We start from the raw sequence: 72089 nt of genomic DNA on the forward strand, positions 1-72089 counted from the left end.
TAGGCTTCAGGACGAATTGGAGGAGGGATTCCCGTCAGTGGGTTGGTTGGCATAACTCAGCTCTGCTAGTTTAACACGCGTGACTCAATTACACAAGAGTTAGCTAATGAGCAATGGAGAAGAAGTTACAGGTGAAAACAAATGTGCCTAAATGAATCAAGTGTGGCTTTTCAGATGCCCACCACTCAACAAAGACCTGGCAAGACATTTTCTTCACTGGGTATGAATCATCCAGATAAAAAGGAGAAACCAGGGCCACCTACGTTCAGAGCTTGTACAGTATGACCTCGAGGCCCAACATCTACCAGGAACTTCCTAGCAAAAGGCCAAGCTCCAAAGAATAAAAGGGCTTACACATCAGCATTAAATAATTCTCTTAGAGATGCAAATTTCTAATTAGTTACTGTGGCAACTGTAGAAGCCTAGAAGTAAGCCCCTTACACAATGAACCTGAGAGTTTACTTTTTTGATTTACTATAGCCCCATAAGACGCGGGGAGGAGGAAAATAAATATTGCTTTAACTGTGACAAGAGAATAAAGTGCAACAAGCAAAGGGATTTCATCCTTTTGTTCGTATTTTTGCAGGTCGAAGAAGAATGTTAAATGTGGCACACAGTCCTGCTGCAAAAAGAACCAAATTCTCAAAGGAAAATCTTCAGAAAATCATAACCGTTGACTGTTATAAACATGACCCAGGCATAAACACACTATTTCTTAACCTACATTGACATTTTTACTTCTTTAAAGTGAACATGGTCTAAGACTGTTTCGGAACAGCGTGTTTTGATGGTGTGTTTTGTTGTTTGTTTTATTTCGAATGTTGGGTTTTTATTCTTTTAAAATGATATGTAGTTCTCCAAACATTTTATTTAGTATGGGGAAAGCAAGACCTTCATGTTTTGTGGAGATTTTGCTCTCCAAAATCTATTTATTGGGGAGTGACGTCTTCCCAACTTTGAATAATACAAGGAAAAAAAAAGGATAAAAGGACTACAAGAAAGTTTCTGGCATCAAGGTTTGAATGTTGATTTTAAGGAGATATGAAATGAAAAGAAAATTTGTCCCGAATGAGTTTTAAAAAAATTTTCGGGGGAGTTAATTATTTAAAGTTCAGGGGACAAATGCATACATGTGTTCCCTTGTCTCTCAGAGGCAGAGAAAAGAATGATTCTTGTCAACAAACTGGGTAGCATTTTCTCTGTGGAATATATTACATGCATCTATCTTCTTTCCTAAATGTGACAGGTCAAGTTTAGAGTCCTAATATGTGCTTAGCGTAATTCAGATCGAACCCTGGAATCTTACCACCATGCTTTGTTTAGATTGTGAACTCCTATATTGTGCAAATAAGTAACTGACTGAGAGCTAAATGTATAGGAGCAAAGCTAGATATGGCCTCTATTGGAAATGGAGGAAAAGTGATTTTGCACATTTTTTCTAAAATCTCTTTTCCTTCACACTGACTATCCTCTCCTTTCTTTCCTCCACAAAAATTTCTCCCTGAAGGAGACCCCAGGTTAGATACTTAGTTTTTATTTTTTTTCTAAGATTTTATTTATTTATTTATTTATTTGAGAGAAAGGAGAGCACTCCAGAGAGGGAGCACGAGCAGGGGGAGGGGCAGAGGGAAAAGCAGGTTCCCTGCTGAGCAGGGAGGCAGATGTAGGACTTGATCCCAGGACCCTGGGATCATGACCTGAGCTGGAAGCAGACGTTTAACAGACTGAACCACCCAGGTGCCCTACACTTAGTTTTTAATGGAAGTTTCTGTAGACACAATAGCGTAATCCAGAGAAGTGACTTTGTTTTATGTAGAACTGAAGTGATCACAATATTTGGTTCATAGCATACTCTCATCATTGACCCAGACAAGGTTCTCTTTTATATGTTTATAATAATATAGTAGATAGTGTGGACTTACCACCCAACGTAGAAGCTAGAATTTTGTTCAAAACTGCCATTGCCAACATAGTTCTTTATCCTATTCTTCTACGTCTCTCAAGCCGTGTCAACCTTGAGTGATTTTAATAATCATTCCACATTTTGGGGCACGTGGGTGGCTCAGTCAGTTAAGTGTCTAACTCTTGGTTTTGGCTCAGGTCATGATCTCAGGGTCTTGAGGTTGAGCCTTGTGTGGGGTTCTGCGCTCAGTGCAGAGTTTGCTTGGGATTCTCTCCCTTCCTCCCCCTGTCCCTCTTCAATATTCTTACACACACTCTCTCTCCCAAATACAAAAATAAATCTTTAAAAAAATAATCTTATCACATTTCTTCCATCATCGTCATCACCGCAATGACCATTATCTTCCCCATCGTCATCATCCCCATTTTCATGATCGTATCATGTCTCAATGTACTCCTCGAATGTAGACTTTTTAACTTTATCACATTATGTGTCATCTCTTGAAACCTACTTTTCCATCCAATGTTATGTTGCTTAAATTAATCCATAGTACTGCAATTTCATAAACCATTCATTTGAATTGTGTACATAAGTACTATTATTGTATATAATATATGTATAATCTCTTCACTTTGCCTTTATGAATAGTGTTAAAAACATTTTCCACATGTTTCCAGGTTGTGTGTGACAACTTACTAGAAGAGAAAATGCCAAGTCAAAGGATAGGTGAATTTCAGCTTCATAAAATAATGGTAAATAGTTTTTCAAATTGCCTTATTGATCTATGCTCTCATCAGGGAAATGTGAGGAATTAATATCTTAAACTGGCCACCAGTAAATATTGTTAGGTTTTTTTTTTTTTTTTTTTTTTTGCAAGAGCAACCATAATATGAGGAAATTTAAAATGAGCTAACTATATTCCCAAAATGGGATATACCCCTCTGACTGGTGGGCCAGCGTAGCATTTCAGGTTTTCTGAAATTAGTGTCATTTCTGACCTCTCATCAGAAATCTTTGAAATCTTTGAGTGTTCTCTTTTTCTTCAATATCTAGTTATTCTGATGAAAGATGAGGATGATGTTTACCATATATGCTTGTAATAGCACTTAGACAGACTTAGACTCCTTTCAATTTATGATGTCCAGATCTGAGAACTAGCTCCTATCTGGAAGATTGGTGAGGGATTTTAGTTTTCTGGTCCTTGTCTGACATCTCTTTGTTCCTTCTGTCTCTGCCTATACGTCTAGGTCTATCTCTACCTCTATCTCTCTCATTTTTCCAAGTCAAGCCACACCCTATTCAGCATCCTATCTATCTCATTCTCAGGAACACTGTGATCTAGTCCTCATGGCCACTGTTTCTTTCTGGGAAAAAGACTTTGTTTTCCCTCCAGTCTTGATGCCTGCTTTGCTGGTTATGTTTCCCTCTGATTGGTCTCTGGCTTTCTAGTATCTCTCATCCTTATCGTTAACAGACATTCCAGTTCCACTCCCGCTATCTCCTAGGGAAGAGTTAAGAAATGAATTCTCTGACATACATAATAAATCCAGTTTGACATACCTATCTCCTTCACTCTTTTAATCCATCCTCATTACTATAAGACTATAAGAAATTTTAAGCATCTCCCCTTCATTTACAGCACATTGTTATTTTCTCTGAACTTACAAGATTTAATCCAATAAGTCATTAGGATCAGCTTCATGCTTTTTAAAACACTGAATCTTGAGTCATGGGTTAATGCCTTCACGTTAGTAAATTTTCACCCTCTATCCTTATACAGTTTCCTCCCCCATTTTCTTGGCCCAGGACCTTCAGGATCCTTTCTCACCTGTTGTCTTCCAGTGCTTACAGGTGTTATTAGCTAAATCTTGCAACTATTTTGATATGTAAGCAATTTTCTTCTTGAATAAATACTGATCTACTCTGCTCTGCTCAGGCCATGTGGAGACCTGGCTCTGGTTATAGGCCTGGGCTAGGTGAGTGGTGCGGCAGGTGAAGATCTTTAGATGGTCAAGCACTATTTTATGAGATACCTGTAAGGTATAGGTCCATCTTTGCTCCAAGCAAGAGGCAGTTTTGAAGTTATGGAGGAAACTGGGCCCTTATTATTTTCAGGCTTGTCCAATTAAATGTCCCTATTCAAGATTTCAAGATCCCATTCTTTTCTTTTCTTTTTTTTAATTTATTCACTTGACAGACAGAGATCACAAGTAGGCAGAGAGGCAGGCAGAGAGAGAGGAGGAAGCAGGCTCTCTACTGAGCAGAGAGCCCGATGCGGGGCTCGATCCTAGGACCTTGAGATCATGACCTGAGCTGAAGGCAGAGGCTTTAACCCACTGAGCCATCCAGGTGCCTCCGCCCAATTCTTTTCTTATAAAGGTTCCAACTTTGACATAGGAAATCTGTCCTGGCTGCAACTCTGTCTTCTCTGCAACTCGCCACATTTACAATAATAACCTAGGCCTCATTTTCACCACAGCCATTTCTGTCACTACAGAAAATGAGTGTCTCCTTAAATGTTTCTATAGAAATCCTCTGGATCTCATGTCAAGCTTTGAGTTGGCAGTAGCTGCTCTGAGCCCATCATTTTCTTCCTCCAAGGTTTCCAGTGATGTTAACAAAAGCCAGCTCATCCCACAATTCATACAATTAGCATTCTCCCATGTAAACAAATTCTAAAGCCAATGCACATCTCAACCCAACAGCTTCCATCCTAATTAACTCCAGAGGAAAGCTTTAATTATTGCCAGGTGTTGTCACTACTTCAAGTAACCCCAACAAAGGACCCTATTGCTGTCAGCCTGGTGAGCAATCCAGTTCACTATCTCACTCTGAGCATCTGTTTTCTAGAGTCATTCCTGTTACCAAGTCTTTTACCTTGGGTTCCCCCAGAGAGAAGAGGTTAAAGAAAGGCATCTGTGCCATAACTTTATCAGAGAATTCAATCACGGGAAGCAGAGTACAAGGCTGCACTATTGAGTTGTTCAACATAAAGTGGAACTAACTGCCCACTCTCATGGGACCATCCTTTGGGAAGCAATATAACCTACGTTTAGACTGTCTGCCCTTGGGGAAAAAGGAGGGGGATAACCTGATGGCTTTCATCTCCGGGTGTTTCAAGAATGTGCTCATGGGTGTGTGCCTGAGCACCAAGCAAGGTATTTGGATGAATTATACTTTGGACCTAGAGGGGAACGTTGGGCTGGGAAGCAAAAGGTGCATGAGGTCAGATGTGAGGTGATGCCCTGTTGGGTTGCATAAGTGTGAAGCCAGAGCCACGTGTATGTGGGGCTGCTGCAGCAACTGGAACACGAGGCAATTTGGGACTGGAGAATCTGAAGTGGTGCTTAAAGTGACCGGCAAACCGGTTAGTACTAAGCACTATATAAATGAATGTTGGTTATTATGAATATTTGATGCTGAGGATACAGCCGTGAAGCAGACAGCCAAAAATTTCTGCCCTCATGCTGTCATTTTAGTAGAGAACATGGTTATGAACCAGATAAATAAGGGAATTTGTACTCTCAGGATTGTCCTAAGCATAAAAGGAGAAAAAAAAAATCAGAGAAGGAGAGAATACAAAACATCAGGAGCAAGTGTCTTAGTCCATTTGGACTGCTAGAACAGAATACCACAGACGAGGGGGCCGATAAACAACAGAAATTTATTTCTTACAGGTCTGAAGGCTGGAATGCCCAAGATGAAGGTGCTAGCAGATTCAGTATCTTGTGAGAACCCCTACCTAGTCCATAGACAGCTGGCCTCTCCCTGAGTCCTCCCATTATAGAAGGGATGAGGGCGTTCTCTGGAATATCTTTTATAAGGGCAACAATCCAGGTGACTAGGGCTCCAGCCTGATGACCTAATCACTTCCCAGAGGGCTCTCCTCCAAACACATGGTGAATTAGGTTTCAACATACAAATTGGTGGAGACACAAACATTCGGTCAATAGCAGTGTTGCAATAATAGATTGGATGACCAAAGTGTTCTCATTGAGAAGAAGAGTTTTGAATAAAGATCTGAAGAAAGCTTGAAAACCAACAGTGCAGATTTCAAGGAGAAAACACAACCAAGCAGAGAGAACTGCAAGATTAAAGGCCCTGAGGTTTAAGTGTGTGGGGTACAATCTAGGAAACCATTGTGTCCAGGGATGAATGAAAGAGGGCAAGTGTAGTAGGACATGCTTCAGAGATGTCACGTGAGAGAGTAGAGCTATATCTGGTCACAGAGAAATTGTTTTTAACCCAAATCTATTAATTGATCAATTAATCAGTTGAATTAGTAGAAGTCACTAAGGGATATTGTAAATCTCTTTAATAAAAGATAGTCTACATAAAGAGAAACACACATGTAATAGTGTAAATTTTGGATGGGGAAAGCTCCTTACTTCATTTTAACAGAATCACTGTGACTGGTGTATTGAGATTACACAGTTCAGGGGAGAAATGGTAGCTTGCAGCAGGGTGGCAAGAAGGGAATGACAAAAGTGGTCACATTATGACTGATATTGAAGAGGCGTTTATGTGATTTGCTAATGAATTGAATGTAAAGCCTACAAGGAAGACAGAAATCAATAATGACTCCAAGTTTTGAGGGTAAGTAAGTAGAGGAATAAAGTTTCTATCATTTGAGAAATAGCCATTTTCCCTAATTGAGAAGTGAATGACTGAGAAAGGAGTGAGAGGGTTTGAGATTGAATTAAAAAGTTGTGCTTGGTGTGGGGTGGGCTGGGTAGTTCAGTCGGTTGAGTGTCTGTCTGGCTCTTGCTTATAGCTCAGGCTCAGGTCATGATCTTATATCCCTGGGACTGAGCCCCTATCAGGCTCCTAACTCAGCAGGGAGTCTGCTTAAGATTATCTCTCCCTCTGTCCCTCCCCCTACTTATTCTCTCTCTCTCTCTCGAATAAATAAATAAATATATCTTTCAAAAAAATTGTGCTTGGTGCATATTAAATTAGCTACTAATGTCTACTACTCCTCCAAAGGACATGTCAAATAGACAGCTAGACATGCAACTCTGTAGTTAAAAGGCCATAAGACAGGCTGAGCTCACCAGGAGGATGAGCTTTCACAGACATAGGAGTAGTCCCAGGAATGAGGCCACGCTGCTTCAAATTTCTGGGGGAGTGATGGCGAACAAGAACCAGGAGCATGATCTGAGAAGGAACGACCGGTAAGGTGGGAGGAAAACGAGGAGAGTGCGGTGTCCTGGAAGCCACGTGCAGAAGGTCCAATGAAGGCAGGGTGAGGAGCTTGGTCAAAGGCTGCTGATGAGGTCAGATAAGGTAAAACAGAGAATGAGCCATTGGATTTAACCATGTAAATGTAGTTTTGGTGAAGTTCTAAAACCTTGACTGGAGTGTGCTCAAGATATCAACCTAAGAGGATACAAAGTGAAAGTGAATACAGTAATTACAGGTCACTCTTTCACATATTTTTGCTATCAAAGAAATGAAAAAAAAATCTGGCAATAACCCAGGGAAGGAGTGCGGATCAAAAGAGAATTCTTTTTTAAAAAGGAGAAATAAGGGCGCCTGGGTGGCTCAGTGGGCTAAGCCTCTGCCTTCGGCTCAGCTCATGATCTCAGGGTCCTGGGAGAGAGCCCCACATCGGGCTCCCTGCTCAGCAGAGAACCTGCTTCCCCCTTCCCCTCTGCCTGCCTCTCTGCCTACTTGTGATCTCTATCAAATAAATAAATAAAATCTTAAAAAAAATAAAAAGGAGAAATAACATGTTTGCATGCTCATAGAGTGATTCAGTAGGGAGGAAAACAAGGGTAAAGGGAGAGGGCAGAGAACCGAAGAGCAATTTTCTGTGCAGGGAAGGTAAGTTGGGAGCCATGCCCCTGTAGAGGGGTTGGTCTGAGGTAGGAGCAGAGAGGGTTTACCCTTAGTAACCAGAGGGACAAGTGTAGAGCTGTGGGCCCAGAGCCCAGAGCCCGGAGGCAAGTGAATGCATAAATTTTATGGTGGGAGCTTTTGGACTTTCCTTTCTGAATGCAGCACTTTATGTCAGTGACATAAGCCAAGAGTGAGGGTGAGAAGAGAGGGTTGGGAATCTGAGGATAGAAGAGAAAAAATATAACAGTGGCTGGGAAAATCTGACAGTGAATTGCCTAAAGAAGCAAAGAATTGCTAGGCCACCCGAAAGCTTCATGGGAGGTGAGTGGTTAGCAGCTGAAAGAAAGACCCAGCAGTATGGTGGGGTGTTCTTCTCCAAGCGGGTGGAGCTGCCCTGGTCCCTGGTGACGTCACAGAGTAGGCAACACAGTTTAGTCGTGACAGAAGTTTTCTGATATTTATTCCCAACTTCCTTCTACTGAAGTCGAGGTGAAAGCCTCAAACCCAAATGACTTACCCTATTTGGTGAACTTTCATTGGTTGGAAATTCTCTCCTATTCTCATTTCTCACTTTCTCCTGACTGTCCACTTACATGAGGTACCTAGAGTGATTAAATTGGTAGAACGGTGGTTCCTGGGGGATTCAGGGAGAGGAGGAAGGGAAGTTGGGGTTTAATGGGTGTACAGTTTCAAATGGGGAAGATGAAAAAGAAAAAAATGCTAAATTAGAAGATGTAGTGTTTGTCTCCATAGAAAACTACAGCAAAAAAGAAGAGTGGAACTTCAAAGTCATGGGGAATGTTCAAGGAAAAAAAAAAAAAAGGTCGTGAGCCAACAATGATGAGGTCAGCCAAAATGCAGGCTCCTTTCCGGGAATGGAGTTGGAGGCAGTGTCTTCATAAATCTCACACGTTGCTCAGAAGATAGTTTAACTAACTTCGGGAGAGGGGACAGTGCAATTTGTCCGCCTGGTCATGCTGATGGTTCTACCACAGGTGTAGAAAAGTGTTTAAGGATAAAATGCCATTTCCAGGGCATCTGGGTGGCTCAGTCAGTTAAGCATCCAACTCTTGATTTCAACTCAGGTCATGATCTTAAGATTGTGATATCAAGTTCCTTGCTGGGCATGGGTCCTGGTTAAAATTATCTCTCTCCCTCTTCCTCAGCCCCTCCCCTATATAAAATAACAGTAATAATAAATGCTATTTCCAAGCAACTTTCCTACGTAAACTTAAAGAACAGTAAAAACTGAACTGATCTAGTAAGGTGTTGCCCAGGTGAACAAACTAACCTGGGCTGCCTTTTCTCTCTTTTCAACATTCTGCTGCTATTACTTGTGAATGCCACAGGGCTGCCTGCCTGTCCCCTTCTTTTAGTTCCCTCCCCCATAGCAAAGTCCTCCCTTTTCTCCCAGTCCGATGGCCTCATTGGTGTGGCCATGACAATGGACGTTCATTTTACCACTGTGAAAGAGTTTAATGATTAAAAGGCCACAGCATAGCACTCAACCACAAAACTCTTTCGCTCCCATAAAGCCCCTTTGATTCAAAATGTTCTTTTGACAGGATCAAGGGTGGTTCTCATTCCACTGGGCTGCAGAAACATGAGCATTTTTAAATTAACTACCTTCTACTCAGTGAACAGAGTTAATGTGTAATTACTGAAATACCTTTTCTTGGAGTGGCACACAGTCACACCATGTCTCCCACGAACCTTGCTCTGGCTCAAATAAAGCAAGGCTACCTTTAGATCCTGTACCCCCATTCAGGGCAGGTAGAAAACCAGTCACAGGCTTATCTACCCAGCTTACATCTTACTCTTTCTCTCTCTCCTCCCTCTTCCACCTCCATGGCTAAAAGGAATGACAAAAAAGGAGAGGAGTGGGAGGGAAAAATAATCCACACAACCACCACCGGCCACCTCCTTCACATAATTGGAGCTCATTGGGAGGAGGCATACAAAACACACAAAAGTATTAAAGCTAAATGGAGACAGAACTGAAAGACCCCAAATCTAGGTAATCTAGAAAATAGCCATAAAGAAAAAAAAAAAAAAAGACCCCAGAATCCATGTGACTTAAAAAGGTGAGCAGGATGGAATTTAAGGCTGATGTGGGCAGGTTCCTAGTACAGACCAGTGGCTGAGGTTATGTTCCTATTCCAATGCAGTATTCCAATGCAGTATTCTTATTGTCAATGTTGACACTGTCCCCAACAACCCTTGTAGCATCTTGGTCCTGCATAATTATTTTTTCTGAATTTACTCTGACTAGAGCAGGATTTCCAGCAGTTACTGTAAAACTCCGGAGGTCAGATGACAAAACCATTGTAGAGCCTCTTGCAATACCCTGTGGACCCTCAACAGCAGGCAGAATCGGGAAAGAGGGTGTCTCAGTAAATACCCTCTCTGGAGTGCATTTAGTTAGTGCTTTTGTCGACTAAATGAGAAGGTTTGCTGTCTCAGCTCGTGGAAGCTCTAAATCAGAATATTCACAATTATTTCAAAAAATTCACAGTGATCTCCTAAAAGTTCTTCAATAACAGTTTTTGAAAGTTAGACATTTTTCCAAGGATAAAACCTGGAATGGTTTGTGACAGGTGGGCCAAATGAACAGCCTTTCATTTGGAAAATATTGATGAACTATTTGCAATCGGAAGAGTTCACCTGCTATTTCTAGAACACTAGCAGTCTAAAAAATCTAGCAGCTATGATCATTAAGAGTTATCTTTTTGACTCTTTTGACCTGGACAGACAGAATCTCAATAAGCATTAGGTGCTAAGAATATAAAATGGTGTGGGAAGAGCTGTGACATCTTGTATGATAGTCCATTCAATATTCTACATATTTTCTTCAGTATAAATATTTTTATTTTGAAGTGAACGCATAATCAGGAAGTAATATAAGTGAGCCAATCTGTCTATTTGATTCTTAAGTAGTGCTTAAGGACTACCCATACTTTCTTTTCTAAAACTGAACAGAGACCACTCACTGGGGTGCCATTTGATATACCAAAGCCTGAGAAGCTTCCAGAATCCATGTTCAAAGTGGTACCTGGGAATCCCTTCAATTCTACCATCTTTTCCTTAACTGTCTTAAGTGGCTTTATCCCACTAGCAAATGCCTCCACTTGAAACTGCCAATCTAATGAAAATCAGCAATCTCCCTAAACCATAACTAGATATGGTGGTGATGTTGTTTGTCCTCTCTACCAGCTGTGAAAGCCTCAGTGAACAATTTTCTCTGAATCTCTGCTCTTTCACCTATGAAGTGAGATTAATAGGACTCATAAAGGATGTAGGGAGCATTATACTTACGCAAAATATTGATTTGTCTTTTCCTTAAGTAAAGAAATGCTTTGAAGCATTCTCTAGAAGAATGGAGTGATGTTTGCTATTTGGTGAGAAAAAATATTGCTCAAAATATTTTTTTTCTCCAAGGTTTAGCAGGGGTTTATATGGGACAAGTTTTAAGGATCAGTTCTCTCCTTGACTTATTGATAGTTTAGACAAATTTCATTTGTGACAGGGTGGGTGCTTTTTATTCTCTGCACCAAGTACCCTGCCTTAACTTTGTGGGCTACAGTTTTCCTCATCTGAAACAGAGTTGATAAAAAGCTGTTGACATTCCGCACAACAGATTCACTCTTTTTTTAAAAGATTTACTTATTTATTTGACAGAGAGAGTGTGCACACGAGCATATGGGAGGGGAGGGAGGGAAACTCAAGCAGACTCCCTCTGAGCACAAGTTTAACACAGGGGCTCAATCTCAGCATCCTAAGATCATGACCTGAGCCGAAACCAAGAGTTGGACGCTTAACCAACAGCACCACCCAAGCGCCCACAGATTCACTGTGTTTTAATAGTGTGTTCAGATGACTACATTGTACATGAAGACATTAAAATCTAAATAAATTTACACTACAGTTTAAACAATATTAATATTTCCTAATTCAAGATGTATATTTCACGTACCCAGTGCCACAAAAGTTGCTGTCAACCACCTGTTTATGGTTTGCAAACTAGAAATGAATTGCTACAGAGTTTACATTACACAAATGCCTGAGCAACATCACAAATTGTGCTAGTATGGTAAGAAGCAAATGGCTTTAGAGATAAAGAACCTTTCTTTTTTACTTGAAAGCATTGTGACCAAGTTTTGGAAAATGAGTAGCTGGCAGAATTTACTGGTCTGCTTTGGAAGAATTGATGATAGTCATTCCACTAGTAATGAAATTTATTAAACCCCAAATTCTGAGAGGGTTTTGCTCTACTGTCCCAATCAAAACACTATCTGTGATAAAATAAAAAAGCATTCAACAATTTAATATGTTAATATACTTAGAAAGGAGATACTATCTCTACAAGTTATCTATCAAACTATTATTTATTTATTTACTATTTTAATTAATACAATATAATATTATTTAGGCTAGAGATCAGTCTTATGGTTTTTTAAAATATTTTATTTATTTCTTTGACAGAAAGTGAGATCACAAGTAGGCGGAGAGGCAGGCAGAGAGGAGGGGTGGGGGAAGCAGGCTCCCTGCTGAGCAGAGAGCCTGACACGGGGCTTGATCCCAGGACCCCAGGATCATGACCTGAACTAAAGGGAGAGGCTTAACCCACTGAGCCACCAAGGCGCCCCAGTCTTCTGGTTTTTTAAAGATTTTATCTATCTATCTATCTATCTATCTATCATCTATCTATCATCTATCTATCTATCTATCTATCTATCTATCTATTTAGCATGTGCATGTGCCTGCAAGTGAAGGGAGGGGCAGAGGGACAGAGAGAATCTCAAGCTGACTCCTAGTGCAGTGCAGAGCTCAAGGTGGGGTTAATCTCACAACCTGAGACCATGACCTGAGCTGAAAGAGTTGGATGCTCAATTGACTGAGCCACCCAGGCACATTGTGTCAGTCTTATTTAAACTTAAATCATTAAAAGAGAGAGAGAAGGGGAAGATTATTCAATCCCAGACTTCAGGCTCTTGTAAACCCCACATAACTGACTCTCCCTTATGTCCTAGAGGAGAACTGGTATTGAAACCTGCTAGAATTGCTGAGTATCTTTTCTGCTGGCCAGACTGGAACCACTCATTGCAAAGCAGAGGGTAGCTTACTTTCTGAGGTACACAAAGAAGGAAAGGAAGGAAAGCTTCAACTGAAACGTCTTACCCTTGATTCCAATGCATACACGAGTCAGGAGAAGATATAATGTTTGTAGAGGGGATTAACCCCTTGGTCGTCCCTCTATATCTGGGAACACTGAGCTTTCCACCCTCACCTCCACCATGGAGAGGGATGGTGGCTAAGATCTGTTGACCCTTCCAGAACTATCATTTCCCCAGAATAATTTCTGGCAACAAATGTCCAAAGCACTAAAGTACTGTTAAGATATAATATCTCTAAGCTCCATGTTCCTGAAAGGTTTCTTCTCAGACAGAAAAAGAAGAAAAGCATGGAGCAGAGTGGAGGGGCACAGAGTGCCTGCTCTGAGAAAGTAAAAAGATCAGGACAATGCAGCCCTTCATGCAAAATGAATACAACAACTTCACCTTTATATGAACTTTTATAGTCATTGATTTATGGGTTTTTCTAGCTAAAACTGGTCTCTGGTACTATGTGGCCTGGAATTCAGCAAATATAGTTGATAAAGTCCCAATTTTTCATCTAGAAAACTGAGGGAAGGGAGAATTATGCTTTCTTTTGGTCTTTTTCCTTAAAAAATTAGAAACAGAGACTGTCTTCAGATGCTTGATTAATGTGAAGAGTGTTTCTCCCACACCTCTATCTGCTGAGCCCTGGAACAAGAATGAACACAGCATATTTGCTTTTAATCACTAATATGTTTATCTCTACTGCCCCTAACCTTTTAGGTTATAAAACCTCAGAAGGTCAAGAACTCTGTTTACCTTGCCTGGTAATGTATGTAACAGAGTGCTCCATACAGTGGATGTATGGTAAATACTTGCACGCCACCACAATGGTGGTTCTAATGAACATGGCCAGAATTTATTTTGCTCCATTTAGTCTTGTGTTGAGTAGGTAGCGTCTAAGCTGCCACCAGTTTAAACCTCAAGCTTGCAAGTTTCACCTATGATGAGTTTATTACTTGCTTTCAGCCCTGCCCCCCAAAAATGTGGTGGATTGGACTCCAGCACATAAAAGCCAAAAAGAGTCAATCATTAGCAAGGGTGAGTAATAGACAAATAACACTGCCAGACTGTGTTTGTCTTAGGTGCCAAAATGAATTGTTCATTAACATTCTCAGAAATACCCAAATTATACAAAAGCAAGGGGTGTTAAACCATTTCAGATTGTTGGTGAATTTTGCTTAGGGGGGTAAAATATAGCAAAGTGTCTTGAATGAGGATCAGTGCTTTCCCATTCTTATAAGAGCAACTAAAGGAAAATTCAAGAAAAAGAAGCAATGGGATGAACTTCTGCATGAGCTAAATTCCAGTCTACAGGTAAGGAGCATGGATAAAGGAAAACATAGGCCCATTGGTTTTTAATTCCATTTCATTCATTAAATGTCATATTTTTCTTCCCTTAAGCCCACTTTTCTCCCACTTTAAATAGGTAATGATGGACTGAGTTTTCTGCTTCAAGTGCTTTGTTATGTTAACAAACAATTCAAATGAGTAAATGTTAAAGATCTTATTGGCTTTATTCAGTGATTCATGAATTGAGCTGCATTCCATAGAGTAGATAAAAAGGTGCACAGACAACTGTACAAAATAAGAGACTTTTATAGGTAGAAAAGAGTGAGTGGGACAAGGGAGTCATACTAATAAGAAGTGGATTGGTTGGAGCAAGGACACTTTTCTTTAGGAAATAACAAGAGTCTATCAGGTAGATTACATCACTGGTACTAACCAGGTGATTCCTGATTGAGTGGTTTAAGATTTTATTTCTGGCACAAGCCAAAACTGTAATTACGACTAGGTTTGGTGATGTGGGGCTGAGTGACTATTTGGGGCCTTTTGTCTTGTTTTTAACCATTCTTTCCCTTGGATCAGACTCTGAATCAGAGAGACGTGATCAAAATATAAGGCATTAATGCTACTCTCAACTACCCTCTGAAGTCTCACAGTTTCTGCTAGTCATGTATGACATCTTTTTGCTGAATTTTTCTCAGTTTTCACAGGTCACAACTTCAAGTTCACATTCTTTAAGTTCTCCATTGTCTTCATTTTCTTTCGTATGTTCTAGTCTTAGGGCGATCATTTGCTTGATGGTTGTCAGATGCAAACATAATATTTAAAGGTTTTGAGAGAATTCAGCAGACCAAAAAGACTACCCTGATTATTATAAGTGGAAGAATTCCCAATGTCTGAAGTGTACTTCAGAGCTTCCAAGACCCAAACCAATCAGAATTAAATAAGTCAAAGAAAGGCCTCGTTGAAGGAGTCACTTTCTTAAGACAACTGATTTGTTCAGTGATCTTTTGAAATTCCACTTCCCCAGAAGTGTTGACCCAAGTGCAGCAAGTGGTATTGGCCAGAGAACAAACACATCCTTGCTCTCTTGAAAAGATAATGAAGAGTTATCTTATTCCCAAGAACAACCTGGGCCATGGCACCTAGGAATTTTTGCTGGAAGCTATGGCTTTAGCAACAGATTCTACAATACCTTCAAGAGTTAAGGTGAAATTCCCTATCATAGCCTCATTTGCACTTACTCCTAGCCAAGGGAGCTGTGATCTACCAAAGGAAGCTAATTTTGAATCAGGAATGCCTCCAATCAGTAATTCCTGTTGGAATCTCTGGTTTGGGAAATGTGAAACCTGAGAGGCCAGGAAAATTTCACATAGCAATTTTATTCTGATTACTCTTGTCTTGTGTCCCTATCTTTCTGCAGAGCTTGGAAGCAAGGTTCCTTGGGTTAGGGATTTTTAGGGATAGGTAAATAGATGCCCAGGTTTAGGGAGTCTGACACAATAAAGTGGGGGGCTAAGTTGGACAAGATGTTAGGTGGCGCTTTCTTCACTTGTAAGCTATGTGTCCAAGGTTCAATACCTTGTAACTTCGCAGCAGCATCAATGATTGAGAGCTCTTGGTAGGTCTTTTTCATGAGTCTCATTTTTGCCGAATCATCAGAGTAGAACAAAAACTGCTCATAAATGACAAAAAACTTAAAAATGCCCATTGTTGAAGATCTGATGAGAGTCCAGTGTAATGGGTGATAAGGAAATTTGGTTATTTCAGTAACATACAACATTTTAAGATAATTAGAATTATGACTGATCACATTATACCAGAACCTATCAGACTTTAGGAATTTCACATAATTTCTGGAACACTTATAACATACCTATATAAATACAACATAAAGAAGACTTACTGTTACTTCTTATTTGACAATATTTCCCATGAAATTAACATATCCAATAAGCCTAATGCATTTAATATCTCCCTTTTTATAAGGAGAAAGAACAAATCATTTGAGATTTTTTTTTTTTCAAAGACCCTCTAAAAAATCCCAAAGTTAACTTGAGGTCTAAAAGAGTTTATTTAGACTTTGATTTGGGGGAAGTTTGTCAGCGCTATCCAGTTAACCAAAATGGCAATAGAAGGTGCCAAAGGCAAATACAGACATTTACACAATTGTGAGAAAAAGTTATCTCCTTCAATAGGGAGGAGATTTTTTTGCTTGTTTTGTTTTTTGTTTGTTTGTTTGAAGTAATCAAAGATCTGATAAGAACGACATGAAGCACAATAAATTATCTTGGTAAGACACAAAATTTTTGGTATCTAGGCAAATTACTTAAAAGATAAAAAACCTTTCACAATCTGTTATCAAAAGCATACAAAGTCCAAGGAAATTGTCCTTCTAATAGAGAGAAAACCACATTCTAATTTTGTACTTGTATACTTTGATATGAAACAACTTTTTAAATTGTTTTTATTTTTTTTATAAAGTATTCTTTTTTAAGATTTTATTTATTTATTTGACGGAGAGAGATCACAAGCAGGCAGAGAGGCCGGCAGAGAGAGAGGAGGAAACAGGCTTCCTGTGGAGCAGAAAGCCCGATGTGGGGCTAGGTCCCAGAACCTGGGATCATGACCCGAGCCGAAGGCAGAAGCTTAACCCACTGAGCCACCCAGGTGCCCCATTTTTTTTTTTTTTACATTTTATTTAATTATTTGGCAGAGAGAGAGAGGGAGCGAGAACACAAGCACAAGCAAGGGGAGCAGCAGGCAGAGGGAGAGGAAGAAGCGGGGCACCCTGCTTGATCCCAGGGATCCTTGGGATCATGACCTGAGCTGAAGGTAGATGCTTAACTGACCGAACCACCCAGGTGCCACATGAAACTTTTTTTTTTTTTTAAGTTTGAAGAAATTAATTTAAATTTTTGTCCACTTATTCAAAACTCCTTTCCCAAGATTCCTTTTTCAAAAACCTCTACAGTTTTGTCCTATGTTTTTTTCATCTTCTTTTTCTCTATTTGGAACAATCAATCATTCTACTTTCCTTATCTACTTTTCTTATACAGTTGTTTCTTTTCACCCTTATTATTTCTAAGTAGTTTTAATTGCATATATTGATTAGAATCCTTAATTTCTAGTGAAAACCAAGAGGTAAGCAATTGTGGACTCTCTTTCTCACTACCACTCTGGAGACTGGCAAACTTAAACACATTTTATCATTTCTAGAAGTACATCTTCCCTCATAGTAAAATTTTCAATATGACACAAAATGTTTACTAAAAGACCCACATATCTTAAGTTTACTGGTAATAAGTAGCCAAAAGAAGATAAACTCTTGTTCAGTAACTAATGCTCCAGTATTTTATTTTATTTGGAAATGAACTAGATAGTCAATGACTATCCATCATTTAAGTTAATTTAGCAAAACTCTAAGGTTTCAAGTAACCAAAAATATTTTTGGAAAGTTTTTAAGCAGACATATAATAAAACACAGTTATTAATGCAAAATTCACCTAGAAACTTTATCCCACTTACATCTATTTAAGTCACTTGTTCTTAGCAATTATGTTTAGATTACCTATAAAAACTTAATATGACGGGGCGCCTGGGTGGCTCAGTGGGTTAAGCCGCTGCCTTCGGCTCAGGTCATGATCTCAGGGTCCTGGGATCGAGTGCCGGGAGTGCAGGGAGCCTGCTTCCTTCTCTCTCTCTCTGCCTGCCTCTCAGTGTACTTGTAATTTCTCTCTGTCAAATAAATAAATAAAATCTTTAAATAAAAAAAAACTTAATATGACATTAGACAAAGTAAGCCATCATCCAAAGTTAGTTTTCTTGCTGACAAAATTTATAAGAAAGATAAAGAACCTATTTGACCTTTAATACATCTAGGTAGAAAAAGTCTTATATTCGACATTGATAACTCTAAAGAATGCCTATTTTAACTAAACCAACAAACCTGAACTAGTTTTTATTTACTAAAAATTAATTCTAGATCACATGAACTTGAAAAATATTTGGATTCATTTCTATATTTCTGAGAGTGTTGGAGTACTCAATCCATTCAAGCACTTGTCTTCAAACCAACCAAACAAGCTCTTAAAATTATTTTTGGCAATACCATCCAGATGTAGAAAAATATCATGTATCTACAACATACATTTATAGACCCACGTAAACATACAGACAGACACAAAAAGAGAACTTACAGCTTCTCTTCTAAAATTTTAGCCATGAATTAGTTACAATATAAAGCTATTTACACAAATTGGATTCAAATTATGTATCTGACAGTTGGAATAAGTTAAGATTACCTGCTCAGACGTCTAAATGTTTTAACTAATGTTTGTGAAGAAGACATGTAAGAATTGTTTTCTTCACCTAGTTTCCAAAATAGCCTTTCCCTTTATTTTTCCTTCTGATGAGAATTAACTCCGTCAAGTCTTCATTTCAAAGAGATGGACTCCTAAGAGTTCCCGGGGGAAAAAAGCCATGTAGATATCTACATCTTGAAGGCACAGGTAAAGAATGCAAGTTTCTCTAAGAAGGTCTCTTATTTCCTAAGGTTGGAAATTTACAATACCTACAAGCCTTTTGAAATGAACAGGTGAAGTTTGGGGACCGATAGAAGAGGTAGGTAGGCTTTGAATTGTTTCTGGAGCTGCATTTTTGGCTTTGAAGAAATTTGTACGATAAGGAGAGTTGTTTTTAATTCCTCCCAAAATTGGATTGCAGCCTGATTAATATCAAGGGGCAGAACCACCCATCTAACCATATAATCCTCAATTTGCTTCTCTATATTAGGGAGATTATCAATTAAAATGGAAATGAAAAGGATTCCTATGTTTTAGTTTTAGAGGTTTGTCTTAGGAGTATTTTTCTTTCCTCATGTGTGCATTCAGCTTGGAAAAAGCCTTTGAGAAATGTTTCTGTCAACCTCTGAATATCAGCTTCCAATTTGGCCAAGCTCTGACCACAGAGCTACTTAAAAAATCTTTTCAAATATCATGTTGGGTTTCAAGCAGGACCAGCAATAAATATTCCTGACAGTATTGAACATCCTCCCCTTGGACACAAGAGGTATCCCCAAAAGTGTACAAAATATACCACCCTCCCAAGATCCAGAACCATTCTTAAAAATAGTCAAAAGAAAGAAAGTATTAGACAATTTTCCTGAGAGCTGGCAGATGGTAGGACTGCAGTCACAAATGGCATGCAACCCACATTTCGGTCCAGACACAGTTCTGCACCCCCCAACCTGATTGTTGAGCTGCCTGAATAATACAAGAACCAATAACCTGCATTGTCCCAGGCAGGCAGAAAGCCAAGCCAGATTCTCAGGACATAAAACTATTCAAGCAAGAAGGCAATAGCTACTTCCAGGAGAGAAAGAATCAATAACCGATGGGCCTGCCTTTGGAAAGAAAAGGACAAAATGAAACTTTATCTTCCTCTCTCTACCAGGTACTACAGAAAGATATCCAGGCAAGCTGACTATGGAGAATTCTCACCCTTAGCCAGCTTCTGCCATTTTCCCCAGAACCACATCTAGAGGCCCCTCGTGGGATCTGAGGTAGAGTGTAGCTCCAGTGTCTACCAAAATTTGACAAGGATTTTTATTACATTTAATTTTAGTTTTTCCCTTGTCTGTTTAAAGGAATAACTGATAGCAGTTGACCAGAAAATCCAAGTCCCAGCAACCCTGGAAGGGGCCCATCTGGGATTCTTCTTGCAAAGGAAGATCAGAGGACATTTGAGTTGATATAGAAAGATTTACACAAAACCTTTGAGGACAATCTTTTCTTCAGCGTCCCAGTTGATGACAAATGAGACACTTATTTCTGGGCCGGGATTTTGATGACGGACCCCTTAAAGGGTGCAGTGGGGAAGGCCCAGGTGTTGTTCTGGTTTCTGGCCTTGGAACCATTGCAGCTACAAGGTCAATAATTTGGAGGACTCTCATTCACATTTTTGTTCCAGAGTCCTTTCAAAGTGCTCAGTGATGGTTACCAGTTAATCAGAACTGAGCCTTCGCATACTATTTTCTGTCTTTTAATGAGTCCACTGATCTTAGATAATTTATTTACAAATAAGGCAGATAGAATGGGTTGGGTAGCTTCATTTAGTGTACAAAACCCAGAATGCTGTGGGAAGAGAGCGTCTAGACAGACTTTAAAGTCTGCCCCAGATTCATCTTTTTGTGGTTGTCGTTTACTTGTTTGAACCCCAGACCCATCAGTGTGAGTGGGGAAGACTCTAGGAATAATTTTCAAAAGATCAGTTGCTGTTTTGCAATTTTTTCTGGTCCGTAAGGGGACCATATTGAAGATCAAGGATCTTGACTATTATCCTTGGGGTTATGCCGTAGTGGCTCCTGTGACCATTCTGGGTCTTCAGCACATCCTACCAACATGAACACAACCTGATAAAGATCTGGCAGTCCCTGGGCCTTGGCCCTAATAAGGATTCAAACTGTTATATATGTACATATGTATATATGTATATATATAAGATTTTATTTATCTGAGAGAGTAAGAGAGAGCATGAGCAGGAAGGAGTCAGGGGAGAGGTACAGAGGAGAAGGGGAAAGGGTCGGGAAAGGGGCAAGAGGAGGGAGAGGGAGAGGGAAAAGCAGGTTCCACAATGAGCAGGGAGTCCAATGTGGGGCTCAATCCCAGGACCCTGGGATCATGACCTGAGCCGAAGGGAGAGGCACAACTGACTGAGCCACCCAGATGCCCCAGGATCCTAAACTCTTCAGGACACTTTTAGGGATCCTCCTTGGGCTTAAGAAATTTTTTGTAGCCCTTAGTTTGGCCTTTGAGCAAAATGTGAAGGATACTTGAAGATCACCGACAGCCTCAGGTGAGTGGAAATTATTTAAAAGTCTCTACAGAGTGGAAAGGTAATTGAGATAGAGGACTGATAGGACCTGAACACTGAGGTAAAGGAGGATAGAGGGGAGCAGGAGCCCTCACATCAGTATAACTGTCTTTTGTTTTAGATACATTTTGTGTCCTTAAATTTTCATTAACCTTTTGCAACACATCTTTCAATGAAGCAATTTTGAAATCTTGAAGCCTTTTAGAGGCTTCTGAATGCCAATTAAAATAGGTATCCCATTTTATTGTTTGTTTGATTGATTTGGGAACCCTCGCTTGTAAGTGCACTTTTTGAAAGAGAGAGAGAGAGAAGGGACTGAAGGGCAGAGGGAGAGATAGAATTTTAAGCAGGCTCCATGCCCAGTGCACAGCCTGACATGGGCTCGGATCTTATGACCCTGAGGTCATGATCTGATTCTAAATCAACAGTCAGACAATTACTGACTGAGCCACTCAGGCACCCTCAAGTGCACATCTTAAATCAACAATCTAGCCTAAATGGAATGTTCCCTGTAATGGCCATCACAATTCTAGGTTGTCTTAGTAAGATTTAGCCACTTTTCAAGTTTATACTTTATATTTTTTTAAGATTTTATTTATTTATCTGACAGAGAGAGACACAGAGAGAGAGGGAACACAAGCAGAGGGAGTGGGAGAGAGAGAAGCAGGCTTTCCCACGCAGCAGGGAGCCTTACACGGGGCTCCATCACAGGACCCTGGAATTATGACCTGAGCCAAAGGCAGACGTTTAAAGTCTGAGCCACTCAGGTGCCCCAAGTTTTTACTTTATTTTTATTAATTTGCCAGATATTCTTTCAGTGAGAATTATAAAAGACCAAAAGAATTAAAAGACGAAAAATATCTTTTGCAGGGGCACCTGGGTGGCTGGGTGGGTTAAGACCTCTGCCTTCGGCTCGGGTCATGATCTCAGGGTCCTGGGATTGAGCCCCGCATCAGGCTCTCTGCTCAGCGGGGAGCCTGCTTTCCCCTATCTCTTTGCCTGCCTCTCTGCCTACTATCTGTTGAATGAATAAATAAAGTCTTTAAAAAATATATATCTTTTGCAAACTGCCTTTTTTAAACAAAGGATTTTCTTTTGGTTACAAATACTGTGTAAGACAATGCCTTCTTTTGCAAAACAATAGATACAAGAACAATTTTTAAAAACATGTGATTTGGGGGTGACTCAGTGTCTCAGTTGTTAAGCATCTGCCTTCAGGTCATGATCTCAAGGGTCTTGGGATGGAGCCCTGCTCCGGTCCGGCTTTGCGGACCTGTAGCCTGCTTCTCCCTTTCCCCCTCCCCCTGCTTGTATTCTCTTTCTCTCTCTCTGTCCAATAAACAAATAAAACCTTTGAAAAAAAATTAAAAATTTTAAAAAATGTTATTTGTCCAAGATATTTAGAAGAAAAGAACCTGATTTTTTTCCAGTACTAAAAAACCATATATCCGTATTCCCTTACCTTTCAAAGGGTAAGTTCAAAGCTATGACTCAACTAGAGAAAATGAGAGACAGAGGCAGAGACAGAGATCATCATATAGCTACTTTAAAAATAAATAGCGTCTGACAATTCTTCTGATGTTACCTTTCCTATCTTCACAAGAGTTGAACTTAAAATATTTCTAATGAACTGATGGAAGAAAAGAAACTACCTATTGCACACATACATGTAAAATTTACCATAAACAATTATGCATGTCAAAAAGACACTCACCTTGAAAAAGTACCAAAAAAAAAAAAAAAAAAAAAAGTGGGAGAAAAACCTGAATTACAAAGAAAAGAAAGTCAAATTTAGATATAGACAGGCTCCAAGACCACAATTCTTAGACATAATGTAAGCAGATGTGCCAGAAGATGACCCACTCAGTGTTTGGAACTTGAGGATGCTATGTCTTCAGCTAAGTATTGGGTCTCTCAGAGCCAAATTAATACCTAAGAGGGAGGTGTCACTGGGTTGGGACTAGGTGGTGTTTTCCAGTGTACCTCACCACATGGAAATTTTCTGGAGGATGGCAAGTGACCTAGTGTCAATCTAACACATTCCGTGTCCAACTTATCCTGACAGAAGAGTCTTAGACTTAAGTGATGAATGCTCTAACAGTTTCAGGCGCTCAACTGATGCCTACCAACTTTGCAGTTTTTGACTTCTGAGATTGTAATTAGCAATAGCCTTTTCTTCACATGCACATTAGAAGGAAGCAACAGTAGCAGAGACTATGGGACTGTGGACCAAAGAAATGTTACTGAGGACCTACCAAGAGAAGGCCTCAGGTGCATACCACTTGTGACTCCCAATGTGGAACTGGGGACTAACCCAAGACCTGGGGCTTGGATTGCAGGCAAAAGTGTGGCAGTTAGATCAGGAGCTTGAGATAGTGAGAACTGGGCTCAGAACCAAGAGGAACTTGCCCATGACCCTTGGAAATGGTAAGAAAGACAACTCAAAGGGGTTTTATGGTATGTCTGTCCATGTTTCTCGTGGTCCTTGAAGCCATCAGAAGTCTCCTTCAGAGCCCACTGCTGCCACCAAACCTGTTAGAAAACAAAATTCAACAGAGTAAATGTGAAAGATCTTATTGGCTTCATGCAATTCTTCATGGATCGGGCAGCGTCCCATCTATGAGACAGAAAGGAGCTCTGAGGATCTGTACAAAATGAAGACTCCAACAGGCAGAAGGAAGAGGATGAGGGAGTTGTACTAGCAAAAAGCAGATTGGTTGTGGCAAAGTCACTTTTCATTAGGGGATAGCGGGAGTCCATCAAGCGGATTACCTCACTACTGCTGACAAGGTGATTCCTGATTGATTTCATTTAATGTTCCACTTCTGGGAGAGGCCACAACTGTAATTAAGCTAAGCCTTACTTTAGTGACATGAGACTTAGCATAAATGACACCATTTGGAGCCTGCTGTTTTGTTTTTTAACAGTAATATGTCTTTGAGTTAACTAAAAGGTCATCTTGCCTAAATTTTACATTTTTCATAGTGTACAACCCACACAATGTGCTTCCTCGGTGTAATCTAAGAGAGGCCAAGTATGCAGTATTAGAGCCAAAATCAGGATATTATTTTGCTTCAGGATGCTTTGAAACATGTCATTATGAACACAACTCTACTTGTGAACTTGTCCTCATTAACTTAGCAATTAGCAAGATCCTGTTTGATCTTGGAATTCATTAGCCATTGCAGCTGAAAGACTGCTTCAATTTTAACACATGTGAATCAACAATGAAGGTGGTAATAAGAAAATCAATATCACTTTCCTGCTTATACATTTTTCCAAGGCTGCACTATGCCCAATTAAATGATATTTTACATGAGAAATATTTTTAAAGTAGCATTATCACATGCTTCTTCACACAGAGACCAAATAACCCTCTGCTTAGTAAAAGGCCATCATCCATGAGGTTCTAGGAGGAGTTTGGGAGACAAGTCCCTTTCTTTCTTTCTTTCTTTTTTTTTTTTTTTTTTTAAGATTTTATTTATTTATTTGTCAGGGATGGAGGGAGAGCGAGCGAGCGAGCACAGGCAGACAGAGAGGCAGGCAGAGGCAGAGGGAGAAGCAGGCTCCCTGCCGAGTAAGGAGCCCGATGTGGGACTCGATCCCAGCGTCCTGGGATCATGACCTGAGCCGAAGGCAGCCGCTTAAACCAACTGAGCCACCTAGGTGTCCTGACAAGTCCCTTTATCTGCCTACCACACAGGGTCCTGATCACAAGAAAAAGTTTGCAAGGTAGATTTCAGATCGTTCCTTCCCACCCTTTAATTCTCAAAGAATCCCCTCCATATTCTAGAATACCAGTCAAAAATTCCACTCAATGCAGTCAGCTAAATCTCAGTTCTAGTCTGGTACTTGGAAGATAGCCTAACTTCTTCATTAATTCCCTTAATAAATTGTGTTGGACCATTTTTGTCCCTTCGGGCATTTGTTGCAAGTATGAATTTAGCTCATCAGAAATTATTTTAAAATTATCCTGCTTTTGCTTCCCCTCATTGGCCACAGAGAAATTCTTCTAACATTTAATGATATAAAGTATGCTCTCTGATGAATACTATTCTCCAGACTCAAAGAACCTTAGTTCTTTTCGTATTCTGGCTCCAGCCTCCTGACCCAATCCTGCTTGTGTGTGCTGTCTTCAGGCATAGTGGCAATTCCAAACACAGAGTTGTATGCAGGGACCCACCAGCTTAGGAAGGAATATAGTAACATCTCCCTGATTCCAAACACCATACACCTTTTAATACAGTCTGATTACATTTGTTTTGGCAGGTATGTTAGCCAAGATTACTGCACAAAACAGAACCTAAGATAAGAAATTACACGCAGACAGTGTATTTGGGATTGTAAAGTCAGAAAATGGAAAAGGGGTTGAAAACAATGACAACAAACCAGAGTGAAGGAAAGTCAGTACGGAGTACATTGCCCAATTGGTGCCCGCTGTGGGTAACGCGGGGGACTCTGTCCATCCAAGACCCTTTTAAGAGCTGAGTAAAACCCACACCAGAAGCATTTGTCAGAAAACAGAAGAACACATGTATCCACTATGTTGCCCTTCCTCATGGATCTAGGTCAGGGGCTATCATTGGTCACAGACTGTGAAGTCCCTCACCCTTCCTAATGCATGTACAAGACCAATTAGGGCATCAGAAGCCGTGGTACGAGAAAATGGGACTTGAGAGGCATGAAGCGCCCATGTGTGAAGCCACTTACTGACAGGAAAGGCTGAGGATGTGAGCAGGCATGAGAGGTCTCTGACATAGGTAATGGAACCCCAAAGCCAAGTCCTATTTAGCTTGTGGTCCCCTAGCCCTATAAATCCTTTATTTTTGTGCCCCCCCGCCCCACCCCACCCCACCCCCCCGCTGGGCTTACTGTTGTGATTATCTGAATTTTTGAAAGTTACAGAATCACAAGTATATTAGAGACAGACCAGACCTCCGAGATTGTTTAGAAGATAAGGAAACTGAGGCACACACTGGAGAAACTGGCCTCCCAAGGTCACATATCCGGTCTAATTAAATGCCTCAGTGTTCTACTTTGTAGAGATGTTTGAAACTACGCATTTGAGAAATATTTCTCAGGCTTCGAGCACATATGGAAGACTTAAACGGGGATTTGAATGCCATCACCTTCCTTGGGAGCTTTCTTAAGGTTGATTTCTGCCAATCTCACAGATACTAGCTCTCTCTGTGAGTCACATTTGTACAGGAATTTATTACCAGGAGAGGCAGACAACCATGGTCTTCATTCCGCTTTTGTTTATCTAACTGCTAATTCCCTTAAAGTGTTTATGTTGTTGTTGTTTGAATCTTTGTACATTTTAGAACCAACCGCACAGAAAATAATATATTCAGAGCAGGGGTATCAGAACCTGAGGCAGCTGAAGAGAGCCAGGAGCCAGCGGGTCTGCATGCTTTACAGGTGGGCTCCAGGGATGCAGGCCTGGGGCAGGTTATACTGCTCCCCGCCCTTTTCCTCATCTGTGAAATGGGGACAATAACAAAATCATCCCATGGGGCTATTACGATGCTTCAACAAGTTGACATTTACAAGTCCCTTAGAATAGCTCCCTACACATAGTAAGTTTTGTTAAAGTAAGTAAGACCTTTAAAATAGGTCTCTTTTAAAAACAAACAAACAAACAAACAAAATAATAAAACAGGTCTCTTTTGGATGGGGTGGGGGGTATGGGAGGGGGTGCAGGAGTCAGGGAACTGTTTGGTTTGTCTGTGTTTTGGTTTTGGGTTTGGTTTGGGTTTTACAACATGACCATGTCTCCTATTTTTATTCAAAACTATCTCAACTTTTCTTCTGAGATGTGGAAGAAGAGAGACATCTCTGAACTGTTTATTTCTGTATGTCCAGCTTGTATTATTACATTAAACATTATATACTCTATTTCAGTTACTCATGGCACAGATTTCTCTTTTGATATTAAATATAGTAAGGCCATTTCCCTACCAGTTCCTGGATTTTTAAACTATTGTCTGCCTAAAATTTTTCAATAGTTTTCCATAGCAATAAATACTTTTTTTAAAATGGCAAACGAACAACAACAAAAATGAACCTAAAAGGTAGAAGAAATAAAGACGTTTGAGTTGCGTCTCCTGATACAACTTTATAAGAACCATCTGAATGCGGGTTGAAGGGGGGGGTTGTGTTCATGGATTTTTTGTTGTTGTTGATGGATCTTTTAAAATACTACAGACTTATTTGAGTGGGGGAAACATGAATCCGTTCAGATAAATGAACTGTGTTTCATTTAATTATAATAACTTTTCCTTCAAGTGGAAATGGCAATATCTATGTTATCTATATTATTGTCTATTATCTATATTATTATCAGGTTTGTACAAGAGAAAATTACAATTCTTTAAAAAAAAAAAAGCAACACTTTTGGCTAATCAACCCGCTGCCCAGATAACTGGATGCAAAACTCAGTAAGTAAATATGCCACAAACGTGAACATAGGCTGTTTGCACAAGTTATTATTTGTGAATGGGTGGATTCACGCATTCTTCGCGAGGATGGGAAAGCAGCCACTATTCCTTTAGAAAGTTCAAAAGCTGCCGGTGCCTCCTTACTGACAATCGCAGGCAGGACCCAGGCAGAGCTGTCTTCTGGGCCAAAGAGTAATTTAGAAAACTGCCGTCTGTCTCCTGCTTCTGTGTGAAAAGTCTCGACAAGGTTGCGTCTGCCGGCTTATTTTATTTCTTGGGTTTTCAACAGAGGGTTCCGCCCCTCCCCCCTCCGCTGTAAAGGAAACTCGGGGGCATAATGAAGGCCGCACGTCGCGGCGGCCTGGCCTGCTGGGTTCAAGCCCCTGAAAGCGGCCGCGGGGTAAATTTCTCAGCCTTTGGGGAGTCTGGGTTCTGTGGGTTGGCTGCGGCGCACCGAGACGGTTTGCAAGGGAGGACCCCCGCCGAGGGGGTTTGCTCTCCTCCCAGGAGCTCAGAAAAGGTGAGAGGGCTCCTTCGTATTTTCTCTTTTCCTTGAACTACACAATAGTTTCTTCAGCAGGTCCCTCTGCCTCTCTCACACTGGGACATTTTTCCACATTTCCAGGATTATGGCCACTTTCACTTAGATCTATGTGGGCTGCCTCCACATACAAAGAAGCACTTGGGGACAGGATTAGTAGGATTAGAAGAGATTCACATATGTCCAGTTCAAGCAATTGGTATTCAAAGCTTTACACTTTCAAATGCCACCAAGAGAGAGAAAAGGAGCCAGGAGCTCGCTTTGCATTTCAGCACCTTCAAGAGAGGAACGGTGCTTTTGATTGGTGTTTAAAGCAGGGATAAACAGATTCCTGTTCGGTTTAATCCGGGCCAGCACACCACGGTCTCTCGAATCTGGGGGGAACGAAATAGGGCGCCCAGGCCTGAAAATCACAAACTTCGGCATTTTGGTGCTTGCCAGCGTTCTGAGTAGTGTGGCGGGTGCAGATGCTTAGGGCAATGCCCTTGCCAGGTATGATTCGCTGTTTCCTTACACAGGCCTTCCTTGAGGAGCTCCCTTACAGGATAGTCCTGATTTTTTTGCACGGGTGTAACCGTGGAACTCAGCTTCCCAGCAATGACACAGAAGAGGTTTGATGTGTTGTCATTTATCTACCGGTGGAAAATGCAGTCGAATTAAAATCTGAAACCCAGTTGTTGAACTTGTGAAATTGTTTCTTCTGCTTTGTGAGGAGACAGAAAGAGATACCCTTCCCCATCCACGCAAGAGGTCTATTTTTTTTACCAGTCATTTCTATTTTGGGGTCCTGAAGCAGCCCATTGTTTTCCCCCTCCATCTCGCATTCCTATAAAGGCCTGTTTTCCTTGATGAAGGACAAAAATATCCATGGAGAGCAGCTAGCACTGTGTTAGGCTAGTTCGTATACCCACTGACTCTGTAACTGCCATTAGCTGATACGCGAGAAAATGCAAGAAAAGTTTTGCTTTTCATTCCTTTGTATTTTGCTCAGCAGCAAGGTACCATGATTATGAGGTTCTTAGAGAACTTTGAAATCTTTCACAATGCTGTAGATTTTTTAAAAATTAACCTCTCATGAATTCTTGAAAGTGACTTCCAATGAACAGGGGTACTAAAAATCATATCTCTTTTCATATGGATAAGGTGCGCTTTCTAAATTCATTTTAAGGGGCACCTGGGTGGCTCAGTGGGTTAAAGCCGCTGCCTTCGGTTCAGGTCATGATCCCAGGGTCCTGGAATCGGGGCCCGTTTCAGGCTCTCTGTTCCTCAGAGAGCCTGCTTTCTCCTCTCTCTCTGCCTGCCTCTGCCTACTTGTGATCTCTGTCTGTCAAATAAATAAATAAAACCTTTAAAAAAATAAATAAAGATAAATTCATTTTAGTGACTTGTTTATTGACTAGTTGTCGTTGGAACTGGGATCCAGTGCCAAGGCTGTCGTTAATTAGGAGTTCACCTTAAGGCAGTACCATATTTTCTTTTGTCCTTGCATTCATCATGTGCAGAGTGAAGGGGTTGGACTAAAATATGAACAGCTTGTGTTCCTCACACAGTACAATTTATAAACTGTTTTTACACATTTCTTAAGTGTTTTTAAGCTTAAACATTCTGTTCCTCTTCATAATCATTTTGATTATGTTACGTTATCTCTGCCATAGAGCAATCATATCTTCACGAGACGAGAAAAGTTGTCTTCAAACAAATCAATTGCAACAGCCGTAAAATATCTATCTTAGAATAGATATTTTATAATGAGGCTCTGTAAGACATGGTCTCAAATATCAAAAAGCTTGTGTGGTGTCAAATTACATATTGGGTGGCAGTTTTCCTCCCTTCCTTCCTTCCTTCCTCCAGCTGGTAGTTCAGATGGGATAAATTTTCTATTGTTCCATCTTCAGATTCACTGCTTCCTCCTCTGATACTTCCCTTCTTTTATTATGTCCATCTAGTGAGATTTTTATTTTGGTTATTGTATTTTTCAGTTATAAAACTTCCATTTGGTTCTTCTTTATGCCTTCTGTCTTGCTGTGTTCTTCCGGTTTTTTGTTTCAAGGGTATTTATAATTGCTCTTTGAAGCATTTTTATGATGGCTACTTTAAAAATGCTTGTGAGGTTGGGGCGCCTGGGTGGCTCAGTGGGTTAAAGCCTCTGCCTTCAGCAGAGTCCTGGGATCAAGCCCCTCGTAGGGCTCTCTGCTCAGCAGGGAGCCTGCTTCCTCCTCTCTCTGCCTGCCTTTCTGCCTACTTCTGATCTCTGTCTGTCAAATAAATAAATAAAAATTTAAAAAAATGCTTGTGAGGTAATTCCAACATCAGTGTCATCTGGTGTTGGTGTCTATTTATTTTGTTGTTGTTGTTGTTAAAGTTGATTACTTGGTTTTTGGTCTAATGAGTCACTTTCAGTGTGTCCAGGACATTTTGGGTATTATGTTATGAAACTCTGCATGTTATTTCAATTTCCTATATTAGCAGGTCTCAGTGGAAACCTATCCAGCATGGGCAAGAGAGACATTGATTCTTTGCCACTGGGTAGGAATATACATCCAGGCTCCTTATTCCCTGTGATCAGACTTTGATAATGAGCATTGAGAAAGGCATAGTAGATAAAGTATAGATTTTGGAATCAGACAACACTAAGTTGAATCCTGGACTCACACATACTTACTATGTGTTCTAGGATATGCCACAAAAACTTACTGAGCCTCAGTTTCTTCATCCCTAAATAGAGACGGTAATATACGCTCTGGAAGCTGTTTCTAGAATTAGGAATAATACTACATGTGAAAAATTTAGCAAGTAATACGTGATCAGCAAATTTTAATCAGCTCCATTTATGAAGTAAAAATTAGTGTATTCTAATGGACGTGCTGTTGAGTACAGAATCCAGAAGATTCCTAATGGATAAAAATTTCACAACTCTGTTTTCTCTCCATATTTTTTCCTAAACAATTCTGTTTTCCAAAAATTAATTTGTATGTTATACAAATGTGACATAGTTATAAAAAACAAAAACAAAAACCCTCCTGGTGTCAGTGGCACAACTTGCAGGCAAGTGCTTTCTGGTTGACTTATTCTTGAGTTCTACTTGTTTCTTGTAGTAGTCCAATTATTTCACACAAGTGAACAATTAAAAAAAAACTGCTGAAATCTCGTGGTGATAAAAGGAATCTTGTGATATTGCATTTGATTTTCACGGATACTATAGGTCTCAATAAGCTTTATGGCTTTATTTGTGAGTTATCCTTACCTTTCTTTTCAGTACTATTTTTCATTTTTATTTTTTATTGTGGTAAGATACACATGACATAAAACTTACCATCTTTGCCTTGTTTAAATAGACAATTCAGCAATGGTAAGCATATTCACATTGTTGTGCAACCAACCTTAAGAACTTTTTCATCTTATGAAACTGAAACTCTATACCCATGAAACAACTGCCCATTTCTCCCTCTCCCCAACCCCTGGCAACAACCATTCTACTTTGTTTCTATGATTCCGACTGTTCTATATATCTCATATAAGTGGAATCCTACAGCATTTGTCTTATTCCACTTACCATAATGGTCTCAAGGTTCATCCACGTTGTAGCTTGTGTCAGAATTTTCTTCCTTTTTAAGGCTGAATACTATTTCATTGTGTGTATATATCACATTTTGCTTATCTAGTCGCCTGTCAGTGGCATTTTGTTTGCTTCCACTTGGGCTAAAATTTATGAATAATGCTATAATCGTGGGTATACAAATATATCTTAAGACCCTTCTTTCAACTTTTTGGATAAGTATCCAAAGTGGAATCTTAGTAACATTTTTTAAGTTGCATATCTTGTTTTTGAAGAAAAGAGGAACTGTATCTTCTTTTTATACAGCCCCATACTGTGTGTATTATAATGTCAATTTTTTAAATGTTGGTTATCATTTTGGAATTTAGGAAGAGTAATCAAAATGTATACAGCTGCAAATAACTGACTCAAATAAATGGCTTTAATAATATAAGACATTGAGTGGCTCAGTGTGTTGAGTGGTTTTGGCTCAGGTCATGATCTCAGGGTCCTGAAGTCAGGCTCCACGCTCAGTGGGGAGTCCACTTGAGAGTCTTTCCTTCTGCCCCTCCCCCACTCTCTCTCTAAAATAAATAAATATATATATATATATTTTTTTTTAAATTTTTTATTTTTTATAAACATATATTTTTTATATACATATATTTTTATCCCCAGGTCTGTGAATCACCAGGTTTACACACTTCACAGCACTCACCAAATCACATACCCTCCCCAATGTCCATAATCCCACCCCCTTCTCCCCAACCCCCTCCCCCTGGCAACCCTCAGTTTGTTTTGTGAAATTAAGAGTCATTTATGGTTTGTCTCCCTCCCAATCCCATCTTGTTTCATTTATTCTTCTACCCACTTAAGCCTCCATGTTGCATCACCACTTCCTCATATCAGGGAGATCATATGATAGTTGTCTTTCTCTGCTTGACTTATTTCGCTAAGCATGATACGCTCTAGTTCCATCCACGTTGTTGCAAATGGCAAGATTTCATTTCTTTTGATGGCTGCATAGTATTCCATTGTGTATATATACCACATCTTCTTGATCCATTCATCTGTTGATGGACATCTAGGTTCTTTCCATAGTTTGGCTATTGTGGACATTGCTGCTATAAACATTCGGGTGCATGTGTCCCTTTGGATCACTACATTTGTATCTTTAGGGTAAATACCCAATAGTGCAATTGCTGGGTCATAGGGCAGTTCTATTTTCAACATTTTGAGGAACCTCCATGCTGTTTTCCAGAGTGCCTGCACCAGCTTGCATTCCCACCAACAGTGTAGGAGGGTTGCCCTTTCTCCGCATCCTCGCCAGCATCTGTCATTTCCTGACTTGTTGATTTTAGCCATTCTGACTGGTGTGAGGTGATATCTCATTGTGGTTTTGATTTGTATTTCCCTGATGCCGAGTGATATGGAGCACTTTTTCATGTGTCTGTTCGCCATCTGGATGTCTTCTTTGCAGAAATGTCTGTTCATGTCTTCTGCCCATTTCTTGATTGGATTATTTGTTCTTTGGGTGTTGAGTTTGCTAAGTTCTTTATAGATTCTGGACACTAGTCCTTACAATAGAACAAATCAACGAAACTAGGAGCTGGTTCTTTGAAAGAATTAAAAAAATTGATAAACCCCTGGCCCGACTTATCAAAAAGAAAAGAGAAAGGACCCAAATAAATAAAATCATGAATGAAAGAGGAGAGATCACAACTAACACCAAGGAAATACAAACTATTATAAGAACATACTATGAGCAACTCTACGGCAATAAATTTGACAATCTGGAAGAAATGGATGCATTCCTAGAAACATATAAACTACCACAACTGAACCATGAAGAAATAGAAAGCCTGAACAGACCCATAACCAGTAAGGAGATTGAAACAGTCATTAAAAATCTCCAAACAAACAAAAGCCCAGGGCCAGACGGCTTCCCGGGGGAATTCTACCAAACATTTAAAGAAGAACTAATTCCTATTCTCCTGAAACTGTTCCAAAAAATAGAAATGGAAGGAAAACTTCCAAACTCATTTTATGAGGCCAGCATCACCTTGATCCCAAAACCAGACAAGGATCCCACCAAAAAAGAGAGCTATAGACCGATATCCTTGATGAACACAGATGCGAAAATACTCAACAAAATACTAGCCAATCGGATTCAACAGTACATTAAAAAGATTATTCACCACGACCAAGTGGGATTTATTCCAGGGCTGCAAGGTTGGTTCAACATCCGCAAATCAGTCAATGTGATACAACACATCAATAAAAGTAAGAACAAGAACCATATGATACTCTCAATAGATGCTGAAAAAGCATTTGACAAAGTACAACATCCCTTCCTGATCAAAACTCTTCAAAGTGTAGGGATAGAGGGCACATACCTCAATATCATCAAAGCCATCTATGAAAAACCCACCGCAAATATCATTCTCAATGGAGAAAAACTGAAAGCTTTTCCACTAAGGTCAGGAACACGGCAGGGATGTCCATTATCACCACTGCTATTCAACATAGTACTAGAGGTCCTAGCCTCAGCAATCAGACAACAAAAGGAAATTAAAGGCATCCAAATCGGCAAAGAAGAAGTCAAATTATCACTCTTCGCAGATGATATGATACTATATGTGGAAAACCCAAAAGACTCCACTCCAAAACTGCTAGAACTTATACAGGAATTCAGTAAAGTGTCAGGATATAAAATCAATGCACAGAAATCAGTTGCATTTCTCTACACCAAGAGCAAGACAGAAGAAAGAGATATTAAGGAGTCAATCCCATTTACAATTGCATCCAAAACCATAAGATACCTAGGAATAAACCTAACCAAAGAGACACAGAATCTATACTCAGAAAACTATAAAGTACTCATGAAAGAAATTGAGGAAGACACAAAGAAATGGAAAAATGTTCCATGCTCCTGGATTGGAAGAATAAATATTGTGAAAATGTCTATGCTACCTAAAGCAATCTACACATTTAATGCAATTCCTATCAAAGTACCATCCATCTTTTTCAAAGAAATGGAACAAATAATTCTAAAATTTATATGGAACCAGAAAAGACCTCGAATAGCCAAAGGGATATTGAAAAAGAAAGCCAACGTTGGTGGCATCACAATTCCGGACTTCAAGCTCTATTACAAAGCTGTCATCATCAAGACAGCATGGTACTGGCACAAAAACAGACACATAGATCAATGAACAGAATAGAGAGCCCAGAAATAGACCCTCAAATCTATGGTCAACTAATCTTCGACAAAGCAGGAAAGAATGTCCAATGGAAAAAAGACAGCCTTTTCAATAAATGGTGCTGGGAAAATTGGACAGCCACATGCAGAAAAATGAAATTGGACCATTTCCTTACACCACACACAAAAATAGACTCAAAATGGATGAAGGACCTCAATGTACGAAAGGAATCCATCAAAATCCTTGAGGAGAACACGGGCAGCAACCTCTTCGACCTCTGCCGCAGCAACATGTTCCTAGGAACAACGCAAAAGGCAAGGGAAGCAAGGGAAAAAATGAACTACTGGGATTTCATCAAGATCAAAAGCTTTTGCACAGCAAAGGAAACAGTTAACAAAATCAAAAGACAACTGACAGAATGGGAGAAGATATTTGCAAACGACATATCAGATAAAGGACTATATATTTTTTTAATATGACATTAGACTCAAGAAAAATATTCTTAGGAACTTGATCCAAGTCTGACCTAGTGGCTCAATCAACGCTTGCTCTTTTCTTCCTTCTGCTCTGCCAGTAGGTTGCCTTCCACATTTCTTATTCCATGTATTTTTCCATTCTCCTGAAAGGTTTACTAGTTCATATCTTCTATCTCCAAGTCTTCATTTTTTCATTTCCCAATTCCCACTTTCAACTGTGACCTTGCTTTTTATTTGACTGAGAAAATAGGATTAAAAGAACAAATCTTCCACAATCACCTACCCCCACTTCCACCTACCTTCCTGCATCTGGGTCCATTTATTCTGTCTTCCTTCTTGTTATCACTTCTTTGTTCCTATTTAAAGCCTGTCCTCTCCATTCATGCATAGTCTCCATCTCTTCCTACCTATTCAGGGGCATGGATATAGCAATTGTCCCCTCTCTTTTCTGCATCATCAGTTTCTTCTCGCCACATCATTCTCAGAAACACAAGCTTGCTGAAATTTCTCCCATTTTAAAAGAAAAAAAAAATCCTTCTCTAGGACCATTTTTTCTTCTTCTTTTTCAGCTAAACTATTTGACAGGGTTTTTGTACTTATTTTCCCCATTTTCTCCCTTTCCATTTTCTTCTCAAACTCCATTCTGACTATTGCTCATCCTGTACCATCAAAACTGCTCTAGTGTTCGCTGTCAATGACTCCCATGTTGATAAATTTCCACAGGTAAATCTCAACCTTCCTCTCATCAGACAGGTCAAGGGAATTTGACACTGCAGATAACTGCCTTCTCCTAAAATCCTGTTTTCCCTTGGTTTCTAGGATACCACTATCCCCTGGACTTCCTCCTCTCCTCGTAGCTACCCCTTCTGTCTCCTTTGTTGCTCCTTTCTTTCTCTCTTTCCCTCTTTCCAGGAAGTGTGGCAAGTTTTAATCCTTGAAACATTTTATTCTTTATCTTCATTCAATCCCGTGGTGCTTTTATCTGATCTCATATCTCTTCCTGGTTGGCAGACATAATTATGGAAACTATATTACTTATAATTTTCATTTACATAGGCATCTCAAACTTAACATACCCCAAATATCTTTTTTCCTCAGTCTTTCCCATATCGTCGTTAAAAGAAAATTGTCAAACAATGATATAAAATGCACAGAGATATAAAATGAACTCATGTCAAAGATTTTATTTAACCCCTTAATTTATGAGGGAAATAAGTAAGATGTTACAACTGGTTTAAAAACACATTCAAAGAGCAAAGACATATATAGGGAATGAGAAATTCTGAAATGAATTTACAAATACATGCAAAACAAGTCTTTCTACAGAAGATAAGCAACTGTGTTCCACTATACGCAATCAATGTGCATTTTATGGACAAGAATAACTTACATTATTATCAGTTTTCTACAATTTGCATCCCTGTAAAGCATCTGAAAGACAATGGAAGGCAGAAATGACCTGAATGAATGTGTTAGAACACTCATTAATCTTGTAAACTTTTTCCCCCTATTTCAAAGCCCTTCACAATTTTTCTTGACTCTGTGGATTGAATCTGCATATTTCTAGAGGATCAACCCCAAAACTTAAAGTTCATCTTTGATCTGTCTCTTTTTCCCACAGTCTATGTCCAGTCACTCAGCAGATCCTACTGGTTCATCTTGCCAGTTACACATAGAATACGACTGTCCCTGTGACCCCCACCACACAGGTGGTGCAGGCTACCATTGTTTCTTGCCTGGATTCTTACAGTAGCCTTCTTTCTGATCTCCCTGCTTTCGACCTTGCCTCTTTCCATCTATTCTTAATAAAACAAAGTGAGCCTTCTGAAATATGAGTAGGTTTAAGTCATTCCTCTGCTCAAAACCACCTTTGCTTGTGGTTTCATACTTGGAGAAGAAGCCAAAGTTCTCACTTAAGCATAGATCTTAGCATTTCCAAAAAGCTCTGTATATTCTGCATCCTTAACTGTTGCCCCAACCCCAGAGATGATTTTCCTTGACATTGTTTTAAACTATCTTCCCACTCACTCTGCTGCAATGCATTGGTCCCCTTGCTATTTCTCTAATGTGCAGGCTTGCTCCTGCCTCAGAATCTCTTTGCATAGCTCTTCCCTCTGCAGGGAACACTCTCCGCCCTCCACCCCAGATACCGAAATTATTTGTAGTCTTTCACCTCCTTCAGGTTTTGTTTAAGTATCAACTCCTCAGAAATCTTCCTTGGCATTATTATTGCAACCACCCAGTCTCCTATCTCTTCCCCCTTCAACTCCCTACTTGCTTCGCTGTTTTATTTATTCCCATAGCAATTGTTACCATTTGACATAATGTATATTTTACCAATTTATGTGTTCCCCTTATAATTTAAGGCAATTGTGGGGAAGTTTGGGGATATTTAGTTCAGTTTAAATTCCCTGTGCCTAGATAGCTCCTGACACTTTGTAGTAGCTTAATAAATACCTTTTAATGAATGAGTTGTTTCTAGCTTTTATAAAATAACATGGGAACATTGTGATACTGGTGGTTCTATAAGAAACTGGGCACAGACACTAGGGCCAATGATACAGGGCACATCAGGTAAATACTGTGGGGTTTCAGGCTGCTGTGGTTGGAGGTATGAGGTTGAGTAAACTTTAGGCTTTCTGAGCCCTGGTAAAGCTGAGAATTGTGGGGCACCTGGGTGGCTCAGTGGGTTAGGCTGCTGCTTCTGCTTGGGTCATGATCTCGGGGTCCTGGGATCGAGTCCCGCATCGAGCTTTCTGTTCAGCGGGGAACCTGCTTCCCTCTCTCTCTCTGCCTGCCTTTCTGTCTACTTATGGTCTCTCTCTGTCAGGTAATTAAATAAAATCTTTTAAAAAAAATAGCTGAGAAATGTAATTGTATGTATATGTATTTGCATATGCATATGTATATGTATACATATATGTATATGTATATGCAAACATTTTATGTCTGGGTGCTTACTCTTGCCAAGTTTGTCCCCTTACCCTGATAGTGGTTATCAATCTCGTGAACCTTTTTTTTTTTTCCTATCCAACTAATCAGAGAACAGAGTTTAGTTTCACCTGGAAAAGGCACAAGTGCAAATTTGTGTCATTACTTCAGGCCTGGGTTAACCTTTTTAGTTACTGACATAATTTGGTCCTTCTACCACTTCATACTACAGTTATTTAGTAAGCCAGCTGCAAAATGTTTGCTCTATGTTTATGTAAAATTGAGTAAAACAAGATTGCTTTAATAAATAGAGCCAAGAATAAAAGGACTTCTAAAACAAAGAGGTTTATTTCTTGTTCATGTAATAATTCCAATATGAATGGTCCAGATCTTTAGAAAAATTCTGCTCTATGCTATAATTTGGGGCCTAGAGTCATTCTGCTTTACACATACAAAGGACATTTTTATTTATCTGTTTGGTTGAACTGTGGTCAAAAAGTAGAGAGCTGAAATTAATATTACACTGTTAACTAACTGGAATTTAAATAAAAACAAAACAAAAAAAAAGAGTAGAGAGAAGGAAGAAAATTTGGAAAGAACATGTGCAATGTCTTAACTCCCAGACTTGCATATAGCCCTTCTAACTCCTACTCACATTTTATTGCTAATAATTTGACCACATAGTAACGTCTGAGAATAAGGGCATCTCCAAGCTAACCAGAAGACAACAGGTTTGATAGATGATTAGCAGTCTCTGTTACACTATCCTCATTACTTTGGGTTCTGCTCATTTCACAATACAAGTTACCAAAGAAGGAATGCTTTCCCAAGAACACACATATGATTTCTAATGAAGTGGGAGTCGAGACTATCATCTAGTCCTTTGGGGTCTTTCACATTACTCAACCATAGGGAGGGGGAAGAAGTATGTTACTATATTGTGTGAACTTACTCTTATCCTGATTATCAAGAGGAAATAGTCTTGCTGCAAAACAACGAGGAAAGGGAAGGAGATCTTCTGGGTACTTACCACTAGTTCCAGAGTCAATAGTATAAGGTCATGATAGACTATGACAACATTTTGCGTGCAGGATTATGAAGGAATGCTAGTTTGGCTATCTTCACCAAGTAAAGAAACTTGGCCGGTTGAAATGTTGGCAAAAGGCAAAGGGAACAGGAAACAGATAGTGAAGAAAAGAATTTTTTAAATGTAACTATAATTTCATCAATACTGGCTCACAGTTTTTCTTTCTCTGTTTAATATGCATGATATATGTGAATGTTTAATATCTATGGGATATATTTAATATATGAATGTAAATTAGCCAGTATTTTCTTCTCTCATCTGCCTTCCCCCCTATTTTTCAGATAAATTGTTATAGTGGTACTTAAATAAATAATTTAACTTAAAAATTACCTAGTGTCAAAATAGAATTAATTAAACTGGAAGAAGAGTGAGAATGACTTAGTGACAGGTGTAACAAATGGTAGGATATTAGGTTTCCCCTTTAGGAGAGAAGGTGAATACATTGTATTTGTTGCGCATTGTTCATTGATTTGTACAAATGGTGATTGCATTATGTTGGCTATGCATATATTTTTAGTAGCTGCTCAGAAGTTTAGCTATGGCTAGAAAGGAGTTCAGGGATGCAAGATAACCAAAGTGGTGGATTATGATGGGCATGATATATTGGCTTTTTCAATCTCTGTTCTACTTTCTTTCTAATTAGAATGAAAAGTGAAAACTTCTTTTCACTAATTACCTCACAAGTGGATGCAAATTATATTCCTTTAATTAGATGCACTCGTGCAACATTTGGAAAGTGGAAGTGAATCAGAAATCATTTTCCTGTATCTTTTAAAACATTATCCCTTGAAGTGCCTGGGTGACACACTTGGTTAAGCGTCCAACTATAGATTTCAGCTCAGGTCTTCGTCTCAGGATCTGCACTCAACATGGAGTCTGCTTGAATCTCTCTCCCTCTCTTCCTGTGATTCCCTGTCCCTCTGAAATAAATAAATAAATCTTTAAAAAAATTCTCTCTTAGCCAGCTATGTCATATAAATATTATACTTTTTCTTTAGCAGTGTTCCAGTGTCCATTCTCCTGCTTCTGATGATCAAAAATCAATTATGCAATTTCCTCTTGACTCAAGCCTCTGATTTCTGGGTCAACTTAATGCTTTATATTTTGGGGTTTATGACTCTGAACTGCAACTTCCAAGTTCCATGGCCGGTTATTTTTGTATTATTTTGAGAGTCATTCCTGGAGACCCACCCTTTAGTCCTTCCAAAGGTATTTTAAGCAGGTGATTTTAAACTGCTTAAAATAACTAGAAAGATTTCTCTTGCCAGCACTGAATTCTCTCAGATAAATGTATAATGTTTGCCCCTTTCTTCTTTATCTATTTCTCCATCATGCTTCCTGGAATGTAGATGTGATAGCTTCCACTTTAAGCCAAGAGCATGAGGGTCACACACTAGGTATGTCGGAATGATAAGCTGTAGGTAATCAGGTCCTCAAGGACATTATGAAGCAGGGCCGCCATTCTAGCGCTGGACTGGCTTCTTTCAGGTTTTACATATAAGAAGGGGAATGCTAGTTGGGTCTCTGCTAGTCTCAGCTGTATCTAACTTTACTGATACAAACTATAAGAGACTCAGCATAGTCCTAGCACATAGTAAATAGGTAATAAATATTAGCTCTTATTATTTGTACCTGGAATGTCCCTCTATCTTTCAAAATCCAGCTGCGATGTCTCCTGTTCTGTGACACCTTCTTTTATTTCTCCACTCAGAAGTTCTAGCCAACATGGCTAGAATTACCTAGTACTATAGGAATTTGTTCATATGGTTTGTACCCTCTTCAGAGTCTTTGTAAATGGGGATCAGATATGAATCAAATTTATGTCCCGTCATAATCAAAAATACTGTACCACACAATATATGTACTTAGCAATTAATACGGGAAATTTGAGGTAGCTGATGAAGAACTGTAATTTGTGGTATAGAACTTAAGACTTCAGGTCATTGGAGAAGTCATTGGAGAAGATTTCTTGAAGGAACTTGAACTTTAGGTAAACTTCAAAACAAAGACTGAATTGGAATGGGTGAAGAGGCCTAGAGAAACTGCACACAGCAGAAGAAACTAGTCACAAAAGGGCACATGAGAAAGTAAAGTGGCTCAGAGAATGAGATTGATTATAATTCTTTGTTCGTAGCATGCTCTCATAATTGGTCCCCGTGTGTTTGTTTGTGTTGCTGTTTATTCTGAATACTATAACAAACACCTGTGAACACCCATCCCAATACAGAAACTGAAATATTGGATATGTCCTCTGTAATTCTGTGTGCTTTCTTCTGTCCCATACTTCTCCCTCTGTCACCTAAAGTATCTACTATCCTGAATCTGTGCTGATCCTTCTCTTAATTCTGTTCTCTCTCTCTTTTTTTAATATAGAGTTTTTCCACTTCTTAACCAACTGAGTCACCCAGGCGCCTGAGTTTTTCCACTTCTTAATGAGTATTCTTAATGAGTATGTTTTGTTTTAGTTCCTTTTTTTTTTTTTTAAGATTTTATTATTTATTTATTTGACAGACAGAGATCACAAGTAGGCAGAGAGGCAGCCAGAGAGAGAGGAAGAGAAGCAGGCTCCCTGCTGAGAAGAAAGCCTGATGCAGGGCTCAATCCCAGGACCCTGGGATCATGACCTGAGCCAAAGGCAGAGACTTTAACCCACTGAGCCACCAGGCACCTCTGTTTTAGTTCTTTTAACTTCACAAAAATATTATCATTCTCCATGTAATCTTTTGGGACTGTCATTATTTCTCTTATTTTTTTAAATTAACATATAATGTATTATTTGTTTCAGGGGTACAAGTCTGTGAATCATTAGTCTTACACAATTCACAGCACTCACCATAGCACATATGCTCCCCAATGTCCATAACCCAGCTACTCTATACCTTCCCCCACCCCCTTACGGTTTGTCTCTCTCCCCGGTACCATCTGTTTCATTTTTCCCTCCCTTGTCCCCATGAACCCCTGCCCTGCCTCTCAAATTCCTCATAGCAGAGAGATCATATGATAATTGTCTTTCTCTGATTGACTTCTTTCACTTAGCATACCCTCTAGTTCTATCTACGTCTTTGCAAATAGCAAGATTTCTTTTTTTTTTTTTTCTGATGGCTGTATAGTATTCCATTGTATGTATATACCACATCTACTTTATACATTCATCTGTTGATGGACATCTAGTTTCTTTCCATAGTTTGGCTATTGTGGACATTGCTGCTATAAACATTCGGGTGCACATGCCCCTTCGGATTACTACATTTGTATCTTTAGGGTAAATACTCAGTAGTGCAATTTCTGGACCATAAGGTAACTCTATTTTCAACTTTTTTTTTTTTTTTTTTAAAGATTTTATTTATTTATTTGACAGAGAGAAATTACAAGTAAGCAGAGAGGCAGGCAGAGAGAGGAGGAAGCAGGCTCCCTGCTGAGCAGAGAGCCCGATGCGGGACTCGATCCCAGGACCCTGAGATCATGACCTGAGCCGAAGGCAGCGGCTTAACCCACTGAGCCACCCAGGCGCCCCTATTTTCAACTTTTTGAGGAACCTCCATGCTGTTTTCCAGAGTGGCTGCTCCAGCTTGAATTCCCACCAACAGTGAAGGAGGGTTCCCCTTTCTCCGCATCCTCACCAACACCTGTTGTTTCCTGACTGGTTAATTTTAGCCATTCTGACTGGTGTGAGGTGATATCCCACTGTGGCTTTGTTCTGTATTTCCCTGATGCCAGTGATGTTGAGCACTTTGCCATGTGTCTTTTGGCCATTTGGATGTCTTCTTTGCAGAAATGTCTGTTCATATCTTCTGCCCTTTTCTTGATTGGATTATTTGTTCTTTGTCGAGTTTGATAAGTTCTTTATAGATTTTGGATACTAGCCTTTTATCTCATATTTTCACATGCCACTATAGTTCATTCATTTAAACTACTGAATAACTCTGTGTATACCCCACTTTATATATCTGTTTTCCTATTAATAATCATTTGCTACTAGAACAGAGATGCCCTGAGCATCCTAGTGCAGGATAGATCTTTAGGTGTATGGGTTCAACGATTTTGAGTGGAGGCATATAATCTAGGAGTAGAATTGCTGAGTCATAGCATACATGAATGTTAACTTTACATGGTAAAAACCAAACTTTTCCAAAATGGCTGTACCAGTTGATACTTCCATCAGAAATGCATAGGAGATTCTGTTGAACTACACTGCATTTAGTAGTTATTATTTTCAAAATTCTTAGTACTTGGCATTTGAATGGCTTGAAAATGCTATCTCCTCATGGTCTTTGTGTTCTCCTGATTCCTTAATGAGGTTGAACATCTTTTCATAAGTTTACTGACCAGATGAATTTCCTCTCCTGCGATATTTCTGTTTATATCTTTCCCCCATTTTTCTATTATGTTTCATATTGGTTTGTCAGCATTCTTCATGCATTTATGGTACTAGCATTTCATTGGTCTTGTATGTTGCAAAGGTCTTATCTCAATTTAGAAATGGTCTTTTCTGATCCTTTAAGATGAGTTTTAATTGAAGTCCACAATTTTAATGTAGTCAAATCAACCTTCTTCTTCTTCTTCTTCTTTTTTTTTTTTTTTTTTTTTTTTTTTTTTTTTTTTGCCTGTGTAAGAAATGTATCTCTATTTCAAAATCTTAAATGTATCAAAACATTTTGATTAAATGTTTTAAAGTTTTGTTCTTGAAATTTAAGTCTGATCCACCTGTAGTTCATTTTTGTTAATGATTTGAGGTAGGGATTTAATTTCAAATTCCTATGTGGATAACCACTTTTTTTCCATTTCCTTCCCATGTCTCTCTCTGTTTTCATGCACTTAATCCTTTTATCATATTTCAATGGTTGACATTCACACAGATTTCTTTCTGCTCCTTCTTTTCTATTTATTGGCCCACTGTAACCATTTTACACTGCCATTATTTCTTAAGCTTTAAAATAAGACTGGCATCAGATAGTGCAATTATTTCATCTGTACCCTTCTTCATCAGAACAGTTTTGCCTTTTCTTGGTCCTTTCCTTTTCTCTCTCTATATATTTTAGAATTAGCTCAAGTTCTATGAAATATTCCATTGGGATTTTCTGTTGCATTTTACTGAAATAATAGATCGATTGGAGGAGAATGTACATTGACTAAAGATATGTGAGGACTTCCAGGAAAAATTATAAAATTTTATTGAATGCTTTTTAGAAGATGAAGTAAGTGGAGAGTTGTACAATGTTTATAGAAAATGATTTAACATTATAAAGTTTAACGTTATAAATACATTTGTGTTATAAACATTTAAGGAGTACATGACTGGCAAGACATTTTATACATAATTGCTACATTGTTAGGCTGCATCAGACAGACATAAATGCCTCCCGACTCCCATCTGGCAATTTTAATAAGACGATTGTCCTCATGTGACAGGAGAGACATTGTGACGCTACCATTACAAACAAGAAACGATTTTCCATTTTAGTGGTGCCCTTCTTGCTTCTGTTTTTAATTTAACCTTCTAAAGAAGAGTTTTAAGATATTGTGATTTTTTAAAAATATCCAGTAGTCAGAAAAAATAGGAAGAAATGATATAAGCAATATGGTTTGAGGATTTTCCATCATGTTAAATTTCCTTCATGGCAAAAACATACTTGTGAATATGGGCATTAGGTTTTCCAATTACACTTATAGCCATCTGGAGGAATTCTTTCAGGACCAAGGGTAGGAGAGCCAAAATGGCATAGAGGCTGGTGAGATACTTTCTATGAGATGTCTCTTTTTGGGAAGCACTCCACGTCTGGAAGTATATTGCCTCAGCTCCCCTCATTTCTTCCAGTGGCTCCTCAAACACTCACTAAATGTCCATTATGGCAGTCCTGTCCATAGTCCTATACTGTGGCTAGAAATCCCTTTTGTGCCATGTCCTAACTCAGAGATGTCACTTACCCATCACTTTGCTCCATTTAGGAAATTAACAGACTTTTCCTGTGCTCTACTTCCCATATTCTTGGCCCATCTTAGTCCAGCCTTTGCTGGCCACAGGTGCTCTACATGTCTCTCACTTTCTGCCTGGGGCTTCATGAGACGGCCTGGGAAACTGCCTTGTCACTCCCACATGTGTGGCCCAGAATTGTAGAGGTATTTAATCATGACCAGCACCCCGCCCTCATGGGAGGGGGAAGGCTAGAAACAGTGAATAAATGCTTCTCCATTTCACCCTCAGGTGAACACATTCTATATCCTCACAAGAAGGACTCAAAAGAAGTCAAGCCCCAGTTTTCCATAGCAGTGGTCAGCTTGACAAAATATCTTTTCATTGACTATTCCTTCTTTTCTCTTTTGCTCTCCCCACACCCACACTCCTGGAGTCCCTTTCTAAATAAATGTCCTGCACAAAGAGAAACCAACCTTAGACAAGAAGACATATCTTTAAGGTCTCTTCTCTGTGTCTCCAAAACAAGGGCCCAATCTGTTAAAATGACCAATATTAATCGCCAAAACCTGAAAGTCACATTTACCATGTCTTTCAGGAGATGATTGGCCTCCTTTTTAGCACCTAGATGATAACACCACAAGTTCAGGGGTCATGTTTTCTTTGACTTTGTTTCCCCAGACCTCCAATTGAGGTGACATATAGGACATGCTCAAGAAATACTGAAATGCATGAATGAATGAATGAATGAATGAGCAATACCCTGTTTGTTTTGTTTTGTTTTCAAGATAACATTGGTAAGACTCTTACCAGATCCAAGTAGGATTAACTCAGTGCCAGTCACTGCAAAGTCTTTTAGGAAAAATTTTTTTATTCTCTTAGAATAAAGTTTGGCAAGTTTTCTAAATCCCAAAGTACAAATACCACAAACCTGCTTCCCTGAATGAGACCAATCCGGGTCTAATCCTGGTCCAAAGAATCCCCACACTGAGCCATAGATATCAAGGATGGATGTGTGATTAGACATTAATAGTAAGACTGAGTTTGTAAAATTTTGTTTGGGACTCAGATTTTATTTATTTATTTATTTATAAAAAGATATTATTTATTTATTTGATAGAGAGAGAGGTGGGGAGCACAAGTAGGCAGAGTGGCAGGCAGAGGGGGAGGGAGAAGCAGGCTCTCCGCTGAGCAGGGAGCCCAAAGGCGCAGCTTGATCCCAGGACCCTGGGATCATGACCTGAGCCAAAGGCAGAGGCTTAACCAACTGAGCCACCCAGGTGCCTAGGACTCAGATTTTAAATAAGCATACTGGTTTCCAGGGCTTTCCGTAAGAGAAAAATAAAACAAATTTCAAATCATGTTTCTTCCAAAAGTCTTTCTTCATATCTCATAAATAATCAGAAACTTCCCAACTACGTTGTTTAGAGGAACTGATAATTTTTTATACTGCTTTCTAAAACCAGTGAATTCTATACCTTAATTTTATTTCTAAAAGTCATACAGTTTCCAAGTATCAGCTCCAACTTCTAAGGGGTACTTTGGTATGTTTTATATTTACTACTGATTCTCAACTTGCTAGGGAATGGGGCAATGGGAAAGGATGAGTCGTGCCTTAATAATGAGGGCAGATATAAGACAATTTTAGAAGAATACCAGGATAATATTTTTACAAGGTAAACTATAAAAGAATAAGCTGTACAAATATTTTTAGCTAGTAAAAATATATATACAAAACAGGGTAAGACAATCTCTCTTTTCAAAAGCATAATACTGCATGATTTTAAAAGGTTTGCAAAACACAATTTAACTCTCATATAGTATATGTCATGAATATTACTATTTTCATTGTGCCGATGACAAAACAGAAGTTCAGAAATGGTAAGAAACTTAGGTAACTGCACAGCTGGTAAGCAGCACATCCTATCCAGGAAATTTTCTGGGTTGTGTGAGGTCTTAGCTTGTGCAATAGCCTCTCTGGTCTTCATATCGTGAGAAGGGCACTCTCAACAATGGGAAAGTGACAGATCTATGTTTAGAACAAAACAATTATTTTAAGAAAGTAGTGGGTATCTCTCCAAGAGCTCATCTTTCCAATAGCCCTATGGCATTTTCCAGCTTTGGCCAGAAAACAGCTTATTGGAGAACCCTCCACACTATTCCATGTGTATTTGTATTCTTTGTTGCTATGTATTTTTGTTCCCTTTGTTATTGATGGTTTCTCAAACAGGGACATGAAGGACCCACAGATGTTCAGAGGAACTATTCCCTTGTTACTCTAGTCTTGTCTTGAAAAAGTTTTCAGTGCCAAGCTACTTTTTACTTTTTAGTTTCTACAGCTATTAAAAACTCTTAAGTTGAATTGGTTATAGACTCTTAACCTCCATCTTTCCTGCCAAGCATTATCTTTTAACGGTATTTTTCTTTGGGGTGTCTGTTATTGGCATTACTTTCCCCAAAGGCATTATTTTCCATTTAATGTAATTACTTTGGTTAATAAATCTAATGGGACCACAAGAGTTATTATCCACTGCTTTACTTTTATAGGAGGCAAAACTTTGATAAAGATGAGAAGATAGGTTAAGTATAGCAAGTGTAACTTGAAAAGTGTATACCTAATTACAGTTTTCTTTTCATAGAAATAAATCACATATAAAACCATTTCCCAGGGGTGGGGGGAATTGATGCTGGAAAGAATTTTGAAATAAGCTTATACATATACATCAACAAAATAAAAATGGTCTTTTTCTAACTATGCACGTCTGGTCTTATACCCTTATTTAAGTAAATGCATTATTGCATTATGAGCGATTATTGGGACACTGTTTTTGTCCTTCAGTATAAAGTTAAAAGGCTTAAAAAAAAAGGTTAAAGCTTTTTTTTTTTTTTCTTTTTGTCAGTAAAAAAAATAACTTATTTGGGAGCATTGTCCAGCAGCATTAGGGTAGCTATGCTATTAATTATTGAAAATTCTATTTCTTAGCAAGGTTTTAGTCTGACAGTGTTCTCAGTTTTCCACTTTACTTCTATAGGAGTTTCTGGGCCATCCCAGTACTCAGAAGTCCCATCCCTGAAGGATTAGACAGTGTTCTCATTCCCACGGCTTTCTCTCAGGCAATTTCTCTGACCTAAACACATATTGCAGGATAGATGAGTGGGGCAGGAGAGTATCATGGAGTTCCCTGGACATGTAGATATGATCAGACAAACTTGCTCAGACTTTAGAAAGCAGTCACAGATGTGCTCTATGTTGAACTATTAGAATCAATGTTCACATTTCCCTAAGTGTATAAAGTAAACATATATCTGGGAAGCCCTTTCATACAAACAATTCTGTAAAACACACTCAAAAGCAGAATGAAGATCTTGTATTATGATCTAAGGACACATGCACAGTACACAGTGTTTTATATGATCTCCGTCTTTCTTCCCCCCCATTACAAAGTTTCTTTTCTAAAAGTTTATTCTTAATATTAGACTTGCCATGATAAAAAAAGAGAAAAAAAGAAGGGCCTAAGGTATCTAATTGAAATTCTTCCGTGAACATAAGTAGTCCAATAATCTGCTATTTCTTATTACAAAGGTTGTAGAATAAATAATCAAATTTACTAGGAAACAAATATGAGTTTAGAAGATTCTCAAGTTTCTTTCATCATTATCTTAAATAATGCCATGTTATGAAAATATATTAATTTCCATTATAATTTTATGTTGTAAAAATTAACATATCCCAAATGTATAAGATGTTTTTACTATAAGTGTTTGATATAGTACTATTAAGAATATCATTTCAGTTGTTAAGGAGAAAACTCAGACTGGCCTGCAAGTAAAATATGGAATGAATATCTATAAATATTGAGGTAATATTTGTTTTTGGCCTACTTCTTCCCCCCTCCCCCCAAAAGATAACAAGACTTGAGGTATGAAATGTCTGAATAATTGATACAATTTTTTTATTATGATATGATATAAAGATACCAGAATTTTCATCAGACAAAACTTCATCCACTTTGTAAATGGTGACAGTTTGGTTTTATAAACTTTACATCCAGTCTGTTGGTGTTAAACAAATAATGTAAAACATACTTATTAACAGAAAAACATAATGGACTAACGAGAAAGGAACATGTATAACATTTTCTTTTGTTTTTAGAAATGAAGCAGATTCGACTTGGTCCATCCACAGATTCTGTATTATAAATGAATCAACCATAGAAATGTTAATTTTTGAAAACTGCCATTTTGGCTTTTCAAGGTTCAGTAGCAGACAGACACCTTAATTATCATTTTTTCAAAATAATGTGTGTAAATCTATATTTGTTAGAGATCAATATAGCCTATTAACTCCAACTTCTATGTATGAACAGGTGTGTAATGTTTCTCCTTCTATTAGCATCGGAAAAATAACATCCCTTTTCATTTAGGACTCAAAGCCTTCAAATAAATATTTTAATCTTTTTGTACAAATATTTTAATGTATTTGCACAAATACAGATGTAAGTTTCAGAATGTATGTGTATAAATACCTATAATAAAAAAACAATGTAATAAATTGATGACAAAAAAGGTAACATCTTTTTAATCCTTTGGTGCTCTATACTGATGTTCTTATATTCTAATCTCTTTGTGGCATCTATTTATTTATACACTTTGTGTATAAGCATGAATATTACTAAACACAAGATGAAAAGAATAATTTGCTATGTAAGATATTTATATCTAAGGTAAACATTTATCTCTAAAATAAAACTAAATTCTTTAAACACTTTGGCAAAAAATACAACATGTGTTGAACTCAACTACCTAATTAAATACACCAGGAAGATGATGTAAAAACTTCCAAAAGCAGAATTTAGTATTCTTTGCTATGTTAAGATATCAAGCTGCATACAGTGTCTTTATAAAAAAAAATCACAAAAGAATTAAACTAATAACAATAAAATACTAATAAGAAATCATTTACTTAATGGTTTTTAAAGTATTGGTATTAACAGAGCCACAAATCCAAAATGTCAGGGCATATGCCAAGAATGCAAATTTTAATATAACTCATCAGTTTATGTGACTGATCACCAGTGATATTTAAATCAACCTAAACATTCCAATCTTGAGGAAAAATATTTTCAACTTATTGGCTTTCTGCAGAATTGAAAACTCAGTAGTTCTAGCAATAGAGCAGATGTTACTAGAAAGGAAAGAGGAAAAAGTACTGAAGTATGCTTACTAATTGAGCAAAATCCTATAAAGGAAGCCCAGAAGTTCATATCTCCTTTGACTAAAGTCAGTCTTTAAATTATAATTAGTCCATAAGTTCTAGCCAGACTTGCTCCTTCTGCATCATTAAAATCAAACTTCTAGTTCTGCCAATGTATTAACTTGTCTATATATTCACATAATTAACACCTCATCATTTTGTGCTATTCTGGGACTTCCTTACACCTTCCAATCTCACATCCAGCATTGCAAAGAGCAGTTACTATCGCCTCATAAATTTCTGCTGTCCTTCAACTTCTGCTCTTTTTCCTGTATGAAAGTCAGATTTTTTAAAGATGAGACGAAATACTAGACGGATCGGGGAATGTTCAAGATATTATGTAAAATAGTCGGTCGGCTCAGATCCATCCTCTCCGGCCCTTCTAGCACCTACTTAATATTTGGGATTTCAATTTTGGCAGCTCCAACCTCGGGGCTCCGAGCTCAGTACTCTCTCCACACTCCAACTCCCGGTGTGCGCTGCTGTAAGAGGAGAGAGAGAATTCCTGCCTGGCTCCGATTTATGTTGATATTTAATTTTTATAAAACTTCTCTCTCTCTCTGGGTCTCTCTTTAACGGCTTCTTTGATCAACCTAACAGCTTCGATGACCCGCCCCCCCACGGCTATTTTGGCGAAGTGATTGTTTTACTTGGATAAAGAAAGAAACTACTTTTGGAGAAGTCCTCAGTGGTCAGCTACTTTTTAGTCTATTCCTCCGACTGCTCTTGAGGGAACATCCTTTGAGATATTTGTGTTTCCCTTGTATCTTTTTTGTTTTGGAAGGGGGGTTGGGTTAAAAGGTGAAGCCCACAGGGCAGCCTCCCGCCGTTCGGTCTCGGCCAAAGTTTCTACCGGTCAAGTTTGAGGATTGCCGAACGTGGGGAGCCCCTGGAAGCTGCTGATTGACCGACTCCTCGCAGTAGCCACCCGGCAGGTCAGCCAGTTCTGGGAGGTTGTTGCCTCCTGAGCGCAAATCGCCGCGGCCTCAGGCAGAGCGAGCAGTTTCTGGAGAGGAGCCTGGTGGCTGGAGCTGCGGAGCGGTGGGCGCCGGCGCCGAGCCGCACGCACCCGGCTTAGGGTAAGAGATGCTCCCGGCGAGATCTGGGTTCGGGGCGGAGGGACAGGAAGATCCGGGATGCCTCTGGGGCCCGCGGTCCTTGGGAGCCGGGGCTGCAGTTCTGAGGCTGTGCGCCCGGGGCGCGAGGGGAAGGCTGCGCGGTTCTCCAGAACGGGTCCCCGCTGCTGGCTCGGGTAGTACAAAGACTGAGAAACTCAGAGGCACTGCCCAGAGCAAGACTGAGTGGCGGGAAGTGGCCCGCGGGCCTTGGGACGCACCTGTTGCGGAAGGACGACCCCCACCTCCGCGCCGCCCCCTGAGCCCGCAAGCTGCCAGGGCGCGGGGTGTGGCCCGAGAGAGCGCGGCCCCGCGCAGCCGCCGGGTCGCTCGCTCCCGCTCCTTCGTTGTCTGAAGCCCTCTGAATGGGTCCCTGACCAGTGCCAAGGTCACGGTGCGACTCGGGCTGAGGCCCCTCCGGGCTACCGCGGCCCCTATCGGCTGCCGCTGCCCCTCTGGACTGCTGCAGCCCCTCTGGACTGCTGCAGCCTTGGCCCAGTGCGGGCTTCCCTGTGCTGACGCCGGGCATGGGCGAGGGCAGAGACAGCTTTTCGAAGGAACACGGGCAGCTCTGTCTTCTGAGCTCCCTGCCTGTTCCGGCTTGGGGTTGAGCGGCATTTGCCGGGGATCCCGAGTCCAAAGCGGCTCCACTAGGCAAGCGCGTAGGTGGGGCGCCCCAGTCTTTTGAGCCGCGATCAGTATCAACCCATTTTATGGAGAGCAAAGTTGTGGCTCCTTTACTCCTTCTGCCTCCTCTCGCTGTTAATCCCTCCAAGAGATAGGGAATGGGGAACAAGCCTCCTAGGAGGAGAGTGTGGGCCCCTGGAAGGCCTCACCAGAAATGCTTGCCTGACTTGGGCCCTGGGGCTTGGACCATCCACACGTGTAGAGGTCTATCAGGAAAGCAGGGAGGAGGGGGCGCGCCGCGTCCTGGACCAGGACCGAGGGCCCTTGGCCTGGACACGACAGATGTGCCGTGTCAGTCAGATCTACCTTCGCTTTAACTGAGCTAAAAATCCATTAAGAGTGGAGGGGGTCTGGTCCACGTAAGCAGAGACCCGGCACCCCTTCCGCGCCTAACGCGGCCTCCCTCAGCTCTGGCCACAGGGGCCAGCGTCCCCCACTCGGTGGAAAGGCGGTGGAGGCGGTGGAGGAAGAGCGACTTCTGGTTCGGACTCCCGGAACCCTGGGCTTTGTCTTTCCAGGCCCTAAACTGAGTTGTTCAGCTTGCATTTTAAGGACTGCTTCCCTTTTTTCCCCCTGCCACCTTCTCTATTAATTTGAGGAAACTTTACACCCTATTTCGTATTGTCCACTGGGAACACTGAGTTTTTTTTTTTTTTTTAAACCTTAAAATACCTTTTAGCAGCTTGATTTTTTTCTACTTCATTTGCAATCCGTCACTCAAAGTAGACTTCGCTACTTCCCCAAATCAAAACTGAGGTACAGTATTCTCAGTCTGGTCAGGAGAAAGAAAGAAGTCGATGTCCAAGGGTCGGTACAGGACGACAGCGTGGGCCGGGCCTGAGAATCGGCCCGGAAGCTGGGGAACCGCTTGTCCTCCAGTGTAGGGCTCCCAGGGCTCCCCCGCCGCCGGGTAGGATCAGCAGAGAAGCACAGAGGGCGGTGGCCTGGACACGCCTTTCCACCCAGTCCCACCCTCCATCACCTGGCACTATGTCCGAATACATGCAGATGTTCTGGAACATTTTTTCTCTTAAGTTGTTCCGGGTTTGTTGCTGTCTGAGCTCGAATGGATGTGTCTGGTGAATTAAGAAACATTTCTTTGGCTTGGATATTAGAACTGCGTTTGGACATCAATCTTTCCACATCCAATCGAATGTCTGGGATTCTTCGTTTTAATAAATTTTCCTTCTCCGGAGATGGAAGAGGTAGGAGGATAGGAGGCTTTCGTCCAGTCTTCAAGGACACCAAGGTCCTGGCCTTGCAGAGGGACTCTTGGCCCTTTTCTTTTACTAAAGAGCAGCAAAGTTCCTTGTAGAAAAGCATCCATTCCAACGTTGCATCTCCCCATCCAAACGGTACTGCCAAGGAGGGGAGACTTTCAAAGAGGCACAGCTTCGCAGAGCAGCAGACTTCGGGCATGGGCATACATCCCTCTTCTGTTGACGGCTCCATTTTTGTCTATGGAAAGTGAGGCCTCCACTACCTCGAGTTTTAGAAATGCGAACGGACTGCAAGGCAGTCCGAGGCCCTAACTGACTCAGATTCCGGCATAGATTCCGGGATTGCTTCCGTTTCACACTTTCCATCCCCTCAGCCACATCCTAGCATCTGTCTCTGCTCCCTCGAGCCCAGAGCGTGGCTGTGCCCAGGCTCTTCTAGAGGCCACCCAGGGGCTCCTGGGGATTTCTGCCTTTCCCGCCCCTCACACTGCTTAGTTAGTCGCTATTGACAAAAACACAGCAAGGGGGAAGAAAGATCCGCGCCGACCTCCGTATTGGAACCGGAGGTTCCAAACGCCAGGCCTCCTTTATCCGCAGAATCCACGGTGCAATTGATCGCAGTGCCCACGCGCACACGCTTAAGGGGCTTTCCAGATCCTTTCCCTGCGGAACACCCACACCCACACACACACACCACGCGCACAAATACCGTTTCTTATTCGATCCCAAGCGCCCACTTTCGCGGAGTGGGGCGGCCTCACTCTGTGGACCTACACGCTCCAGCCGGGTGGTACCGAGCTGCAGATGCTCTCCGCCCCCCAACTCCCCGGCCGCAGCCACAGTGGCCAGAGGCCACAGGCGGAGTGGGCGGCAGGGACTGCCCCAGCAGTTTCTGGGAGCGCCAAGGTCTGAAGGTTACAGGGTAGCCCCAACAGGAAGAATCTCTCTGGGGTTCTTGGGAACCTTTCCAATCTCTCTCTGTCCCCTCAGATCCTTTACCTACCCTCCCCTTCTCGAGTTGCTCTTGTCCGAATTCCAGGGTTGGATTTTTTGGCTTTGCACCCCCCCCCCCAACCCCAACTCAGATCCAGGTCTGAGACGTTAGAGAATTGTGCAAAGCAAATTCTTTCAGTAATCTGTTTATTTAAACAAGAGGACCAAAACAAACAAGCAAGCAAACAAAAAAGCAAAAACAAAAACAACAGACCCATCCCACAACCATGTCAGAGGCAAACCCTTCACCAGATATGGACAAACCCATTGAAACCACACCAGAATGTCCCAGTAAGCAAAATGAACACAATGTCAGGGATTAGGAAAAGAAATCTAACGCAAACCAGTTCAGACGTGCACATTGACACGCAGTCCCCCTCTCTTTCCCAGGAACACCCCCCCCCACCCTGCCCGTGGAACCTGCCCCCCAACCTCATCTCTATCCTTGAAACAGTTCCATAGGACTTCTTTTGCCCACATTTCCCAAAACTTGAGAGTTGCTATGAAGAAAAGAGGTTTCCATTCCTCTCTCCAAACCCAGAGGAATCTCCGACAACTGCCCGGCCCCCTTTCCTTCCGGTCCGCGGTACTTTAGGTGTGACTTGGTTGGGGAAATTGAGGGGGAGGGGGAGTAAAGTTAAAAAAAAAAACAAAAAAAATCAGGAAGGAGCGAGCTGGAGCGGTGAGTGTGTCAATCAGAGGGTTTTGTGCCTTGGGGCTCCTAGCGGTTCTGAGCAGAGGTGTCCCAGGGCGGCCCCACAATGAATATGAATAGGAATCCTTGCTAAATGGGACAGCAAAGCGCACCGCCCTGAATGATGGCACGTCATCCTAACCAGCCCAGGATAGATAGGAGGGTTCCTTTTGTCTCTTTTCTCCGGCGCGGCTCTATAAAAGCCCCTCTTTTTCAGCGTGAGGTTAGTCCAAGCATACACCAACCCGCTGTCCAAGAAACAGCCGAACCAGAGAGAAGGGAGTGGGGAGGGAGAAAGGCGGGGGGAAAAGCAGCGCCTCAGCTTTTCTTCTCACATCTTGCCGCTGAGAAGTGGGTCGCTGGGCAGTGCAGATTTTTCTAAATTCAAGATTTTCTTTAATTTTCCACCTAAATCCTCCCCACGGTAGGGCCGCATCCCCCGTAATAAAATGAATTCTGATTCGAGCTCTGTCTCCAGCAGAGCTTCATCACCGGACATGGATGAGATGTATCTGAGGGAACACCACCACCGCCACCACCACCACCAGGAGAGCCGTCTCAACTCGGTCTCTTCCACGCAGGGCGACATGGTGCAAAAGATGCCTGGAGAAAGCCTCTCGCGGGCCGGCGCCAAGGCCACGGGCGAAAGCAGCAAGTACAAAATCAAGAAGCAGCTGTCGGAGCAGGACCTACAGCAGTTACGGCTGAAGATCAACGGCCGCGAGCGCAAGAGGATGCACGACCTAAACCTAGCCATGGACGGGCTGCGCGAGGTCATGCCCTACGCGCACGGGCCCTCGGTGCGCAAGCTCTCCAAGATCGCCACTCTTCTGCTGGCCAGAAACTACATCCTCATGCTCACCAGCTCCCTGGAGGAGATGAAGAGGTTGGTTGGCGAGATCTATGGGGGCCACCACTCTTCCTTCCACTGCGGGACCGTGGGCCACTCCGCCGGCCACCCAGCACACGCCGCCAACGCCGTGCACGCTGTGCACCCCATCCTGGGCGGCGCGCTCTCTTCCGGCAACGCTTCGTCCCCGCTGTCCGCCGCCTCGCTGCCGGCCATCGGCACTATTCGACCTCCCCACTCGCTGCTCAAGGCGCCCTCCACGCCGCCCGCGCTGCAGCTGGGCAGCGGCTTCCAGCACTGGGCCGGGCTGCCCTGCCCCTGCACCATCTGCCAGATGCCGCCGCCGCCGCACCTTTCGGCTCTCTCCACCGCCAACATGGCTCGGCTGTCGGCCGAGTCCAAGGACTTGCTCAAGTGAGCGGCGGACCGACCGGCTGCCGAGGCTGAGGGGAGAGAGGCGGGAGGGACCGCGGTGCTGGGCCAGGAGGGAAGAGGGGGGCTGAGCACTCGGCCGGCGGGAGGGTGAGCGTGGGGCCCTGCGGCCTCCCACGCCGTGTGATCCCACTAGACCCCCAGAGGGAAAGGACCAAAACCAAACTGCAATTTCTAGGTGGTAACGAAGGGGGACTGGAACCAGACGTCGTGTGTTTTGCATGCATGCTTCTTTTCCCCATGCCGCGCCAGTATTTCTCACTTACATATGCTCTTGTCAAAACTGCATTTGTTGTATAAAGCCGGGATCGGTGTGGTTAAAAACTTGCGAAGGGACTTTAGAGTTGGTTTTCTCTGGCTCTGCGTTCTCCCCTTGGAAAAGACAACATCCCTTTTTTTGCAAAACAAATGTAAATATTTCCTTGAGATGGATGCAATTATGAGTGTCACATCCTCTCCACAGTTGTTTTTCTAGAGACAGTGAGAGAGAGAAAGAGAGAGCGCGCGCGCGAATTTGATCAAGACCCAAGTTTTGAATCTCAACTCCGGTCCAGGGCATGACATCTCTTATGTGGGTTTTCCTTAAGACGCAGTGTAGGTCAAAAGAATGCATGCACGCTTTTAAATGAATCTTATCTAAACATGTTGTGCAGGCCATGAGGCCATTTTCCTTGTAACAAGGATTTATTAGTGAATTCTCCCAAGTATCCATATATCTGTCTGTGGTTGTTTGAAATGAAAAGAGGGGGGCAGGGTGCAAAAACCCAAACTCACGCACAGGCGCTTCTTCCCCCCACCCCACCCCCTTCGAACTCCATTCCCAAACTCCATCCTGTTCTAGGGGCCAGCTATCACCAGAACGTGGGCTCCCTCTACTAGCTTGCCCCATCCCCCACTTGCTCAGTGATTCTGCATGCGGGGTCAGCTCTCTCTATCATCAGCTTTGAAAAGTTATTGTGGTTTGGGGAGGGGTGCTGTTTTTATTTTCCTGAACATTTGCTTGAAATATTTTGTTAGGGCCTCAAAGACAATACCTGTCTTTATTTTTTATATATTCTTGATAACTATGATATATTTATTAATAACCAGTGTTTCTGGATGAGATTTCAAATAAAAAAGAACCTTTAAATCCTGGCTTTGCTTTTGCCTAAAATTTTTGAAAATGGGGGTAGTGGGTAAAAAAATGCCTGGCCCCGGTAAGGTGTATCTGGCAGTGAGTGAGAGATTTGGATGGGTGGGCAGATACAAAGAGTTTTCTCTGGTCATTCACAGGTAAAAAGGTCAGATAAATTGGTGTTAATTATTACAACCAGATGTCTTTCAAATGGGGGCATTGTCCACATTGGTAGTCTTGTGATATTTGAGCTCCTTATTTCCCAGCAGTAATCAGACACTCATAAACTCAGCAATTGAGATTTTAAAAAAGTAATCTGAAAACCCAAAGTGACAGGAAATGAGAGGCGCTGTGTGTGTTGACAACAGACAGGAATGAAGCAGTAAGTTAGCTTCTTTTCACTACAAATTGACCATGTGGCCTTTAAAAAAATAAACAGGTTAAAATCTAGTATATGTTGTTAAAGTCAACAAAGAGGGTCCTAGAAAATAAATAATCGAATAATACCCACTCTTCTGCCTGCCCCCGTTGGCTGTGTGACCCACACAGAAAGGAAGGCCACTGTGCTTTGTAAGGCGAGCTCCGACGAGGCCAACCACCTTGTAAGTCCCAGCATCTCAGAGATTTACAGCAGGAATTCTCCCTTCTTTCCTATGTTAGATTGCAAGTCTGATTAGTTGAATATACTGGGCAGCTGCTATGTAAATGATGGCTAAGACAGGGGTCATTTTAATCAATTACTTTTCTCTCTTCATCCCTCACTCCCAGTCCCCTGACAGTGTCATATAGTTTGTAGGAGCAAAAGTGATCCAGCAAGAAGGTTTTGTTTATTCATTTACAAAGGACCAAAAAAAAAAAAAAAATCACAATCTAGTGACGATAGTAACACTAACGGCACAAGCCTGTATTTCTTACTAAGGAAAATGGAAATCTGATTAAAATATACCACCCTGAAATTGGCCTCTGGATTAGATGTAACATCACCATGAGTTTGTTGAGGCTTAAACTCCTCTTCACAGAGAGGAAGCTAGTGGTTTCCCCTGCAGACCAATAGAGCTGTCTCTTTCCAGAATCCAGCATGGATAGCGCATCTAGGAATTATCTGCCCTTTCCTCCCTGGGCTCCCCACCACTTGCCCTTGGGAGGGTATCTCAGTGGGTCCTGGTTCTATTTCACTCATCCACCTCCATCTCCCCTGTCCCCGCAAACTCCCCTACAGCCAGGAAGAAAGACCAAAGTGAGTGTCTACAGTGGAGGGTGCTTATTTCCCCGTGTCTTCGGCAGACAAATGGGGGAATAATCGTCTGTTTCCCAAGGGTGATTCATTTCTCTGGGTGAGGAAAGAGCTGTTGAGGATTTATTTGAAACCAACACAGGCCAGCCCTCCAGCCTTTCCCGGTGAGTTTATTATTTAAGAAGGGGAGGGTAGGGAGAAGTTTCATCAATCAGGGAAAGGACTTTCCCCTGAGCTGCTTGCAACTTTGGATCTTCTTTCCAAAAGCCTGGTCTTGGGGAAAAGCTGGAACTCTGGCCACAGAATTAATGGTGGGCTTCACCCCTTCTCTAGCGCTGAAGCTTAAATTGGGTGCTGGAAAGGAGTAAAACCACACTCCTTACAACCGGGGAGAGGTGAATTTTGAGATTGTGCTGCTGTGATGAATCCCTTTAGATACAACCAGTGGTCAAATTAAAGAGCTCTAAGATCCATTTTCCTGGGAAAATGCACTAAAAGGAACCACTGGGCCAGGAAATTCTACCCTGAATTATCCAACTAAAGCAGAAAAGAGACATTGCTTCAAACATTGGGGAGTTCCCCAGGCAAATTGAACTCTTCTCAGGGTTACAAAAACTCCAATGGGCTAAGGGAGACTGGGAGAAAGGATTCCTTTAAGAACAGGACAGGAACTCCAGGAGAAAAATTATTTGGAACCCAGTTGCTTGGATTTTCTTGGTCTATTGGGAGAAAACATTAACCACTGGCCTCTAGGGAAGGTTCTTGTCCCCGGCGAGGGCTGGTCCTCTTGGGGATGTGACTTTGGGAGCACTTGCAATTCCCATTTAAGTACTCTGAATTACTGACGCCCCTAAGAAAAGTTTATGACCCCTAAGATGAGGATGGTTCTTGGCCGAAATTGTTTCCTTGTAAATATACCACTTTCTGGAAAGTTCTCAAGTTTAAGACAGTTTTTAATTCAATCTAGAAATACGACTAGGTTTCCCTCATTCCAGAATAAACGTTGCTTTACATTTAAAAGAACAGCAAAATCCTCGTGGGCGGAGATATCTTGAGAAGGCTTGCCCTAGAAACCTCGAGGTGGTTTAAGCAGGTGACTGAACTTCAAGCGAGGGAGAAAGTCGCACTTAGAATGGGGAACGCAGGCTGGCTTTGGCTGCCTACGCTAGAAATTTCTTTCTGAGAAACTCCTCTCGCAAATAGGTTCTGGAACCCTGGATTACTATCTAGAAAAAGGGCTGGGAGAGGCGGCCTGAGGAGGCCCACGACGTCCAAGGTTTCCTTACAGGAGTAGGACTTGTGTCTCTGCAAACTCCCCCCCCACCCCCTCCACCGAGCAGCTAGGTCAAGCGAAATTTCGTCGCCTCCACTGATACCCTTACCAGTAACTGCAAAAGCCCGGATTCTCTGAGCATTTCACTCAGGCAAGAGGATTTAACTGCCCTTTCTAGGTCCCGCCTGGGGACTTCGGGCCCCACTCTCCTCCTTGGGCTGCGCGTCGGAACGTTGGGCTCCCAACCCTCCGCGCCCGGGCGGGTACACTTCTAGCTCTGCCTGCTGCTCGCCCCCGCCTCTCTGCCGCCCTGGGGCGCTAGGGACAGGCGTCGGGGCTCGGGGACCGAGAAGCCTCGGCGACCCCGAAGGCGCCGGGCGGAAGCTCAGCCTCACTCCTCTGAACTCCTGCTGGGACCCACGGGGCTGCAGGAATTAGTCCGTGGCTCCAGGCATCCCAGTCCCCGTAACTCTCCCCCGGGACCCTCCTCGTCCCAAGGCCCGTGGCCACCCCACTTCCGCGGCTCCTGGCCAGAGCAGGAAAGGGGAATAGTGAGGAGGAGACGTCGGGGCCCGGCGCCCACCGAGGCCGCTCGGGATGTGCGCGGCTCCCGGAGAGTGCCGACCCGCGCCCCGGCTTAGGAAGCGCCGCTGGAGGAGGAGGCTCGGCAGAAGGGCGCTGGAAGTGTCCTCAGAGAGAAATGGGCCAAAGGGGGGGACTTTGGTGGAACCGGACGCACCCTCATCTTCCGCCTGCCTGTCGGCCAACTCGCAGAAGAATGAGTGTCTGCCTCCCCACCTCGCAGTTTCTGAGCCTCTCGGGTACCCATTTCGCTTACAAGTAGCCCGGAGGAGCCCAAACCCGAAGGTTCAGATCTGCGGGACCGCTTTTTAGTTGAGTGTCCGTTTTCAGTGAACCCTTTCCTGGGACGCCGAGGTCGCGCGGGCTGCTAGGGGGCCGGAGGGAGTGGGTGGGTGGGACACGGCCGGGAAGAGAAGCAGAGCCGCGCGAGCCTCCGAACCTGCTCCGCGCCAGACGCCGGCTGTGCGGCCCACCCGCTGGGAGCGTGGCCCCTCCCTCAGCGCTCCAGCACCTGCCGGCGGGGAGCCCGGAGTCCCGCCAGCCACAGGGTCCAGCGCTGCAGAGACTGGCCCCGAACTTTGCCTCGGTTCTGGGGCCTAACGCGGAGGGGGTCGGCGCCGAGACTCCAGCTCTGCGGGAGCTGGGGGTCCACACCTTGGAGCTGCGTCTCGTGGGAAGTGACAGTCCCTGGGCTCTGCCATCTGCACGCCAGGCCAAGAGAGGCGGGGGCGCAGGTAACAAAGCAAAGATAAGCCGGGGAAGGACGACCCGGAGCAAGGCTCAGCCCCAACTGCGCCAACACTCGCAAGAGTCTTGAAATACCTAAGCATTTATGGAAACCCGGAGAGAGAAAAACCAGTAACATTAACAACAAACAAATCCAAACTCGGACGGAGAGCTGCAGGCATGCTTTCCTCTCTGTTCCCTGCACCCCTAAGCCCAGCCCCGCGCCAACCATTTGCAAAGTTTGCTAAGGAGATAGGGTCCAGGTCTGCCCGGACGGCCCCCGCTGCTGCGCTCTCACCAGCCACTTTTCCTCGCTGGGGACCTCACAGAGCAGCGGCCGACCTGCTCTCCGCCGCAGCCCCGGACCTCAACCCCTGGCACAGAGCTCCTGCTTCTGATCCAAGCTCCGGCCCTGGTCCCGGCTCCTGCCAGCGCTCGGGAAAGAAAGTTCCACAGGGCCCGAGATGGGTCCTGGGGAGCTGGGGATGCTGGGCTAAAACTCCAACGAAGGAGGGAGGGTGAAGAGGGAGGCAGAGACCTGGGCTCTCAAAGCTCGGGCCTGGATGCTGTTGCGGTGTCCTGGGGTTCTGGTGGTGGCAAAGTGGTCGAGTCACTCGCGACCCATGAGAACAAGGAGCGGAAGGGGCCTGTGTCTGTGGGAAGTCACTTGGGGTAGCTGCTCCCGAAAGTTTTGGGGTTCCGTTCGGCCCTGATGTAATCCGGGGCCGTCTTTCCCTTGCGGTCCGCTAACAGACAGCTCGGAGAGTGCAGGAGCAGAGGGGTCTGATCTGATCTGGGGCGCCACAGTTTACGTGCAAGATATAGTCTCTCCACTCTGCATCTCCCTTGGGCGTGGAAAACTCCAGAAGCCGGGCTGTGAGAGGGGCCCCTCTCCGCATACCGCAGAGCTGCCGTGCAGAGGAAGCATTCCTGCCCACTGGCAGAATTCTTCGCTGCGTGCGAGGAAATAGAAGTTGGAGCAAACACATTACAGGGAGACTTTCTATTCCTCTCGGGTATTCAACTGCCCCTCCACCCCATCCCACATCTCTGCTCTGGGAAAGGACCAGGAAATTCACATCAGCCTTTGAATTCAAATGTAAACATTTGGCACTCCAGCGCACCCCAGCAATGCGAGCCTTTATCACCCCTTCCTTACATCCTATCCTTTAGAGTTTCCTCCGCTTCAGGACTGAACACTTTCTGGGTGCTTTCTATGCGTTGGACACTGTCAGGGGCACATGAGAAAATAGCACAACAGCAAGAGAAGTACCCCCATTCAAATGCATAAGAAATGCCCCCCGCCCCTTCAAGGCCCTCTGAGCCGAGGGGGAAACACCCGCCACCTAAGTCCGGTGGTAAAAACTCCTCCGGTCTCACAAAACACAAATGCTGCGAACAACGTCCTCGTAGAGGCTTTTTCAGATGATAGAATACTTGCTGCCCATTCCCTCTCTCAGATAGAAAGGACAGGAGCAGATGCCTTTGATTAATACGGAAATGAAAAGAAGCAATGGAGGCAATACTTATGTTCATCGCGCTTGTTTAGAGATTTATTGACACCGAGATAAACTTCAGTCTGGGGCATCTCCGTAATTCATGTCTCCATTAGTTATTACCAAATGAGCAAATCGTTTTTCTCTTAACTGGTTTTTTAAAAGAAAAAGTAAAAGGACGGGGGGAGGTTGGGAGAAATCTTTTTTTAATGGGATTAGAGTCATTATCTTCCTGTCTCTGTGGGTCCCCAAGCTCCAGAAGCTTGCCTCTCTACTCCGGAGTTCACCAGGCTGTGTTCTAAACATAAAACAATCCTGTAATTTCCTTCAAGAACAAAAGTTTTCAAAGAAATGACCTGCACAGTGTCCCCCTCAATAAAGCAGAATTGACTTAATGGTCTGTTAATTACTCCATCCCTGCAGGGGGAGGGAAGCTTCGGAAAGGATTGCTACAAACCCTCTGATGATTGAAGTTGTGCTCTGTCCCCAAGTGTACAGCTGGGGCTGAGCCATTGAAAACCCAGACAAAACAAAATCCCTGATAAATAATCCTACCTAGAACACAAAGATTCAGCCTACAATTGTTGCATTTTTGCTGGATCCTCAGAGAAGACCAGAGGGAGCACTTGGGGGCTTCCCGTAATCTCTAAAGCTTGAGGCCAGGGGTTCCTGGACAAAAGTTAAAAAAAGAGCTTGTATGACTTTCCTGTCCCCTTATCCCCCCATGTCTCACTTCTTTCTCTTTTTTGAGACTCTGACTATACTTTTGTTTTATCTTTTTTTTTTTTTTTTGCACAAATTACAGTTTGTTTCATCATTTAATATATTTCGGTTTGGTTATCTTTTCTCGTGGTTTCTCTGTTAATCATGTAAACCTGAGAAGACAAATTTGAGTGTCATAGTAAATAAGAACAAAGTAGAGAATCAAAATACTTAGGAGATAGATTTGGGTTGTTGTTCTCCATGACTTTTCACATCTGTAAGGTGAATATGTTAGTCATGCAAGTGCAAGTGCGTATGTTTCTAAAATCAAAAAAGTTGCAAAGCTCTACTTGAGCCCAAGCAAAACTGAACAATCATCTAGTTAATTTGGCTTCAGAGATAGTTAAGGTGAAAATTCGATTTTTAACATGCCTCTTTAAGGAAGTAAATACACATAAACATTTGCTATACCAATTGAGAAAGTATTGGTTTCAATTTGATGTACATTTGGCATTTATGGGTCCATTCAAATAAAACACTGCTGAAAAATGAAATGTGGCTGTTCTAAGGATGGATTATGAAAAGTGATTGAGATGTGGATATGATCTGTTTTGAAAATGAGTTCTTTGTCTGAATTAGGCAATAATACAAAGAGTCTATCAGGCCATAGGATTTGCCATCTGAATTGTCACTTCTTAAGGAAGTGACCCTTAAGGATCATTTGTTAATGGAAGCCAACCTCTGCCTTCCTTGGCACAGTTGACTGGACCCCATGTGGTATGTGAGCTATTCAATAGAAGGCAGGGGCATGAGGAAGGTTAACTCAAAGGGGACTGGCATTCACTATATGTGTTTCATAAAGAATTGTGGTGAACACACACTTTCCTATCATTGGGAAAGTGGAAAATCTAGGGATTTGAGAAAAGACTAATCATTTCAACTCAGCTTGACTTCAGTCAATGTGGAACTTTTTTTTTTTTTTTTTTTTTTTAAGATTTTATTTCGTTATTTGACAGGCAGAGATCACAAGTAGGCAGAGAGGCAGGCAGAGAGAGGAGAGGAAGCAGGCTCCCCGCGGAGCAGAGAGCCCGATGTGGGGCTCGATCCTGGAACACTGAGATCATGACCTGAGTCGAAGGCAGAGGCTTTAACCCACTGAGCCACCCAGGCGCCCCTCAATGTGGAACTTTTATTTTGGTTGTCCATGAGGCTGGCTGTTTATCCCAGTTATGTCAGAAACAGGAGCCAAATACAGGGTGACAGACAGTGACCTCTGTAGCCCAAATAGTGTTTTTTCTTTCAATAAAACCTATACAATAGTCCATCTTTGCATGTCTACTCATCAATGTTCTCTGATCCTGACTTCCCCAGAGTACTGGGTAAGTAATAGACAAACCTAAAAACAAGAAGTCATTTCCTCTTGCTAAATAGTGCTGGGGAGTACTAGAAGTAGAGGGGGCACTTTGTTTTTAACTGATACTAGAATTATATTATGAATAAATTAGGCTCCAAGATTGAATAAAGGACAGGTTAGAGATTATATTGCCTGACCATGTAGTGAAGAGATGGTTAATTTCTCTTTTTCTCCTTTGTAGAGATTAATGCACTTGGGGATTAATGCTCCTTCCCAAAGGACATTTTGATTTGCATTTTTTTTTAACCCTTAGCGCCTGATTTTGTAGCATTTCCTTAACCTGTGGAGAACACAGTTTTCAAGGCTCTTAACTAAGACGTGTTGTCCTCAGGGCCACAGAGTTCACTGACTTATGAGAAGGAACTTTCATCATTATTGGTGTGGATAAGTTTTTAAATATAAAACATGAAGAAGCATGTCCTGTGTTTTTCATAGTAAACATAAGGTCTCAATCCAAAGAATTTACAAAAGAACCGTAATTTGAAGGAATACACTAATGGTAAAAACTGTTTGGAGCATGTTAAAAATGAAAAGAACTAATTTTTTTTTTTTTTTTAAACAGCAGTTTTACTTAAACTTCAGTCACAAATGCTAACTTGTCCTTGAACTGGCTGATGCTAAGTGAACTGAAGAGTGGCCAGAGAGGTGGGAGAGAGAGGATAGGAGAGTCCTCTTCTCCAGTTGTGTTCCCCTGAGCTCCCCCTGTATAAACCCTAAACCTTATCCAGTGGGACAGTGAGGGGTGAGGTGCTTTTCTTATCGTTATTTCCTTGACCACTCTTTTCTTTTTCTATAATTAACTTCCTTTGAAATATTATATGAGGTTTACTTATCTAAAATATGTACTATGGTGGTATAAAAGGATGTTTCAGAGTTTGTGGAAACTAGAATTGGTTCAACGAAACATTCAGTGTGTTTCTACCCCTTAACCTTGAAAGAAAAAAGTCATAAATGAGAGATGGGATGTACAGTCAGCCAAGCGGGGATGAAATGGGTTTCGTCATGGGGCAGGCAAGCAAGGAGACCAGCTTTTAAAAAAATGGAAGACATTTCTGCTGGTGATACGGTATCAAGAGTGACTTGTATTACTTTGACCCTCACACACAATAGGCTTTAGGTCATTAAGACACTATTCTAGAAAAAGGAACCTGTTTGTTCCTTTCCAAGAGAGGAAAGATTCCTGTGTAATTTTTTCTCTTCCTCCTCGGTCTTCCTCTTCAATTGTCCTCTCTTCCTCATTTCCTCTGTCTTACTTCTTGATGATCTCATCACCTTCCAGCTTCCTTCTTCCTCTCTGCTTCCAGTCTCTACTTCATTCTCCAACCCAGTTCATCACTCCACTCTCTTTGTCCCTTTCCACTTGCCCCTCCATTGCTTTAGCAGAGCATGAGGTTTGTGTTCCCTTAGGCTTCTCCTTCTGTCCTTGCGCACACAATCTGCCTACTCCATCAGCAAGTTGTGGCTTCTAGGAAGCGCCAAATCTCTTATAATATCTTTGCTCTCAGCCTGTATTATGTTACAGAAAAATGAGCTCCAGGGAAGGTTGTTCTGGAACCCAAGGTTTTCAATCCATGTTAACTTTCAAAAGCAGCATTATCATGAACATGTCTCTCTAGGTGACAGGGGTTTTGTGGTAGATGTCGTATATGTTTTCCAAGTTTGTGTCAATGTTAAGGAAATATTTATATTAACAATTAACAGCAAACACAAAGTTATTAATATATGCCAGTCGTATTGATAAATAATCAACACTAATTAACTCATTTAATTCCCCTGCAAGCCTATGAAGGTGATATGATTTCTATACCCACATTTGCAGATGTAGAGCCTGAGGCACAGGAAGTAACTCTCCTAGGGTCACACAGCTGGTATGATCTAGATCACTGGTGTTCCCTGGCCAGCAGCACTAGATCCCAGGGCAGGCAACATCACCATCACCTGGGAACTTGTTAGAAACCCAAATTCTGAGGTTTTTCCCTTTCTTGCAAACTGGTAAGATAGACTGTTACAGTTTCATGGATACTGGCAGAAAACAAAAGATGCCTGGGTCAAAAACAAAGGATTTTATTTCTCAGTGTCTAGCAAGTATCATGAACATCATGTTCACGTTGATTTCCCAGTTGCTGATTCCCATGAGAACAATGCAGATGCAGGTGCTGCCCATGTAGTGGATTGTGTTACATATGAGGAAACTTGAGCTTAGAAATCCCTGATTTTCTACAATGGGCTGCTAGCAAACCTGCCCAGCTTTTGTCCTGGGGTGTGTTATTACAGGGATAATTCTGGGCAGCAAACAAACCTGCTCTTTGCTCTGGAGAGAGATACTATCTTTGTCTTCCAAGGATGTTCTCTACACAAACACTCTTGGCTAGACAGTCTAGAACACAGTGGGGCAGCGTGTAGGATCACAAGATGTGCAGAAATGCAAAAGACTTGTGGAGATTGTTAACCAACAGAGAGCTGCGTACATTCTTCAGCAATTAGCACACTACTGTCATTGTTGGAGACAAGGCTGCTGTCCATTCCTCTCTCTCATACAGACATGACTGCATCTTGAATGTGTATCAAATGTAGGAGTCCTTGTAAAATACGCAGTGTTTCTTTTGTGTGTACCCATTTTTAATTTGCATGTGGATTGTATTGTAGCCCTTCTTCTGTCTCTTCTCTTCTCACTTAGCTTTATGCTTTAAGATCTGTCCATCTTGCTCCCCACTTTCGAAACTGAGATATATTTGACATACAACATCATGCGTTAAGTTTAAGGGGTACAACTTATTGGTTCAATATAACTACAAGGCAATATGATTGCCTTTGTAGCATTAGCTAACGCCTCAATTGCTTCACCTAATTATAATTTCTTCTAATGTTGGAAACAATTAAGATCAGTCACTTCACAAATTTAAGGTTCATAATATAGTTTTGTTGTCTGTAATCATTATACTATGTTTTAGATCTCTAGGACTTATTTATCTAGTAGTTGCAAGTATGTACTGTTTCTTGCTTTTGGCTTCTGCTGAATATTCCATACTGTGTCTATGGCATATATCAATATATTGCAATAGACATTATATATCTGTATCTATATATCTATATATATCCTCCTGCATCTGTTCAAGAATTTCTCATATATATATGTATATATATATGCACATATTACATATCTATTCCCAAGATATATAACCAATATCCTTTACTCATTTTTCTATCAAGAAAAATGTATTTTGTTTTTCAAGAATTTCTTGTATAATTTAGAAAGTTTTAGATATAACAACTATCTTCTCTCAGACTAATATCTTAATTTTATAATTTCTGGTAGTACTCTTCTCCTGTATCAAGTTTCTGTATACTCATGGATCTGTTTCTGAACCTTCTATTCTATACCATTGGTGTATTGGTCTTTTTCCATGCATTGCCAGTATATTATTATTAGTATGACTTAGTATTATTTTTTTTTAATTTTACTTTTTAAAGATTTTATTTATTTATTTATAGCATAAGTTGGGGGAAAGGCAGAGGGAGAAGAAGAAAGAGAATCTCAAGCAGATTCCTTGTGATCTCATGATCCCAAGATCTTGACCTGAGCTAAAATCAAGAGTTGGATGCTTGACCAACTGAGCCACCCAGGTGCCTCTTTAAGATTTTATTTTTAAGTAAACTCTCCATGCAATGTGGGGGCTCAAACTCACAACCCTGAGACCAAGAGCCAGCCAAGTACCCCATATATATTGATATATAATAAAGCAAATCCAGAGATAATAGATTTATAATAGGATTGTCTTACTTTATTCCCAACAGAGTACATTCTGAGTGAACTGGAATGAAGATATTTTTTAAAATCCCATGCTAATATTAGTACAAGATTTTTATCACCTATTTCTTTAAGTGATAGGGTACAGGTTGTATAAGCAGGCCTCTTGGAGTTAGTATAATAATCTTATTTTTTTTACTCTGTTTTCTCAGTCTTAAAGTTAATAGTTATGGGCAGGAATTCTCAAGCTTCCTGATCCCTTGTTTGAGACAGTTCAGTGCTATATTAGTTTGAGCTTAGAGAAGCAAGTTTCCCCTTATTTATAGAGGTGCAGAGATAATGTTAATTATTATATTCTACTATATTTAATAATCCTACATTATTATATACCAACTGTACAGTGTCTTATACAGTAAGGAGTAAATTTTTTCTCAAAAAGGAACTTCCTGCTCATTCTGAAAGAACATTTTGCAGATGGATTCAAATCAAAATGGAATCCTTTCAAAGCCCATTGCCTGAAAACTCATTCCCGTTTTGGTCCCCCATTACCTAGTCTATTCCTGTCCACCCTTCACTTTGCAGCTTACTCTTGCTTTCCTGGGGAGACTGGGCCGGTGGTAGTTCCCCCTCCCATGGGTTCCTAGAGGCCAGTGCACTTCTTCACAACATCCCCTCGTGAAGTCATTTGCTTGTCTCATTCTCCCACTGAGATGTGAACCCTATAAGGCAGGACCCAACAGACTATCTAGAACATCATGCATACGTAAAGAACATTTTGCAAATGAATTGAATTAGAAATGTTATAGATGCAGTCCTGGCTTTGGATGGGCAGTTTCATATGATGGCTTTTAGTTTCCCTTCCAACTGTGAGATATCAGATCATATGGCACCAAATCACAGTTTAAATCAGATTGTTAAGTTTAGATACATTTATTTCTGATTAAAAACGTAACTACATTAGAATAGGGGCTCTTACTACATACGGTTCTAGGCACTTTTTGGAGTGGAAACAACTTTATAACTTAAACAGAGAAAATTAAGAGGAAAGAGTCACCTTAGTACCCCCAATACTCCATTTTCTATGTGTTTTATTAATAGTATTTGCCTTTTAATGAATAACATGCATTGCTGTTCTATTCATTCTTTCAATAATCCTGCAAGATGGCATTAGCAGCTCCTTTCTACAGATGAGGAGAGCAAGAGTTAGGTTAAGTAACTTGGAAAGGGTGCCAGACAAGAAATGGTACAACTACATTTTGAACACTTGTGTTGTCTTACTTCAAAATTGGTGATCCTATGGATATTTGGGTGGCTCAGCTGCTTATGTGTCTGCCTTCAGCTCAGGTCATGATCCCAGGGTCCTAGGATCAATTCCCACATTGGGGTCTTTGCTCAGTGGGAAGCCTGCTTCTTCCTCTGCCTGCCACTTCCTCTGCTTGTGTTCATTCTCTCTCTCTCTAACAAATAAATAAAAAAAATCTTAAAAAAAAAAAATAGGTGCTCCGAAAAGCTGTCCTACATCTTCATGAATAATTCCTTTCAATCTGTTTCTTTGGCTTCTACTTCTCCTCCTTCTTGGTGGTCATGTTGATGGTAACTTACATAATATTGCTCTTGTCCATCATTTCCAGTGGCTTCCATCACCTCCATAATGAAGTCTTGTTTCAAAGAATCATTTGTAGTATTGGCTATTTTTTTTTTCCCCTTAATCCTTCACTCATTCAGTAAACCTTATCCTGCTCTGGATACTGTGCTCGGTTCTGAGGGAACAGTAGGGAATAAGAAGGATGTGGTGTCGACACACAAAAAGCTTACAGTTTAGTGATAGAAAACAGTCAAGCAAATGGAAAACAATGTACTAAATAATCTAATAGAGGACACAATAGCAATTCCCATGGGCATTTCACCCTGCCTGGGGTATGTCAAGCTGAACTGTTAGTCAAGTGTAGAGGTGAGGCAACAGGAAACAGGAGGAAAACATCCAGGATTTGAAAGAGGTTTTGGTGCAGCTGGAGTGCCGAATTCCTCTTTGCGAGTGGGGTTAGAATAGAGCAAAGGCAGATATGGTGCTGCACAGGTAAGCGGAGCCAGTTGCCAAGAATCATTTCAATCCGTTCACTCATCTTTTTCCAATTATATTAACTCATTTTCTACTACACTAGTAAATAGGTTGCACACACAACATTTGCTACGGGCCATGCACTCTCCTTCATGCTTCACATCTATTAACTCATTTGACCATTACAGCAACCCTAGGGAAATAAACACTATTATTATTCTGGGTCCAGGGGTAAGAAAACTAAGTCTCAGAGAGATTGGGTAGTTTCCCCAAAGACACATAACTATTAAGTGACAAGCGTGGAATTCCAACACAAGCAGCCCATCCCAAATGTTCGTGCTCTTAACCACTGCAGTAAACTCCTTTTTGGAATAAAGTGGTGAACAAGGTAGATAAGGCTCCCTAATGCCAATCCACAGAGGTGACAGCAAATAAGCAGGCAAGCAACAAATAAATTAACAAGATAGAGACAAGAGGTATAAAGGAATCCAAATAGCAGAATATTTTGAGTGTGACTTGGTTAATTAAATTTAGCTAAGGAGGGGCATCCGGGTGGTTAGGTCAGTTAAGTGTCTGCCTTTGGCTTAGGTTACAATCTCAGGGTTCTGGGATCAAGCCCTATGTCTCAGGCTCCCTGTTTATGGGAGAGTCTGCTTTTCCCTCTCCCTCAATCCTCCTCCCTGTTTGAGCGATCTCAAATAAATAATTAAAAAATCTTTAAAATATGTACACACATACATATATAAATTTAGCTAGGGAAGTTAGGGAGAGCTTCACTGAAGGGGGACATGTGAGCTATATCCTGAAAGACAAACTGAAGCTAGAGAAATCCAGGTGCTGGGAACCATCATCTTTGGTTCAGATGGTAGAGATACGTGATGATTAATTTGATGTGTCAACTTGACAAGGCTACAGTGTTCAGTTGTTTGGTCAAACACTATTCTAGATGTTGTTGTGAAGCTATATTATAGATATGATAAACATTTACAACCATTCGACTTTATGTAAAGGAGATTACCATCTGCATGTTCAGTCCCATCCAATCAGTTTAAGCACTTATGAGGAAAACCTGAGGTTTCTCATAGAAATATTGCCTGTGCTTCCAGACTGCTGGTTGACCCTACAAATTTCAAACTAAGGAGCCTCCACAGTTACTTGAGCCAATTCCTTAAAATAAATCCCTGTCTCTGTCTATAATGATACCTGATGATCATTACAGAAAGACTCAACCTCCCCCTTAAATGACTTCATTACAGAGGGAGAGAGAGACATGAAATAATGGATTGCATAATTAAGAATTAAGAACAGAGGC

At 41.3% G+C, this 72089-nt stretch overlaps 1 protein-coding gene across 3 annotated transcripts; it reads left to right on the forward strand.

The window, feature by feature from the left end:
• Positions 1–14062: 14062 nt before the first annotated feature.
• Positions 14063–57549, forward strand: OLIG3 (oligodendrocyte transcription factor 3). Of its 3 annotated transcripts, none has more exons than XM_059176335.1 (2): positions 14063–14217; positions 55626–57549. In XM_059176335.1, the coding sequence occupies exon 2, from the start codon at positions 55645–55647 to the stop codon at positions 56413–56415; it is 771 nt and encodes a 256-aa protein (XP_059032318.1). In that variant the 5' UTR covers positions 14063–14217; positions 55626–55644; the 3' UTR covers positions 56416–57549. The 3 variants fall into 3 exon arrangements, with proteins under 3 accessions (XP_059032318.1, XP_059032320.1, XP_059032319.1); XM_059176337.1 differs by having other exon boundaries at positions 55629–57549; XM_059176336.1 differs by lacking the exon at positions 14063–14217 and adding an exon at positions 50649–51517.
• Positions 57550–72089: the final 14540 nt, after the last annotated feature.

The sequence above is a fragment of the Mustela lutreola genome, chromosome 6 (genome assembly GCF_030435805.1).
Source record: "Mustela lutreola isolate mMusLut2 chromosome 6, mMusLut2.pri, whole genome shotgun sequence".
Taxonomy (NCBI): domain Eukaryota; kingdom Metazoa; phylum Chordata; class Mammalia; order Carnivora; family Mustelidae; genus Mustela; species Mustela lutreola.

Bases quoted from the DNA above. Each gene is read 5' to 3' on its own strand.
- OLIG3 (XM_059176335.1), top strand. From the start codon at position 55,645: ATGGATGAGATGTATCTGAGGGAACACCACCACCGCCACCACCACCAC.